Consider the following 72089-nt stretch of genomic DNA (forward strand, 5'->3'; position numbering starts at 1 on the left):
TGAATGCGGTATTGCTATAATACTACCTTACTAGGATGTCGAGAAGAGGTGCGAGTTTTTCAAAGAGTTCAGTTAGTTCAGTTCATCCGCTAGTTCATTAATTGAGTATGTAATATACTATATTGCTCAGAAGCAGGCGAAAAAGTACCAGGTTTCAATAATGTATTGCAGAATCTTTCTACATTCAAATGGTCGGTGGTGGGATTTTGGGAGAAACGTGCCTTTCACTGGTGAAAAAGTGACTAAGGCTTTGAACTGGAACGCTTTCTCACAAAACGGCATGCGCAGTCGACTTTGTGAACGTGTTCGCAAAAATCAGGAAGTTGCAGAGGTAACCAGTATCAAAGCAGTGGGCCACACCGAGTTCCAGTTGGAGCAAACCTCTATAGTAACAACAAGGAGATCTAAGTCTTGTCTTGAGTCAGATGTTCACACTGAACTCCAGCAGTACTAAGAACATCCCCTGAAGGCCAATATGAGCTGCCACTTGGAAGGACGGGAAGAAGATCAAGGAACTCTACGAGTTCATCAAGGATAATAACAACGTCCAGGTTACGCTACACCAATTAAAACAACAATATCATAGAATAGAATGTTGGAGACGAATCATACTACGGTTGAAAGCCTCTTTAATGAAAACAACAACAGCGAATATAATAGTATAAGCAATTTGAATTAAAATAAAAAAACTAAAATATTCCAAAGCTCTCATTCAAGGCATCGAAAAGCATCGTTTTGTTCTGAACTACTTCCTCGGCCGAACCTTCACAAACATCTTCGACCATTTCAGTGGATTCTGTGGCCCACCAAATCCTCCCCACCACACGCCCGCTCCATTTTCCAGCACACGGTCACCGTAGATTCCGTTCAAATTGTTTCTCCTGGATCCCGTTCCGCAGTCCATGTGCCAATATCCACTTCCCATTACGGCTGCGCAGTTCTCACCCGATCGATCATTATCCCTATCATAGGTGCTGAAATTTTCCTTCCGATAAGCGTAGAAAGATTCACCTGCAGTGCCTTCCATAAATCCCAGCAATTTGAGCTCATAGTTGCTCGGCTCGTTTGCCACCCCGAACGTGGTGTAGTGATACCACACGGGATACTCACTGAAGTTTGCCATCACCACCAAGAGCTCGCATGGTTTGTCATGGGTTATCTACGAGAATGAAAGATTTTAATAAATTTTGAAGGCCCTGACCATTTTAGGAAAACTTACCTGGTGTAACTTGTCTAATCCCAACCAAAACTCCCGTTGCATGCTCCCGAACCCAAATTTGTAGTCATTCCAGCTGCGGTTGAAATTCGTTGAACCATCCATCCTATTCTGGAACTGCAGCCAGTGTCCACCGAAGAGTTGCTGCTCACAGTACGCCTGGAAGGGTGTCGAATTGCTCCAAGGCGTGATCATGTAGATTCCGGAGGTGTTCGGAGCATCGTTGCAGGACTGGTAGTATTGAATTCGATGGTAGTTGGATTCAACGGAATCGACAGTCAACGATCGCTGGATGGTGATCGTAACCGTTAGGATTAGTGACTTTAGGAGTACTCTCATTTCCGGTTCGTTGTGGATGACGCAGTTTGTGGATAGGCAATCGTCGAGTGATTCCCCACTACTGATTTTATTCTTGAAGAGTTAAACAACTCAGCCATTATCTTACTGTTGGTACTTGACTTGAAGGGCTCGAAGGGGGTTCCTTTTATCAGTTCAATATAATAGAGCTTCTGTTCTGGTTAGTTTGGTCTAGTCGTTTGAGTCATCGAATATCTTCCGTTCAAAATGGATCTGTCAAAAACTACTGTCATGATAGCATTTTATGCAATTTCACTGATCAGGTAAGCATCAACGAATGAATAAACATGAGTATTTGATGAAATAAATTCAATTTAAGTGCGGTTCGTGTAACATACAAATCCTGCAATGAGGCACCCAATCAATCCGGAATTTACTGGATAAGCTTGACGGATAATGGCATTCCGTTTCAAGTTTACTGTGAGCAGGAGAAATATGCTGGCCACTGGCTAGTGTTCCAAAGTAGAAACGACGATTCAACGAGCTTCAATCGTAGTTGGAATGAATACAAGTACGGATTTGGAAATTTGGGTAATAATTTCTGGTTGGGATTGGATAAGTTGCATCAGGTTTGAGCGGCACAGTTAGATGATTAAAATGACAATTACTAACATGCAGATCATTTTCAGCTAACAAATTCGTTCAGTTATGATTTGATGGTGGTGATGGATGACTATCTGGATTTCTTCGCCTTTCAAAGATACGAGCACTTTGTGGTAAACAACGAATCCTCGGACTACAGCTTGCGTCTTTCGGGAGTGAATTATGGAACGGCCGGTGAATCGCTGTTTATCTACAATAACGAAAAATTCTCCACGTTTGACCGATCGAATAATAAAGGAACGGCAAACTGTGCCGCGGAAATGGCTGGTGGCTATTGGCACTATGATTGTCGAAACGTTCTGCGCACGAGGTAGGCCCGATGCGTTGGGGTTATTCTCGAGGTGAAATTTATGTTTTTATCACTGCTTTTCAGGAGCAACTTGAACGGTTTGTACGATCTGGACCATATTATGAGGAATGGCAGCGGGATGTGGTGGGGAGAGTTTGGAGGCACGGGGAAACCGTTGAAGAAGACAAGAATGATGATCAAAATTCGGGAATAATTGTTTTTTTTCGCAGCCGAATTAAGTACGTAGAGAGCTTGGTGATCAAATGGTGACTAACAGAGCAGAAGATCGTTGGTTTTTGAACCAACCCATGCCTGCCCTACAAAATCATCTTTTGAGGCTTAAAAAAAATATATATAATTCCTATCTAATTTCCTCTCTCCTTTGTCTACATTCCTTTCTCTCCTGTGCATGCAAGCATGTAGATATCAAAAAATGGAGAAGCCATCTTCATATATCAAACAGTATGATTGTAAAATAGTAAATATATAGTAAAATTCACATCAAATATAATCAGGTATCATTTTTTCCCATTTAAAATAAGTATGAATTTGATCGTTCTCCATACCGCATCAAATGATGATCAATATAATTCCTTCACTAACAATTTCCGTTGTGTGATAGCCGTGAAGATACAGACGTGTATTCGGCAGTGTTGGAAAAATATCAAAAAATCAAACCTCATCAGTGCCCAAGATCACTCTTGATTTTCGTAGACAGAAATCAACAAGCAAACATCTGCGGTTGATTTTGAAAGCTGTGATATCACAGCTCGGAATATCAAGCTAACAAAACTCACCAACTGCAAATCTCACCAAACTGTGGTGAGATTGAGTTTAATGATTTTTGCTTTACACCCGAATGCAACCGAATCTTCCATAACGGCTGGCAGTAGTCCCTTCGTGTCTGCCATCGGTGAAGAGCAAAAAGAGATAGCAAACTATGGCTTCTCTTTCTAAGAAAACGATGTGCAACAGAATCATTTTTGTGTCCAGTCAACTCTCAGCTTGATTTTTGCACGTTGTGAATAGTCTTGCAATATCAAAGGAGCTTGTAACATCAATATCAAGCATGATATTCTGTTCCAATATCACGCGTGATATTGAGAGCTTATGAGAGCGGAAAAATATTAACACTGGTATTCGGTCTCTAGTAGCAACGATTGTCGAACTAACAATTCGTCCTTTCCTTGATGATCGATTATTGATCTGAAAATAGATTGAATAGAAAATTCTTGAGGCAAATCATAATCTAATCCCAAGCCCCATTTACATAGATCTCTGGTCAATAACGAAGTAGCATCTGAGCAATTCCACGACAAGTAGAGAAACAATAAACGAATTCTTGATTACTTTTACGAAGGAACGTATCTGCATTTGATCGTTGGTTTGCCATAACGGGTAGCTGTAAATGCATTGTTTACAAAAACAGATACGTCCCTCTGAAAAAGAGATTTAGTATTTTATATTTTACCTATCAAAGAATCAAAACCGTAGATTTATAAAATATATAAATATCTGTTTAACATTTAGACTCAGTTCAGATGTGCGCACTCATCCCACTTTAAATCCATATTCCCCTTTCAAGAGCGACCATAATTGTAAAACAGTAATGTCAGCCCCCTATTTGAAAATCTTTTCTATTGCGCTTTTTCAGTGGTCTTACTTATTCAAACTAAAAAAAACCAAACCTAAACATCCATCTTGAAGATCAATGAGAAACATTTGTACCGCAAGCCGATATGTGCAAGGACTTGGACGGTAACCTTCTCACGAACGAGTGTGAGGTGATTGAGAGGTGGAAGCAGTACTATGACGAGCACCTCAACGGTGAAGCAGCAGAAAATGAAGGTGGCACGGCAACAGACCTTGGAGCACGCGTAGAAGACGACAGGCTACCGGCCCCTGATCTTCAAGAAGTTGAGGAGGAGATCGGTCGGCTGAAGAACAACAAAGCAACTAATGTAGATCAACTACCAAGTGAGCTATTAAAATATGGTGGTGAAGCACTGGCTAGAGCGCTGCACTGGGTAATTGCCAAGATTTGGGAGGAGGAGATATTACCGGAGGAGTTGATGGAAGGTGTCGTATGCCCAATCTACAAAAAGGGCGACAAGTTGGATTGCTGCAACTACCGCGCGATCACACTGCTGAGCGCCACCTACAAGGTACTCTCCCAAATTCTATGCCGCCCTCTGCCACCATTTGCAAGAGAGTTCGTGGGGCAATACCAGGCGGGATTCATGGGTGCCCGCGCTACCACGGACCAAATTTTCGCGATTCGGCAGGTTCTGCAGAAATACCGCGAATACAACGTGCCCACACATCATTTGTTCATCGATTTCAAATCCGCATACGACACAATCGATCGAGATCAGCTATGGCAGATTATGCACGAGTATGGATTTCCGGACAAACTGACGCGATTGGTCAAGGTGACGATGGATCGAGTGATGTGCGTTGTTCGAGTGTTGGGGACACTCTCCAGTCACTTTGAATCGCGAAGGGGGTTACAGCAAGGTGATGGACTTTCGTGTCTGCTGTTCAACATCGCGTTAGAAGGTGTGATCAGAAGAGCTGGGATAGACACGAGTAGCACGATATTCAGGAAGTCCATCCAGCTTCTTGGCTTCGCCGATGACATTGACATTATGGCACGGAACTTTGAGATGATGGCGGAAACGTACATCAGACTGAAGGCTGAAGCTAGACGGATTGGACTTGCCATCAAGGCATCAAAGACAAAATACATGAAAGGAAGAGGTTCTAGGGAAGACAATGTTAGCCTCCCACCCCGAGTTCAGATTGACGGTGACAAAATCGAGGTGGTCGATGAGTTCGTGTATTTGGGCTCACTGGTGACCGCCGAAAATGATACCAGCAGAGAAATTCAAAGACGCATTATGGCAGGGAATCATGCCTACTTTGGACTCCGGAGGACGCTCCGGTCGAATAAAATTCGCCGCCGCACGAAGTTGACTGTCTACAAGACGCTGATTAGACCGGTGGTCCTCTACGGCCACGAGACCTGGACTATGCTCGTGGAGGACCAACGCGCCCTTGGTGTTTTCGAACGGAAGGTGTTGCGTACCATCTACGGTGGAGTGGATGACGGAACGTGGAGGAGGCGAATGAACCACGAATTGCACCAGCTGCTGGGAGAACCATCCATCGTCCACATTGCAAAAATTGGGTGACTACGGTGGGCTGGGCACGTCGTAAGAATGCCGCACGACGACCCAGTGAATATGGTTCTAGATATCGACCCTACAGGAACAAGAAGAAGAGGCGCGCAGCGGGCAAGGTGGATCAACCAAGTAGAAGGTGACCTGCGGACCCGTCGCAGACTACGAGGCTGGCGAACTGTGGCCATGGATCGAGTAGAGTGGAGACGACTTATTCGGACAGCAGTAGAAAACAAGGCCTTAGCCTGATTGGTAAGGTAAGTAAGGACGGAGGGGTTCACAAAATTGGATCATTACTGTATAGGAATGTATAACTGCATGTACACACAATTCAACGCCCTCTAATTGACACTGGAGTATGGGTAAAACTTTTCTGCATTCAGCATGTCATAAAACTTAAAACGAGATTTAAACCTAGACCCTGGTAAGCCAAACCCCTATTCACTGTTTGATCCCACCATGCTTTTTGCACTGTTATCGTTCACAAATAAGTATTGAGAAGTGATCATAACGACGCTTCATACCAGGCAATAGACGCCACTAATTTAACCAACATCAAGAATCTCCAACAGACAGCGTACCTATAATTGTAATTGTTATTAGCTAAAGTCAGATAAATATTAGCTGTATGGTAAAACCCATAGGAACCTGTCATTTTCCTGATATTCATAGAAAATCTTTGAATTTTCTGAAATTTTACAGACGTTCTATCAATTGGTTCGTGAATTTATCTGGACTTCCTTAAGGTTCTCAGGACATCCTCGAGATTATCTTGACTTCACTGAAGTTCACTGTTTTTTCCAGAAGTCCTCAGAACATCTAAAAGTTTCCACAATTTCCTTGAAGTAAATGGAACTTCTTTGAAGTTATCGAACCTACCCATATGTTCACGGAATTTTCCTTAAAATAATTAAACTAACCAGTCTCAAAAGTTTCCACAATTTTTCTGGCATTTAAAGAAGTTCCTGAAGTTTTGACAATTTCCCAGAAGTTTTCGAAACTTTTCATTTTTTTTTGTGCTTTCCTTGAAGCTATTGGAACTGTCCTAGGATTCTCTGATCATCCCTTAAGTTATCGGAACTACCCTAGAATTCTGAAGCTCTTAGTACTGCCTGAACATAATAGAACAGTCCTAACAATCGCCAAGCTTAATTGATAACCCCTGAACTTTGGAGGCGCTTTCAAAAAAATTATTAAGTTTTCATATCTTTTAAATTTGTTGGACTGCTTGAAATTTTTTTTTTTTTTGAGCATCTCGAAATTTCCCGATGCTTTCCTGAATTTAATGAAACTGCAATCATCTTTCCTGAAGTTCCACCAACTCTAAAAACTGCACGAAAGCTTACGCATCATCTTTTAAAATGTCCCGCATTTACCCGATATTCATGAATCTTTCTTGAATATCTCGGAGTTTCCGTGAAGTTCCGGACATCCTCTGAAATTTTGAGAACTTCTATTAAATTCCAGAAATTCTCTGGATTCCTGTGTTCTCGAAGTTCTGTGACATGGCAGTGGATACCTGCTGATTTTTAGTACCTATTGATAAGTATATAATTCGTAGATAAAAGATGGATTCATCAGTGGTGTTGAGTACTTGGCACCGATGAAGTCTGCAAGTAGTAGACAAAATACGCGTATCTGTCAAAAGATAAGCAGTTATAACGGATTTCCATAGCTCTTCATACTTTGTTGAAGCTTGATTAGCTTTCCCCTAATCTTCCTCCAACTATTACGGACTTCCCTGAAATTTTCGGTGCTTCCCTGAAATTCCCCTAATTTTCTAATGATCCCGAAATTATCCTAATTTCATTTAACTTTACTGAAGATCCCTCAATGTTCCTGAAGTTTCCGGAACATTCCGGAAATTCTCAAAATATTTCATCTTTCCTTGGAACTAATTGAAAGTTTTTAACAAATTTTCCATAACTACTCGGAAGTTCTCTGATCTTCATTGAAGTACTTGGAACTTCCTTGAAGATAATGAAACTTCCTTAAAATCTATGATCTCCTTTGAAATTCTCTATACTTTCTTTCGGAGATTTTAGAACTTCTTTAAAGCTCTCGCAATTGTCTTGAAATGAGATACTTAGAATTTATTTATATGCATAAATGTTCCTCAAGTCGTCACTTCTTTAAAGATCTCTTTATTTCCTTACAGTTTTCTGAATATCTCTGAAGTTACTCCTTTAAAATTAATTATGCGTCTCTGAAGTTCCCAAAAGTTTTCGGTACTGCCCATATATTCCCTCCGTTTGTTTATGAAACTTCTGTGAAATTTTTGGCTTTTCCGTTTTTAAAGTTCCTACATTTTTTGTGGAAATCTTTTCTGAAGTTCACGTAACTTCCCTGAAATTCTCGCAATTCTTCTGATCATGTTCCTGGAAATACCCTAACATGAATGGAGCTGTCCCCTTTCTGAACTTTCATGAATATTTGGATCATCTGTGAAGTTCTAGTCAATTTTCTTAAGTTCACTAAACTTTCCTGAAGCTCTTTGGACAATCCTTAAATTATCAGAACTTCTTGAAATTAAATTAAGTTCACTGAAAAAATCTTGAAGTTTGCTTGAAGTTATGAAACTGCACTCAAGCTCGTTAGTGTTCACTGATGGGAATTTTTCTGAAATCTGTGGGACGTTCCTGAAGCTATCGGCATGCTTGTCATGCACAGTTGTACACACCAACTGCTCATTTGTTAATAACTTTTCACTCAGTTGTTGAAATTTGTTTTTCTTTAAAGTAATTGATAGATTATAATCCTAGTTTACTATAAATATGGAAATAGTAGGTACATTTTAACATTTGAATAAACACTAATGAGTTTTTACACTTACAGTTCGAGATGTGCAGCGAGCATTTCTCACTTCATTTTTACATCGCAAAAACAAATACAGTTTATTACTTGAATTAAAATCTACTTTTTTCTACGAATCTATTACAATCTTAAGCTCTATTCTATCTACTGCTTCAAAAAGAACTAAGTTTCGTCAACTGTGTGCAAAGTTATTAGTAAATGAGCAGTTCGTGGCCAAAACTGTGTATGCCAAGCATGGCTATCGGATTATCTTGAATAATTGTGGAACTTAAATTAAATTCTCAGAACATTTTAAAGGCTCTCGAATTTTGACTGATATCAATGGAAGTCTTGTATGAAAACCTACCGAACATTCACAAGCTTAAAATGGTTGAAAATGTTTAGATTATGTATTCTCATGTTTTTTTTCTTTTAATTTGGCGGAGTTTTTCTCAAACATCTGTTTACATCACTAGAGAAGGTGCCATATTTCTTCACCTTAAGAGAGCCAATTTAAAATGTGCACACAAAATTTCTTTAATCCATGTATGCATGTCTTTATAGGAGCGCACGAACATTCATGAGATGGCCAACATGAAAACAAACTGTTTATACTTGATGGGTGAAACAAATGTTATATCTTATGAGCACTAATCATTTGTATGTTTAATTTTAAGACAATTTTTTATTTCGAACGATGGGTGCATCGAATGTCTCTGATGTGCTCACAATTTCATAGAACATCCATAAGTAGAATTTTTTTAAAGTGCTTGTACTATATTTGAATTTGGAATGTTTTCGTTCCACGATTAAAAGTGGAAAAGTGAATGAAAACAGAACATTTATCATATTGTATGTTGGCAGCGGAATTTTGCACATATGAGCGCACATTAGTCTGAATGGTCTTTCAAAAATTCCCTTTTGTATTTTGGTGCACACCATTTATAAAAGGAGCGCATGGAGATCGATATTTATGTGCCCAGTTAATAAAAGAATAATATTTATAATCATAATCGGTTTCCGAAGCTAGAGCATCTACCATGACAGGAGTGTGTTAAACCACTCCTTGTTCAATAGCAAAATTTCGGAACATAAATTAATATTTTAGACCCAAGATTTTAAAAATTTCAATGGAACCAAAACTTTTAAATTCTTGTGATTTTGGAATATTGCCTTCGACACTGAGCCTAGAAAACAACTAATATGTTTAATTTTTGAAGTTGAAGAAATGGAAAAGAATTTGAATCGGTCATGCAGGTTGTACGAATATTTCAGGTTTTCTACATAACTAATCCACATTTTCCAGAGTATATATTCAGGTAACAACTCCACACCATTATCTGTGCTTGATAAGGTGGACCATGTCACCGATATGGGTGTTGTGTTGGATTCGAAGCTCTCCTTCCATTCCCATTACGCATCGATTATTCTCAAGGCAAACCGTCAACTTTGCTTTATCGTCAAAATTGCCAAAGACTTCACAGATCCACACTGCTTAAAAACGCTATATTGTTCCATCGTGCGACCGATTCTTGAAAACATTTTACTCGTATGGCCTCCATACGACGATACATGGAACCTCAGAATCGAGCGAGTCCAAAAAAGGTTCATACGGCTTTCTCTTAGGAATCTATCATGGCGTGAATCGTCTAATCTTCCAGCATATCCCGCTACATGCCGTCTGCTTGGTCTTGAAACGCTTGATCGAAGACGAAAACTACAACAACTACGTTTGTTGTTAAATTATTCAACGGTGATGTCGATTGCTTCTATCTTCTATCGCTCCTTGACTTCCGTGCTTCAGGTAGGATATTACGTCAGTGGTCCCTGATGCAGCCGGGCTTTCATCGTACTCTGTATGGTTATAACCAGCCTATATCTGCAATGGTTCGTTTGTTTGCATCGGTTGAATCCGCGTTCAATTTTGGTATGTCAACGCCTCAATTTGTGAATAGAGTAAGAAGATTGAACATAATTTAGATATTCATTAAGACTGTTTGTCAGATGATTTACTAATCAATAAACAATAAATAAATAAATAAATAAACAATAAATAAAAAGTATTGTTTAAATAGGTGCCATTACCACCTTTAATATTTGGAGCATCTGTTTATTCGTTATTCTTATCACAAACCCAAATTAAATCTAATATCACAACTACAGGTATTTTCATACAAATTTCAGAACTCTAGGGTCAGCTTCATAAGTTGATTATTTTTCTGGCTCTTATGAAAGACCAGCTTGTGGAATTCACGGAAATGCTTCAATTTCTGGCACACCAAAAAACCCCAGTAACTTTGAAAACTGCAGCTAATCCACGACAATATCAAAAATAAAACCGGACATTTGTGTAAAAGTAGATTTTAGACGAATTTGCAGAGGATCATCCCCTTCGAAAATTCCGGAAACTTTTGGATAGAACCTAAAGAGCATTCGATGTAAACATAACTTTAAATTCAGAGATCAGGGTACATCTGGAACAATTGAAGGATTTTTAAATTTGGGTATGGTAGACAGGATTAAGTATGAAACACTAATTAGTATTTAAAACTCTACTCTGTCTGATACAGTGGGGTTTTTGGAGCTAAAGCCTCACAAATTTCATTAAGTTCCTCGGGTTTCTTGGCTTCTAAAGTTCCAATAACACCGGAATTTTACCAAAGTTTTAGGAGCTTTCGAAAAGCAAGATAAAAGTAAAAATATTACAAGTAAGAGCTTTCACTATTCATAGGACATTTCTGCAACAAATTAGCTACTTAAAATAAGCTTAGTCAGATAGATGAGATTTATTTATACCTTCAAGAATCTAGAAATTAAAATTAACTAAAAAATACATCGCATATGCCATTTTGAAAAATTAGTCAAAATGGCCGAATTTCAGCACAAACTTGGTTTATTGTCCCTAACGAACAATTATGCGAAGTATCATGGAATTCGGAGAGGGTAAAGTTTGATCGATTCGTCAATTAGCGCGGATTTGATCATTTACGAATCTTACGGTCATCTTAACGTTACTGCACCTTACACAGCCGGATTATGCTCCATGAAATGAAATTAATTAATGCAGTTTATTTCTTAATAATTCAAAGATAGAATATTATATAATTTTTCTTTAAGGTCGGTTGAACCTTCATACTATTTAAAATTCCTACAAAAAACTGACTTGGCACAAACTATTTGTATTATACAGTGCAAAAATCATTGTTTAGGTGATGAATGCAGGCGTCTTCGTGAAAAACCTGTATAAAGAAATAGAGGAGAAATAGTAATTTCAATTTTATTCCACTATCTTAATTGCTTACCCTTGACAGATACGCGTATTTCGTCGTTTATTTATATCTATCTAACAAGTCAACATATCAAACTTTAAAAAATATAGCTGTGCTTGAAGGACATTTTCTCAGCTGCAACTTTGGTGAAAACCACTTCTCGATAAAAAAAAAAATAAGGAACAAAAGTTATGAATGATTTTAGTCACTTTTTTTTTTTTTTTTTTGGTTATTAATTTATTTGATAAGGCTCAACCGAATTAACTTTACAGAGCCGAGGATTCTTGGTCACTATACAATACATCTTAAAACTATAGTCAAAAGGTACAACACAATAAACACTTTATCTTCCGCTATCCAAAAAGCCTCCTCCATCAGTACTGGAGCCGCTTCCAGTGGTTTCATTGTATGGCAAAATTGTTGTACGCCAACGAGGGTCAGAGCACGTCCATTGCAGCAATGGACGCAAAACGTGGTCAGCACTCACACATTCATCACGAAACGGTTGCTTTCCAAAGTCGACGACGCATCGACCGAAAGAACTGCTGATGAAGAACAATGAGGAGGACCACACAATGGTTGCTGCCGAGAAAACAGACGACCGCGTAGGACACATCGAGAGTGGCCTGCTTTTGTCGACAGCCGAGTGAACACTGTTTTTAGTCACTAATGCCTTATGATTATGCTCAATGCTCATTATGTCCAGCAGGGAACTTGGTGTTTCTACTGCTTAAAATAGAGCACACAAATCATGGCTACTATATGCCTCGCTGTAAAATACAAAGTTTCCGAATAAGATTAGCAATCTCTTTAACAACTTTATATTTAAATGGACGTTTGGCTGAAAAACTATCTTCCGTAAAGTTGTAGCCCTTGAGAATACCAATAGAACTGTTTTAATTGTGCAACATACAAAATGGCTAAAGACAATGAACAACAAGTTTTGATTCCCCATAGTAATTTCTTTATAAACTTCACATGGTTTTTTGCCAAAACAGTTTCATACCTCATTTGGTTCAAATGTTGGGAAGTTAATCGGAACATGATTTGGAGCCGTATGACCACTGTGGTCATTTTGCATCACTCTAACGATCATGTCCTTGAATTCTCATATGATCTGAATTTTGTTCATGTTAGATTGTGAACACATTCCCAGTGGCACCCAGAACATGTGTGCCTCATACTCATACTTTCATAATTCCGAAAAACATTTTTTTTATTACGAAATGAGTCGAAGCAGCCTTGCTTGTAGAAAGCAATATTTCTCTGAAGTGACCAGATTGTGAGAAATGAAATACATGTTGGAAGCTTGAAAGTTTGCATCACCAATGATATACCCAAGAAATTACAGAACTGGATATGCCGTTGACAATCAAAGAATGTTTTGGAAGTTGAAGATTTCGCAAAGAATCTTGTATATAATAGAATGCGAGGTAAGGAGGAAATAACCAGCGCTATGTAATCAATTCAAATAGCGCACGAGACTCACATGGAACAGTGTGGAAACCCTCTGAGGCGATTTTGATTTAACTTCAAATTGATGGATTCAGGTTTACCTATAAAACATAAGCCATTAGGAAACCTTATCTCAATTCAAATGAATTCCATCGATATCCATATTCGTTTTCGTTTAGCGTTCCTCGATTACTCAAATGAAATCCAGTCCAAATACCTACCTATGTTTCGAGACACGTGAACTCGATATCGAATTCAGAAGATACCGTTTACATCCTGCTCCTGGCTGCTAGAGAGGATAATGATTTATTGATGAAAATAATTGGAATAAGGTAAGCTCTCTAATGGGCTTCCGATGATTCACGGAAACTTTGGCATCATTAATTTATTCCAAATGCTTTGCTTTCCCAAGAGGGAGCGCAGTCGACTCGACACACTGCACGCACATCCTGCCAATTTTCCGAAAATGAATGGAAGCGCCCTCGTGAAATTATGATGTTCCTTCACAACATACATGAATGTTTATGATTTATGATGGGATTGCAAATATAGATGCAAACTTATCGAATGGCTTAATCTCCTGATCCGTTGAAACTTTCATCCAATTAAACACCGATGTAAATGCATTCTGGAATAGAAACTCAATCCGCTGGTTACCGTGGAACTTCTTGTTACTAGTGTCCAACTGTCAGTTGCAGACTACCATTAATAACTCGCAGTTTGGATAAGGGAAAAAAAATCCCGGGAAAACGCAACTATTTGTCCGGAACTCTACACGCCAACCGCAAAGTGGAGAGCGCAAACTGAAAATCCATTTGGAGCTGTGTGTTCCAGACATGCAACTGCGCTCACACACGTTGGCAAACAGAAAGCGCTCCCGTGTGGACTTAACTACGACTCACATCCTCGTGGTTCTTTTTATAATTCTCTAGGAAATCATTTTCACTATTGTTCTTATAGAGTGTGTTCTACTGCGCACACCACCAACAGTTCTACACATCATTTTTCTACATCCCCATTAGAGGAACGCTTGAATAGGATAACAAAAAAAACCCGGGCGCTCAAACTTTGCGTTCCGCTCGTTCCTTTTTGTAAGTACAACTTCCATTTATTGTTTTCAGTCACTTTTAATTAATTTTCTTGCGGGTTTCTGTTTCCGGTTTCCAAGATGTGGTGTTCGACCAGTGGCGATGAATAGACGCGGAAAAATCCCTAAGAAAAATCAACACAATTTAAAAGCAAACACCTGATGTTGGCAGTTGGCGAGCAGCTTTGTGAGCAATGGTTTTTTCTTCGACACGGCGATGTTGGAGATTGCCCGGGAAAGTGGAAGTTTTTTTTTTCTTGTTCCGATCTTACTCTCTGGGAATATAGTTTTCCGAAGTAGGTAGCTAGTTTAGACTTGAAGTAGAAAATAAATCAACACGATTGGTGGGTAAGATGGGAAACTTTGGAGTGGGTTTGATTATTTTTGTTGCAGAATAGAGGTGGAACCGTCTGCTTGGATGGTGCAAAGTTTCGTTCGCCGAACAAAGGTTCATTAATTATTGTAACAATGTTGTTTTGCCGTGTTTGACGTTCATGTTAGATGTCTTTTTTTTTTTCGTTTGTTCTATATAATTTTCCGTAGGTTTTGTGCATTAAAAAATGATCAAGTACATAGTGCGGAAGAGTTCGGATGACTTCAGGATTAATGATGTATTATTCCAGTAAAAAGATAAATTTGGCGGTTAGAATAATAAAGGCCTATCCACAATGATCAATTCTCTTATTTTGGAAGGGTTGAACGCCACTTCGTCGTAATCCGTCCTATTTCCATTCTATCGATTTGAAAACATGGCCATTCTGCTTAACGAATGATAAACTGAAAGCGTACAAAATTATGTAAATGCATAATTTTCAAACACTCTAGGTTGATTAAAATTGCAAACCTTCATACGCAATTTTGCCCGATCTGTCATTGACAACACGTATCCCTCGTTTACCGATCTGAAATTAAAGTTTAATTAAACGTGATGCTTGATGCTAATATTACATCAGTCTTCCAGAATGAATTGAGCCGTGGCGGATGCCCGGTTGGCTCTGTTGGTTGGTGAGGCCAGGCCAGTTCATTTGATTATGACTATGAGAGTCAGCATAATGGCTTGCGGTTTGGCTGTGAGCTTTCCCCGCACACATTAGGCTCCCGGTACGTTCGTGCATCATAGCAGCGTGATGATTCCCGACTCTGAGCACTACCTTGCCGTCGTCGCTGCCGGAGGAAGTCTTGTACACTGATTAGAGGTTCGCTAATGGGAACCGGAATGCTTTCATGGTAGCGCGCAAGAATGCACCTACACACATGAATCAGTACCGCTGCTGCTGCGGATATTTGCCACTTATATCGTCGCAGATCCGGGAAGTGGCTTCGATATGCTCGCCCAGTGCCGGGGATGTACTGAGGTACTTGTTGTGGCATGGTTTTGACGTACCTGTGGTTTACACTGCACCATACAGGTGGGTTCGGTTCAAGCATCCGATGAAGTAATTAGTTACGTAATACAATTTAACTATGGAACAAAGTGCCTGTGATACATTCGTGAGTTTGGTACTTTGGGCAATTATTTCAAGAAGGTCTGAAAGCTGCTTTGTGTCTTGAGCTCGACATGTCGAGTGTCATTTAATACTATTAGTTTCAGAAAAGGAAGAAGTCACATGAAGCACAATGCAATTACTGTCTACTTGGTATATATGTGTTGCGCAGAGGGTTGTTTACCCGGTATTACTGGTAATAATGTACCATTTTACAACAACGAAGTGCTGGTTTTAGGCGGTGGTGTTGTTTGTATTGTCATCTACTGTCAAAGACATGGACCCAATTTTTAAAAAATTTAATTTTACGTAACACTTTTAGAAGGATTAATTATCTAGCGAGACGTTCAGACTATACACCTAAAAGGAAAGATTTTAGTGTTATTTCCACGATCACGTTTTTCGCATACTGCATATTATTATTAAATTTCTCAATATTAAAAACCGATTTTCACACAACCGCACCGGTATCAACAACCCTAATTGGGCTGACTATTGCTGTCTGTTATAAAACCGAGTGGTACCAGGCACATCGTAAGTATAATGAGAGATTCCAACAATGCCTTGCATGCAACCGAGAGCAAAGTACTCAAATGAGAAGCTTTAACAACTAACGTAAGGATTACGTGTCATGATGTCAAAGACAAGCAGATTTAACTATTTGGAAATGATTATAGTGAAACAGCATTCCTGAAACACTGTTGTTATTTGTTACACATTTTATTTTCATAGCTTGAGCGAAGTACAGCTTGAGAGAGTTATATCCACTTGTCTGTGATGGTATCATGGTCCAATACTACTGTCGTCTCGTTTGTGGACAGTTCTAGTGAAGCGTAGTGTAGAGCATATTTCCTGACACCCTTGCTTAGAATATTTGTGTCCACCACTGAAACTTGCAAGTATTTCAACTGAATGAACAAGCAGGACAAGAATGTTTCAAAATATCGATTTACTTGCCTAAGCCAAATGCCACAGTTTCCAATGTAAATTAAATCCAAAGGACAAAACTTTATTTAGAATGAGGAAGCAGACAGATTGAGATGGTATTGTAATGTTTCTATCAAAGATGCCTTCTACATATTTCATGCGTATCATTGGATTTGATAAATTGTCACAAATTGTTGAGATATTGTTAAAACCCCAACACTGCTTCTTGATTCCAATTCCGTCGTAAGAGTTTCAATTCCTTCCAAAAACATTGAAACGTCATTGGATTCACTTTGGCAGACGATTGAAGGAAGAAAAAAGTGTTTGCTAGGAGCGCTTATTTTGTTTTTGAGAACAATGGATGAACATAATCATATTATGCGTTGATATAGATATTGTTTTGTAGGTTTAGAATAAAAATATCGTACCAAATGTGTGATTGATCCGTTCACGTGTTCCAGCTGTATCGATATGAACTCAAAAAATATTTTAAAAATTGCATGCTAGAGGAAAGGGATGTAAAGAGCGAACACGAAATTATTGCGACACTGGAAATGTCATGCCAATTTTCTTATAACGTTTAGAATCAAACCAAAATTTTAGGGTAGGGTTAGGGTGATACATATATTTACTTCAAAAATCAAAAGAAAAGTTAATCGATGGAGCCTTGAGTGTAAAAGTTAACGCATTTTCGCTTGATGCCCTCCATCAAAGTCTTTACAGTGTCATCCGGTACCAGTTTCTCAGTTTTTTTTTTCAATTTTCTTAACATGTCCTTCTCGTCTTTGACTGTCTTCTTGCTCTTCCGAAGTTCCAGCTTCATTATTGCCCAGTACTGCTCCACCGGGCGCAGCTCCGGACAGTTTGGCGGATTCATGTCCTTTGGAACAAAATTGACAGAATTGGCCTCATACCACTCCAGGACACTTTTAGAATAGTGGCATGATGCCAAATCTGGCCAAAATAGCGGAGCTTCGTCGTGCTGCTGCAAGAACGGCAAAAGGCGCTTCTCGAGGCACTCAGATTTGTAGATCTCGCCATTTACTGTGCCCTTTGTCACGAAAGGCTCACTCCTCAGTCCGCAAGAGCAGATGGCCTGCCAAATGAGATATTTGGAGGCGAACTTCGACATTTTCTTCTTCTTAATTTTGTCGTCCACATCAAACTTGCTCTTGCCGGTGAAAAACTCCAACCCCGGAATTAGCTTAAAATCGGCTTTTATATACGTTTCATCGTCCATCACACAGCAGCCATATTATGTCAGCATCTTCTCGTAGAGCTTCCGTGCCCGAGTTTTAGCCGTCGATTGTTGCCGCTCATCGCGGTTTGGGAAGTTCTGTACCTTGTATGTATGTAGTCCAGCTCTCTTCTTTGCATTATGGACGTAGCTCTGCGACATCCCGATCTTTTTAGCCAAATCACGGCTTGAGACGTTGGGATTTGCTTTAATCATCCGCTTCACCTTTCCCTCCGTCTTTTTGTTCTCCGGTCCCGGTTTTCTTCCAGCTCCTTTGCCGTGGTCCAACGTCAACCGCTCCTGGAACCGCTTCAACACTCTGGAGACGGTTGAATGGTGAATGTTCAACATTTTTCCCAACTGATGGTGCGACAGGTCAGGAAATTCCAGGTGTGTGGAAAGAATTTGTTCTCTCAACTCGCGTTGGTTCACCTCCATTTTCGTTGAATCGAAAAACACGACTTCGAGTTTGACAGCATGTACACAATACACATCAATGAGAAAGTGTGCAAAATTTGGTTGATTTTTACCCAATGGTAAAAAAGTTATGCCCTGTTGAATGTGTCGCAATAATTTCGTGTTCGCCCTTTAATGTCGGCCTAAATTCCCCTAATTTCCATTCCAAATATCCATTAGTACCGTCCCAATGACGCGTTCATCTAGATAAAATTGATAAATAGCCGATTTTTAGCGATGAGCCCAACCTTAGATCCATAGGCCAACATTAAAGCCATTTCCCCTTACTTAAAATATATTGTCCATAAATGTTGCTGTATTGCTCGCATATAGAGCTTCATACTTGGCGTAGAAAGCATCCAGCTATGTAGACAAACAAAAAAGTTGTGACCTAAAGTGTGTGTGTCCAGTTTTATAAAGTGAACAGTACCAAAGTAGTTCTCGACCCTGAATATTTTCAGCTTCAGTCAATTCTCCATATCTCAATGTTCTAAATCTCGATATGTGACTATTTTTTTCTACCGATGGTCGATGGTTATTTCGGTCACTTCAAATGGTCTAGTAGGTCCTTGTTCTATATCTTGATCTCTCCATATCTCGATGGTTCCTTCAATATCGAGATATGGCGAGTTTACTGTATTCTCTTTATCGACATTCTCTTTCATTAATAGCTCAGCTGCAGAAACTCAAACATAGTTTGACAGCAGACAGGACCTGGTGCCCAAATAATTTACTTTGACATGTTGCCTACGCGATAATGACGTCCTGGAAAAACATTTCCTGTTGTGTTTGACGTTTTTGATGTTCTTCAATATCAAACTATGCAACATAGCACGAAATCTGTTTGCATATTCGTGGTATCAAAAGAGAAAGTCGATGAAGACCCAGGTAACAATTTGATGCTTAACAAGTGTTGTTCAATCGATTTTTATTCAGCCTTAGTTTGAATAATTGTTGTAAATAGACCACGTTAACCTTTGTTCCGCTTTTGAGCATCTAAATCTGGTGATTTTAGTCAGCCAAAAGCTTAACAGTTATAAACATTATAAGCTTTTTAAGGCATTAAATATCAGTCTTTTCCAACCTTTGTTCAGCCTTCTAGTTTTTTTAAAGAAAAAAAATCAAGACCGTTCCATATCTTATATATTTTTATGGAACTGCAACAAGGTGCTGACGAATTAATTGGATTTACTTATTTATATTCTTATTATAAGTCTAAAAATTACCTTAGCATTTCGGGATTCGAACCGGCAGTCGCTGATTCACAGGCATCAATCATACCTACTGGACCACTTAAGCATATGTGTAGCAAAAGGTATGATCATTAACTTGAAACACGTCAAATTTAAGTTGAATGACAGCAACCCGAATAGTATAGCACAGCAATGCAGAATTGTAAACAACAACTGGTGACAGGAACAAATTCCTCACATTTTCAAGTGTAGTTAACACAATATGGACACAAGTGCGCGATTTATTTCGATCGTCATGTGGGCAGGCATGGAAAATTATTTACATTCATTTCATGCATTCATTTACATTAATTTGCCTTTAACTTTTTTTATCAGCAGCATTTCACAAAATGATGTATAAAGCTTTAGTAGGTTTTGTGATTAGCTACAACTTTTGCTCATAACTCAAATCAGTATCTCTTATCCATCACGAATTAGAGTGGGCAGAACTCTTTACTGTTTTTCAGTGAATGTAAAATACATTCACTGAAAAACAGTAGTGGATTCTGTTTGCTCTGGTTCGTTATGCATAAGAGATACGAATTTGAGTTCTTATCAAAAGTTGTAGCTAATAACAAAACCTACAAAAGTTCAATACATAATTTTGCGGAATTCTGTTGATGAAAAAAATTAGGGGCAAATGAATGTAAATGAATGTACGAAATGAATGCAAATGATTTTCCATGCCTGCATGTAGGAGCTATTTTAGTCAAAACACAGTAATACAAATGTTAATGTTTCCGACGTCGTCGCAGTCCACTTATAAATGGAGCTATTCCTACAAAACTCCTCTAACTTGTCTCTACTGCTGCCGCTGCTTGGGTTAGAAAAGTAGGCAGTGAATTTAGAAGAACTAAAATGCCGGAAATGCAACGAGTGACAACTACATTTAACAAATCAGGCTATCAAAATATTTGTAGTACATTGCTGATTTGTGGAGAAGTGTTAAGCTAAAATAAGGCTTGTTCAATCTTTAGATCAGCTAACTTTTTGAGGTTGAATTATGGGGATACAATTAGCCTCAACTATATATTCAGCCTGCTTATAATCAGCTTTGTACACCTTCAATCAACCAATAATCAGCTTCTGTTCTTACTGTTCAGCTTGAATTCTTCCTTGGGAAATAATCAATCGAGGCAGGTAGGACCTTTTGAACGCTTCTTATGCTAGTGTATTGTCTGCTCTCAACTTACTGTTCTTTGAAGCTCTTCCACAATTTTTAATAGGGAACTTTTTATACCAACACAAAGATCCTTTTTCCAATCCGAAAGATATTCTTGACTGTACCGGGAATCGAACCCGCCGCCTGCGGCTTGGTAATATAAGCAATTAATGCGAAACTAACAATTTCAAATTTTCTCATTACTTCACTAGCCCTCTGGTCTCAAGTACATCTATAAGCGTACCCCATTCTCGTAATCCGTATGCGTGATAATATTTGCACCATTGAGCAATGTCAAAATTAAAAACATTCTCAAAAATTCGTTTTCGTTTTTTTTTTATTTATTCAAAGGGGGGATGTTTCTCAGAGTCTTAAACTATTTTTTTTTTGTTTATTAATTTATTTGATAAGGCTCAACCGAATTAACTTTACAGAGCCGAGGATTCTTGGTCACTATACAATACATCTTAAAACTATAGTCAAAAGGTACAACACAATAAACACTTTATCTTCCGCTATCCAAAAAGCCTCCTCGATCAGAACTGGAGCCGCTTCTAGTAGTTTCATTGTATGGCAAATTGTTGTACGCCAACGAGGGTCAGAGCGCGTCCATTGCAGCAATGGACGCAAAACGTGGTCAGCACTCACACACTCATCACGAAACGGTTGATTTCCAAAGTCAACGACGCATCGACCGAAAGAACTGCTGATGAAGAACAATGAGGAGGACCACACAATGGTTGCTGCCGAGAAAACAGACGATCGCGTAGCACACATCGAGAGTGGCCTGCTTTTGTCGACAGCCGAGTGAACACTCAGTCTTAAACTATGTTAACCATCGATCGAGTTTCCACTTGCTGCAATTACGGCCTCCACACGCTTCCAGAATGCACGGCAGGTTTCTCTCCAGGTACGGGTCAATGTTTTTCTGAGGCTTGCTGTACTCGAGTGGCGTTTAGAACAGGCCTTGGCCTTCATGACGTGCCATATTGAGTAATCCAGCGAATTAAGAACGGGGCTGGATGGCGGCCACATATCCTTCGCCCAGAACGGAAGATGTTGCTACAACCACTTCTGAGTGCGGTTCGAGGTGTGGCACGAAGCCCCACCTTGTTGAAATACAACATTTGGCTTCGGACCGTACTGTTCTTTGATCCACGGAAGAACATACTTACTTAAAATCCCGATGTAGACCTCTGTGTTGGCCTTGTCGCCTTCTGGAATGAACACCGGGTCCATTTTTTTGCCATCGGAAGCCACCAATTCAAACACCATAACGCTAGCAGGATGCTTGGTCAGATACACGTTCTTGTCCTCGTCGGCCACGTATTTTACCGGAAGAGAACTAATATACCGGTCGGTTCTGGAATTTGATACGGGATCGACGGTAAACATGCTCTCGTCGGTGAACAGGATTACCGGATTTTTTCGCTTAAGGAAGTTCAAGATTTTCTTGCATCGTTCGACTTGTAGCTCCCGGATGCGGTTGGTAATCATGTGAATTTTTTTCCGTGCCCTCGACTTCTCCCCGCAATCTTCTTTTACGATCTTCCATGCCGTAAAGTCACTGATCCCGTGTTCTTTTGCCATTTTCCTTATTGAACGCACTGGATTCACCCGAATCTTCCTTTTGATAGCAGCGATAATCCTCGGAACCCAAGCTGACCTCGGATGATCTGTGGCCACCTTCGCGGATAGTTGTCCTTTCTTTTCTCGGTCTAAAACCCTTTTGACGGTCCGCCGGGACACTGCCACGGCGATTGAAATATCTTTTTGTGACATTTGCGCGTGGGACAAATCACGAATACGCTGCTGGTGCATTTGTCAAACTAAGTAAATCTTTTTCTTTTATTCACAGCCTATTACGGTATGAGCTATAGGTTACGTGCATGCAAAGAAAACCAAGGCACACTGGGCCAGAAATGCAATCTAGCGGAGCAAAATTAATAACTCCGAAACGAAGAATTTCCGCAACTTGGTGTCTTCGGCAAAGTTTCTCATCATAACAAGAACCATCTATTGACATAAACAAATAGTTCAAAACTCTTCCGCAAAGATGGCGCCATAATCTAACTTCTTTCTCTGACGATTTGGAGACTTGATGTCTTCGGCAAAGTTGTTTGCCTTGACAAAATAAACAACTCTTTTCAAGACGTAAAATTTCCACAGCCTACTGATTCCGAGTTATATGGAGTTAAAGAAAAAAATGTCGAAAATATGCTTTTTTCTTTCTGTTTCGGTTTTTTTGTAGACAACCACATAATGTTATATTTTTCTCTAACGCAAATGCTTTAAATAAATAACTTTTGTGAAGAAAAATACTGGTTTAAGCTTCAAATTTTAAAGATAATGTTGAAAAACCAAAAAAAGAACAACAATTTTTTAACTTTAATATCTCCCAAAGCGCAAAAAATCGCAACCTGACATTTTCAGCAAAAATTAAGCAATACTCGATAAACAAAAAATCAAAATTTGAGAGAGGTATATTTTGGTGTTTTTGAGATTTCATCATTTTAGTGGAGCATGTATTTTTTTTCTATAACTTGGCGTTTTCGAGACTTGACGCCATGGACAAAATTGTTTATCTTGATAAAATAAACAACTCTTCTGAAAAAGTCAAAACTCCACAGCCTACTGTTTTCGAGTTATACAGATGCAGTATACAGATAATACACAAATTATAGACCATAGCTACAAATCATCAACACTTCCATTCCTTGAAATGTGCCATATCACTAACACCAACCACACAGTTAACAAACGAACAGACATTGACCGACTTAGTACGACACCCGCAGCAGTATTGCACAAAATTAAGAATACAGATAAACGCAACAAAACCAGAAGAGAGCAATCGACCACAAATGAGAGATAGGTTTTTAAAATAGGGCATTTCGGCTACCAAACAAAATGGGTTTCATAATAGGGGGTTGCCAAAAACAATATTGCGCCAGTCGATACAGTCGATGCTCCACCAATGACATAATGAACAAATTGTGTTTTTAGGGACACTCTAATTCAGTGGTTTTCAACCTTACCAACCAGACTTACCCCGCACTGTTATAAGTTCGTACGTCAATTTGTGTAATGAACAGTAATTATCAAAATAACCTATTCAAACCACACAATGTCTATTCAAAACTGTCTAGACACGGACTCATGGGGAAAATAACCAAATTAGCTTTCTATTATTTTAAAATAGTCTTAATGCTAACCCTCAGTTCCCCTATCGATATGGGCTGGAAACAACGGCTTTACTTCTTCTCCGATGGAAAACGTAACCAGTAATGTTTCGCCTCAGAAAATCTCAACAACCTTAGCCCAGATTTAACTCACGCTTACCACTCATCAACTGTAATTGTAATTCATACAAAACCGTATAGATAACATCTCATACATCCTTCTACTACGGTGATGAAATGATCTTTCATCACATTATGACTGTTTGAGATGTTTTTGTAACTCAACCCGAAGCAATACAAAAAAAATGATCAATTGCCATAAATACTAAAATTATTAAGCTAGTCAGACCAGCACAACAAGTTGTATTTAACCTGTAATATCTTGAAACAAGTGAAGTAGCAGCCATTTAACGGTAATAATATCAAAACTGAGAGCAAATCTTCCTGTGACATCAAATTAAAAACTAATTCTGCTATCAGTGAGAGCAAACTGAAAACTCAATTTGATGCACCGTAAAACGGGATATCTCTGGTAATGCGGGTAACTTTGATAGTAGAATATAATGATTAAATTTACCCTCTGCACTAACTTAGAATTGAAAACATTGGTTTCATTTTGTAGGTTTGTTAACGTATAGAGTTTTTATACAGCATGTTTTACACATTTTCCAAATATCAGAAAATCAATAATTCTTGTTTTTCGCCTGATTGAAAGGGAACTCAAACAATCACTTACAAAATGTATTTACGATATAGCCAACACAAATTCAATGTTCTTTTCTTATTGCTTACGATATTTCTGAATAAATACTCATTCAAAATTTCAAATTGTTTGAAATTCACGCATGTTTTTCTACATTCATCGAGATTATCAAAGTAACCCCAATGCAAAAATTGAAACAAATTCTATAATTTTCGTTATAAACGAATTGACTCTAGGATCCTCAGTACTTGTTTTAAATAAAAATAATATTTGAAAAGCATCAATTTTTGTAGAAAATATTTCGAATATACTTCAAAACACTATCAAAGTTGCCCCGTTTTACGGTACCGTACGGTCCCATAGTAATATGTTTAACGGAAATCAATTGCATTTGCATATTTTTCTAAGTCTTGTGACAGAATGTCAATATTTTAGGTTTCTTTGATAATGCTCGATAAATGTAGAAAAACACCCGTGAATCTCAAATAATTTAGTCCAACATATATGAAACTTTGAATGAGTATATAATCAGGCAACATCTTATTGCTTTTTTTAAGATATTTAATTTGTGATGGATGTATTGGAAAATTTTTTTATTTTTTTTATTATTTATTATAGTCACTTTAACGCTCTTGGGTCATTCGTGACTTGTCCGGGGGTGAGATTTGAACTCGTGACTTTGGCGTGAGAGATATGGATGCTAACCACTACGCCGGGGTCACCCCCAGTATTGGAAATACATTTAAAAAGTGGTTGTTTGAGAATCCTTTAAATTATGTGAAAAACAAGGAATACTATATATGTACAATATTAAAACTCTATACGATATCAAAGGAAACAAACTATTCTACAAAATAAAACCAACGTTTCAAATTCGGAAATAGTGAGGATATTAAATTTAATCATTATATTATACTATGAAAGCTATCCGCATAATTAAAAGATACCCATTTACCTCCATTTACCTTTCCTGTTCATAATAAAACGAATATTCAATTTGATGTTCTGATAAGGCAATGAAAACAATTCTGCAACAACATATGTTTGAAGAGCAAATGTACTGCAAAATTAAAACACAATTGTTTATCAAATTTGTCAATCGCGTAAACTGAAATCAAATTATGTTATCAGTGTGATGTTGATATCAAAATGTGATTTCAATTTGCTCTCATTTTGATGCTGGACTTTGTTCAGGAGCTGCTACACCCATTTTGAGACAACTGTACTGTCACCCAAGAGACCTTGCACATTTTAAAGAATTCTCAAATCCTAAATCGCATGAGCATGAAAAAGCCAAGATTGTAACTTAAACAGTGCCGACGTTTATGATCATATCAATGTGATACGTGTAAAATAATCCAACTAATGAATGCTCCAAATACCTAGAAGAAATCTCGCCCAAACTGGAATTTATTGCTGATGACTCAAACTGAGAATGCAGCAACCACATCAATGAATTCCACGCCACTCCCAATCGACCAGATTAAGTACCTATATCCCGACGCACGTCCGATATCACTTTATTGATTTACAACCCACATACCCCTGAAAAAATTCCAACTACCGAGTTCCACCATGGAATATGTATCCTGAATCATTGTCTTGTGTTCAATTTGGCAATGATAACGTGACACTTAATAGATACCCCAGAATAGGATCATAAACTTGCGATTGGCTACACTAATTCGCTATAAAATCAGCTGTTGTGTATTTGCGCGGCTCAGTAAGAATTCGTAGGTCAATTTGAAGTCAAGTAGAGGAAAGATGAGCAAAATTTTACTTCTGATTTGTTTGGTTGGCTATGTCGCCGCTGGTGAGATCGTCGTTGATTCCAGAGCACTGCTCGCGCTGAAGAAACGATCCGATATAGATTTATTTTCACTTCGGTGGTGTGATATTTTCTATCAGGAAGATTTCCCCACGAACTCAGTGTGCAGCGGAAAAGAAGATGGAGTTTGGGATTACTTCCCGTCGTGTTGCAACGGGGCATACAACTGTCGCTTTGGTTCCATATGGAATGTATATCTGTGTCCTGCGGGTTTTATATTTAATGCGGCTAAGGAAGTTTGTGAAGATTTCACTGAGAACACGTGTCCCTATTTGGAAGATGGAACTGGAGAAGATGATATGTCTACCACCGAATCTACGACGACGCAGGAACCAGTAGTCAACTGTAACATTGTAGTGAATGGACGTATTCCACATCCAAGTAATTGCACTAAATTTATCAATTGCATCAATGGCAGTGCCTATGTTCGCGACTGCCTGGAAGGATACATTTACTACGCACCATTCGCTGTGTGTCTACCTGGACTAAAAGAAACCTGCAAGCTGCATTCGATAGATGATTTAGATTAGCTGTGATTGCCCATCCTATCTTAACTAATATAATTTGTAATTGAACTGCAATTTCCTGTAATAAAGTCCTAAAATGTAATCACCCATTCAATCAATATCTGACGTCAATGAACCGTCGGCCAATTATCTTTTCCTTTATTTAACGTCGGTCTCTGTTCCGCAATCTAGTGCCAATCACCGACGAACATCGATTGCCATCCATTGATGGCAATCGAATGTGCAGGAAGGCAGCTTCCACACCTGCGTAGGATATCGCACCCATTCAACACACATGGGCCGGGACCAACGGCTTTACTTCCCTTCCGAAGGAAGACGTGACCAGAGATTTTTATGCCTCAGAAAAATCCCACCGACCTCGGCTGGGATTGAACCCAGACCCATCGGGGTGTTAGAAAGCAGTCACGCTTACCACTACACCACCGGCGCCGGCCTCGGCCCATTATGAAAACTAAGAGACAAAAATATAGCACCCTCAAAGCTCGTCGCCAACTATACCACCAACAATGAACAACTCTGCTGGTTCCACGACCCAATTAACCTAACGAACCTTCGAACCGACAACAAACACCATCTGCTCTGTACGGCTCTCTGCCACGCCGGGCATGTTTCGATTTGACATCGATTAAATAATTTACCACCTTATCAAAGCTTTGGGGCATGCTGTTGAATTTATCAGCTGAACCTACACAAGCTTAAAGCCCCAAACAACAAAAACAGACTATCACCGCGATATAAATTCGCCAAAGCTGATTTCCGACCGCCCGTTGTCATCTCGTCGTCTGCTCCGGGAATGTTGATAAATTTTTAATGATCAATGCTATCGTTATTATTATAATCAACACAATAAGCCCTAGTTTGTACGTATCTTCGTCCGTCCCCGTGTTTCCTGATTATCGCATACATTCAGAGAGCATTGGATAATGCTGGCGATAGCGAACAAATCTGTTCCCACTGTACAGCGACGAATCGAAGCGAGACAGCATAAGCTCTCGTCGATATGCGATAACCTTTATGTTCACGTTCCGAACCGAGCGGAGCATGAGATCGCCAGCGTGGTGGACGATGGGTATTGTAAGCGCCAGCAGGATGGACTGAGTAGAGCGAACGGTTGCGTGCACCGACAGGGGGCATATTTGAAGCGGAAAATCCAATGTTTCACCCGGAATAGTGGTCCATGTCTCTCAAAGCTAAAGGTCACTAGTTCACAGTCACGAATGCCCTCAAATACGATTAAGTGAATTTAATACAAATGCACGAAATTGAATTATTTCATCTATTTATTATCATTTACTTTTAGAAAACCCAAGTAACCAACAAGCCCGCTAATCGCTCTTTTTGCCTTATAAGGCTGATGTACGACTGATATGAAGTTCGGAAACCTTAAAAAGGGCGATTATCGGGTAGTTTGCGGGCTTGGTGGTTACTAGAGGGGGACACAAAGCAAAACATTATTAGTAATAATTTATTACATTCAATGTTTTTTGACGTAGAACTACGTTTTTGCCGACTATATTGAGGTGCAAAACAATATGTGTGGTGAAATAGTGTAAGGTTTTGAACGCTTGTAGCTTCGTCATGTATAGTAGAAATAAAAAACCAAATACGCCAATCGATAGGATATTACTTTACAAATCTGCTAAAATAAATGCTTTTCAAATTTTCTATAAAAAAAACCTTTAGAAAAATGTACAAATAATAATTTTATGACTGTTTTCATGAAATAAACGTCTTCCGCAAACCCAGTCGTCATAATCGAGTACCCCTTAGTTGCTCATCGTTCTGCTTGAACCTGAAAGGATGTAAAACAGCAAAAAATTCCTAGACCGGACCGGAAATCGAACCCGGCCACTTCCAGCATGGTCTTGCTTTGTAGCTGCGCCTTTACCGACTGAGCTAAGGAAGGTACCACTCCACATTTTTCGATCTTTAATTTTCTTGCATTGAACCGCAGCTCGGTATATCTCATCTTCCGTTCATGTGGTCTCCACTAACATCATGCGATGATAAATCCCACATAATTGTAAGCAAATCAAACATCTCCTGTTTGGGTGCATATATCAAGGAGGGTCGAGCAGGGTCGTTTGTTCATTACCCATAGAATTGCTCTATATTTTCCAACATTTTTTTTTTTTACTTTAAAGTTTAACCACTTTTGATCCTCCTAACCACTTACACACACCGTTATATTGCGATTAAAAAGGTAAATTCGCACTGAACTGTACTAGACAAAAAACTTATTTCTTATTTAAGGTTTGAATTTAGAATGATACATTCTCAATAAATAAAAATGTTTATGATAAGTATAAAAATATATGTATGTGTATACAATCCAACTTCCAGTGTCGGGCAGTGTTTTTATGGAAGAATTTTTTTTGCAATATAATCTATTATTATCTTATACTGATCCCATTGCAAACAATTTTAGCCCGGAAGTTTAAAGGTGATAGCTCTGTTGAGATTCAGTAACCCATTTTAGAATGCCAGGTCACTCACGTCTATTCCGAGGTTACTTTCACGTACAACAAGCCCCACATACATGTAGTACCGATATAAAATGTAAATTAGGGTGTTTCATTCTGGAAAAAGATTGATATTTTTGATAGGCCACCCCCTCAGTTCATAACACAAAAACAAACATCTGTGCTAAGAATCAGCTAAATTGGTCAACGTTAAGAGGTCGCGCCAACGATTTCAATTTTGTTCGGGATCTTCATCAAATTAGTATGAGAGAAAATGATGACCCACTAAAATCATTCTAACTTTTTTCATAATGAACCGATTTACATTAAATTAAAATATTTTATACTTAAAACTATAATGAACAACTTCGACGCATGTGATGGCGGTAAGAGTCTGAAGGAACCAGAAATCAAGGAGAGGGCTGGAAAACGTATCAATCAAACAGCAACTATCAATCCATACTCTGAAGTGTACAACGAAAAGTTAAGGTTTATTGAATGTGTAGGATAAACTTTATCGAGTGTTTTAAAACACAGGCGACGATCGATGTCGTATCGTAGAGCGAGATTGTGCGCGATGAAAAAAGAAGAGCTGCAGTATTTCTCGGTTATTCGGAAGTGTTCCACCGGTGAACCTGGTAATGGGTTGACCAATCAACCGCTTCTCCATATCACTTCTCAACTCCATGGCACTATTGTATGCAGAGATGACAGCACAATATGTTTATAAACATTCAGGTAAAAAAAATATCTTGCAAAGCATACTATGAAATATGCCCTATCAGCATACCTGCTTTTCTGCTCAAATCAAGGTTTATCTGCAATCTGAGTTCCGAAAACCAATTTCTGTTTTTAAGCATCAAATCGACTTGCAGTCTTCAACAAAGTTGTTCATTATAGTTTTAAGTATAACATATTTTAATTTCATTCAAATCGGTTCATTAGGAAAAAAATATAGAATGATTTTAATGGGTCATCATCTTTTCCTCCCATTCTAATTTGACGAAAATCCCGAACAAAATTGAAATCGTTGGCGCGACCTCTTAACGTTGACCAATTTAGCTGATTCTTTGCACAGATGTTTGTTTTGTGTTATGAACTGAACTAGGGGGTGGCTTATCAAAAATATCAATCTTTTTCCAGAATGAAACACCCTAATGTATATTGTTACTGCGTCAGGAAGTAAGTCACTCTGCCACATTGTGCTAACACCCACATAAACACACTTCAAACACCGTTCCACCGCATGATAAGCAAATGTTTTAATCAATTCTGGCACCACTGCTAAGACATCTTACCGTCCTGTAATAGCCGGGATACGTAAACATTCTAGATCTTGATTGAAAACCTCCAATCCGAAAAAGAGGAAGTCCGGAACCGGTTGAGATCCAAGAATGCAGCAGCATCAGGAGGAACAGATACTAAAAACGGGAAGATGTCTTGTCAAAAACCAAGAACGGAACAGTTTCTGATTTCTGAATGTCAGTTAAGTAGGTTCTCACCCAATCACGACATATTGCATTTGCCCTTGGAGGTGTAACTATGGCTGACGACCAGAATTCTATCTTCTACTGCGGGTAGGATTGCTCCCATTGCTTTTGGTCCTCCTTTCCGGATGGCACGTGGCCATTCGTCTTCCTTCTGCAGTGAAGTGTCATATTCGTATACGTTACTTAAATACTTCCACAGTACTTTTTTGCATTAGGCAAACAACAGCGAATGATTAATTTTCAGCGTTTTGTTATGGTCGAGGATATGGTTGCCAGTAAGAATATTTTTTCGGTTGTAATTTTGACAGCTCGGTCAACGCGGAGAAACACCCAGAAACGCATTCCGACACACAAAAACACACATGAAACACAATAAGCACAGACACAAGGTGGCAGAGTGTCTTACCCCCTGTACTGCGTGTACACTTCCATCATCAAAGAAATTCCTACTTTGTAGATGGCACGTATTTAGGGTAAACGATCCTATAGTTGCGGTACGTAAGAAGCGTTAGGTTCCTATAGTTGTGTATTGAGTCTCCATACACAACTATAGGAACCTAACGCTTCTAACGTACCGCAACTATAGGAGCGTCTACCCTAGTAGGATGCATTTCATAATTTTATATCTAGTTGTAATCAGTTAGATCTCATCGCTTATGTATTGCGTCCTTGCTGCTGAATCTTTGTCATATCGATTCTCGTTGAGTCCTGTTGAATAATCGGCATCTGTAGTGGAATACTCTTCTCTCTCTCTCTATCTCTATCACTTTTCGATGTTTTTCGTATCTCTTCTAAAAAAACACACTGAATAAGTGTAGCCAAAACCGAGTCTATACCACGCAAAATTCACTATGACTCGCGAACTTTTCCCTTGGTGAACTTAGTGAAATATCGCGAACCCCTCCAACACTAATGATAAGTATAAAAATGTACTTCGATATTACATTTTATATTTATAATAGTTTAACATTTAACCAATTTTCATTTAACATGTGTTATATGTATGTATGTAAGGTAGCCACCATCCCTTCAAAGATCTTGTCTTGTGTGCAGCTCCACTTAGTAGCAAGATCAATTTGAGCTACCGATCTGAATTCACAATATCGCTGTATAAAGGACCAAAAACGGAGGTGTGGACCCGTAAGCGAGACACTTACACGAAATCCACTGGAATTTATGATCCTCCTTCCAACGGTACGATCCAAGAAATCGAATAACACAATTCGCAATACTTATTAAGCTTCCTACAGGATGGTTTGTAAAGAAGGGCGCGTCAGTTTCACTGAAACTGTTGAAGTAGAATTCACACCACCACAATCGAATCGGTAGGATAAAGAAAATGATAGTGTTTATTCCCTCCTAGACTCCGGTTGTCATACCACTCCATCGTCCAGTTCCAGGTCAAATGATACCCTGATGCTCCCTCCCAACCCAGTGTTTATGTAATGGAGAAATTAAATATATCAGAACATTAAATATGAAATAGTGAATATAAATTTATATAGATAAAATAGTTTATATTCTGCAATGAAAATAATGATTATTTAACTTATAATAAGATGCAGCTCTATGTTTACTCAGCTCACAATATCAAGTCGATGAAACACTGAAATTTAAATGTTGTATTAAGCAAATATATATTTTTATCTCTAATTACTAATAATGTAAGGATGTAACAGTAAAGTGTACAGTGTGATGTATAACTAACATGACTAACAATAAAATGGGATTACGAGAAAAATTAAGGAAAGATCTCACCCGATATGTTGATTTCGAAGAGCTCCAATAGATATGCTGCCGCTAGTTCTTCAACCGGTGTTAAAAACAGCACTCTCGCCTTTCGGTTCTTACACAGCAGCGCAAACCCCATCAACCACGAAACACACTCTAGCCTCAACCTAGAGGTATCTCAACACAGAAAAAAAGGGCTGCATCCACTTTCCATCACCAATCACTCGCGACACAACGGCTTCAGTTCGCCAGTACACTGTATGTAAGACGCACCTAGGGTTACCATATGGTATCCTAAAGGAGGACATGTCCTCCTTTTTCAATAATTTTTCTACGTCCTCCTTTTGCCCAAAAATGTTCTCCTTTTTAATCCTTGCATTTTTCCAGTAACATATTAATAACATTGTTTTCAAAGAGCGTTGTTTGCAGAGCCTATTTGTTTAATTATGTCGCAACTTCATCTTATCTAGCAAATACCATTCGATGGTGGTACTAGGAGTATACTACAGCTGTCAACCCCCCTACATTTAGGCTGCGGTCAAGGTTGCTGTCCATTTCGTGAATTTTACCCTCAATTTGACAGATGAAAAATTTTCAAATAAACCTGCTATTCTACCAGACTTATTTCAGACAACCCAGGAATAAATTTTAACAAACAACTTCTCGAAAATCGGACGATCGAGGGATTTTCGAACATTATATATTATTTTTGAAGAATCAGTGAAAATTCATCCATTGTTTTGAATTTTTACTTAAAATTGACATTTCGAAAATAAATAATAATGTTCAAAAAACTCTCTGGTAAAACTAACAGGTTGCTTAGATGTTCCATGTTGGTTTCAATCAGCGATGACATGTATACTGATTTTTGTACATGATAAAAGTTGGGATGGTTTTAATGCTATAAAGCTGCAGTTTTCATGCAAATCAACTAGACTAGATCATTTATAAGTATCAAACATGAATTGTAAAGGCTAGTTTGATGCATTTTTCAGAAGTATAACGAGAAGATGAATTGAATTGATAACTACCACAAGTTACGAACAATCTCAATTGAACCTTCGCAAATCATGAATTTTGTGATAGCGCAAATATTATTAAAAGGTTTGATAAAAACTCATTGTCCTCCTTTAATGTTAAGAAAAGGAATCATTGTCCTCCTTAATCTCCAAACCTCAAATAAAATGTCCTCCTTTTCAAGTTTTTGATATGGTAACTCCAGCGACCGAAAACCCACGCGTCTAATTGGCGTTGACGGCGACTCTGTAGCTCTTTACTCCTATGAGAAAATCCATAAGCAAACGTCAGACTGTGCGTGAAACATGGCGGACTTTGTACTATCCTTTCATCCGAAAAATTCCAATAAGAAACTGTCTAAATTTGTTGGAAGAGCAATTTTTCCGACGGTGCCGTCAACGCCAATAACGCAGGTATCTGACACGGCGCCATGTTTTTGAAGCCAACATCTCGCACATTCCAAACGTCAAAATTTGATGTGATGATTTACTTTTGTTGTGATTTTGATCACTTAAAAAATGTGGTAACTTTGCGGATATTAAACATTTGTTTGCCAAAATTTCATTTAATTCGTTCGGTTCGTTTGATTTACGATGTTTACATGAAGTGTTTCGTGTCTACATGTAAGAGTGATTTTCATGGGTACAAGTACCGGGATGGGATGCAGCAGGAAAACTTTTCGAAACATCGATGATGTAAAACGTCGAATTGCTTGGCTTGATTCGATTGCGAGCGCTAACATAAAAGTGAGTGCTGTTAATGAAATTATGTTTAACTCCGTCCGGATATGCTCCAGACACTTCCGTGAGAATGATTTTTACTACCTCAATGGCAAAAAAATGTTGCACAAAACAGCCACACCAGTGGTATTTGAAAACAGTTCAAGCCTGGCAAGAAACACACGCTCCGAAAGGTATGTTTCAGTCTTTTTCAATCTATGATGAAAAACCAAAATATTTTAATTCATTGATTTACCATTAACCAGCATTCACTTACTTTTACACCTGATGTAGGCGAATTGGTCGTGCCAACAGCTCCAAAACGTAGAAGGTACATTCATTTTTGTGTTTTTATGTTATATATCGTGCTAGGTAAAATAAATAAAAAACATGTTATGTATTATGTTAGAACTATACACGCTAACTTGAAAGTACTCATTAATGAGTAAAAAAAGACCCATTTTGAAGAAAAGTGGCTTAACTCATTAATGATTAAACAATTTTACCCATTAATGAGTATCTGTTGCCCATTAATGATTAACAATTACTCATTAATGGGTAACAGATACTCATTAATGGGTAAAAAATTTACTCATTTAATGAGTTAAGCCACTTTTCTTCAAAATGGGTCTTTTTCAACCATTAATGGGTACTTTCAAGTTAGCGTGTAAGGTATGCCGGTGATATTAAAAATATGAACGTTACAGCCGATGAAGCTCTTCTCGCTCTTCCAAAAGTCCAAGCGCAGCTATCTCGTTCGCAAAAGACAGTAAAATTGTTGAGAGGTCAGAATAAGCGATTGCGAGATCAATTGGGCAGTATGCAGGAGCTTGTAAATAACATCACCTCTAAGAATTTGGTATCAGATGCAAACAGACCAATTTTACAGGTAAAGTAAAAACTTTGAATAACTAAATTTAAATTCAAATTAAGTTAAGCATTCATTTTTCCTAGAAATTCTCGTCCAATCATGCGTTATTCGAATAATTAAGCTCACGTAAGAAAAAGCAAGTTTGCAGTGATGCATTGCGTAGATTCGCCACGACACTGCATTTCTACCATAGAGGTAACTCTAAGACCACTGGGTCCCGAAGAAAATCATTATTATTTTTGGCTCACTCAGTACCAGAACAACGGTCCCAAGCAGTCCCAAGCTATTTCACTCACCCCTGATGTTATCTGTCAAACTTTCATAGCGAATCAAAACAAACATAGTGTAGTAATAGAATTTCAACTAGAATAGGGTACGTTAATCGTTTGCTTGGGACCAATAGGCTACTAAAGTGGTGAGCCAATTTAAAATCGTTAGTTTCGTATTGATTGTTGTTTCTACTCCCCAAAAGCGTATTCATATGTTCGTAGTGTATTCAACAATACACTACCACACCTCCGTACCATAATCAGGTGGTATGAAAGCCTAAATGGTGAGCCCGGCATTACCAAAGAAACTTTGGATGCCTTATAAAACAGAAAGCTGCCGATATGAAGGCCAAAGGAGCAACGCTGCTTGGCTGTTTAATGATGGATGAAATGGCCATACGGCAGCAGGTAAACTGGAACGAGCATACTAAAAAACTAGAAGGCATAGTTGATCATTCGGTTCGAGGAACAGGACCTCTTGAGCAGGCACCAGCAGCAAAAGAAGCGCTCGTTTTTATGGTTACTGGCATTCAACAATCGTGGAAGATACCAATTGGTTATTTCCTAATAAACGGCCTTAACGCTGAAGAGAAAAAAAAACATAATCAATACCCTGTTGATTTGTCTCAATGATGCGGGCGTGAAAATTGTTGCGTTTACTTTCGATGGTACTGCTACGAACCTAGCAGCAGCGAACGCTCTAGGCTGTAACATTCGTGGAAACTCGACTTCTTTTAAAACGTGTTTCCAGCATCCTTCGTCGACACGACACGACGTGCATGTGCTTCTCGATACCGTGCACATGCTAAAGCTTGTACGAAATACCCTACATTCGCAACGCGTTTTAATTTCCAAAAATGGTTTGGTGAAATGGGAATATATAGAGAAATTGAATCAGTACCAAAACACAATTGGTCTTAAATTAGCTCCCAAACTAAGTGACCGTAATGTTTATTTTGAAAATTCAAAGATGAAGGTACTGCTGGCCGTTCAAGTTATTAGCAACAGCGTCGCCGTGGCACTCAATCGGTTGAGTGGTATTGATCCGTAATTTAAGAACTGTACTGCAACTGTGGAGTTTTTGTCCCTTTTTAACGATCTTTTCGACGTGATGAATAGCATGGACAACGATGCTCAATGTTGCAAAAAGCCTTTGTCTTTGAAAACTTTGACCTTTACCACGAAGCCTTCAACTACATCGAAGATTACATAAGAGCCCTCAAAATTTCAGATGGATCCAGTATTCTACAATCTCGTTGCAAAACAGGCTTTCTTGGATTTTTGGTAGCTTTGGAAAGCTTCAAGAACATCTTCAGGATATACGTCGAAGGAAACGGAGAGCTCGAACAAATTTTTACGTATCGATTTAGTCAGGACCATTTGGAACATTTTTTCGGAGCTATCCGATCAAAGAATGGTTCGAATAATAATCCCAACTCCATACAATTCAAAGCTACAAACGCTTGATTGTCCATAACGAAATCAGAAATGCGGCTTACGGCAACTGCCAAAATTTCGAAAATACAGGAGCCCTAAGCATTTCAAACAAGGTAAGGCAAACTCTAAGCTCTGGAACACACCAACAATTGGATCCAACTCATCGAGACCAACTCCAATTGGAGTATAATAACTTCATTTTGGATGCCGGCTTAAACGCAGTAATCGATACATATGCTCTGGAAGTGCTCCGAAAACTTGTAAACGAACTTAAGTGCCAAATCTGTTCAATAATTGCCAACAGAGATGCTACAAGATCTTTAGTCTCAATCTGTAAAGCAGCAGAATTTGAATTTAAAGTAAGGTATATTGAGGTTTCTAGTTTTAACTCTAATTGAATCATTTACCTTACAGATCCTCGTCGGTGACCAGCAAAAACTAAATATGGGGAAATATTATAATATCATTTTCGCAAATTCCCTTCTCCGCATACAAAATGGTTATCAGCACTTATTCGAAGAATTTCGGGATCATGAAGCACCTGTGGAAGATCATAAAATGGATCTAATAAGGCGATCGATCGGTATCTACTTGGATATTAGGATGACATTATACAGTAAGACATTTATTCCATTTAAACCAACAAACAGGCAAAAACTAACCAAGTAGATTTTGTTTGAGGGAAATTAAACCAAACTAAACGAGGAGTGCACTTAATTTGATGGAAATGTTCACATAATTGAACTAATTGAACACTGTTGAACACATTTTATATATTTTGGACATTTCTTGAAAACTGAAAACACATTCAGGAATTCCTTCTTGCCAACGTTAATTTCCACAAATACCTGGAAAATACAAAAACACCAACTTTTAGTCCCGATCACCTCGATTTGCGCACTCTGACTGTTAACTATCCCTAATAAAAATGTTATGGTTAATTTGCTTAACGACGTGTTCGGGGTATCATCCAAACCATTTGTGGAATAGTTCAATGATTTGGGTTATCGTTCGTTTATGGTATTTTTTTTTATTAGGGATACTAACTCTGCACGATGTTTGTTTACAAACATTACTGAATTCAACAGCTGTCAGTGGGGCTCACGAATTGAGGGCCCGCAGTGATGTTAGCCCTTGTCAAGGCAAGGCAAATGAGATAGGGATGCCACCCAGCTGCAATAACGGCCACGGCACACTTCGATTGCATTTCTGAAACACAACCTCAACGCACAAACACGACAATGACAACATTCGTCCGGGAGGTGGAACGCCAGCACGTACAAACAAAGGGAAGATAAAATGCAAAGACAGAACAGCTGAACTGCTAAATTTCCATTTAACATGTGTTCAAAATTTAATACGAAACATTTGAAATTTATTTTCTAGAATGAATTTTTTTTTATAGCTTAGTACACATTTTCAAGTTTAAACTTTATAATTTACAATGAAAATGTTACATTTAATGCTAAGCATTTATTGTACATCTCACGATTAATCCAAAAGCAGCGGCTATCTTCGATGACAGCTGGTTAACAGCGAAATAATACCCGCAAAGTTCCTCAACATCAGCAAAAACATACTGTTTAAAAATCAAGTAACGGCGCCGGTGGTATAGTGGTAAGCGTGATTACCTCTCACCCCAGCAGGCCTGGGTTCAATACCAGTCGGCACCGCCGGGATTTTCTGAGGCATAACATCTCTGATCACGCCTTCCTTCGGATGGGAAGTAAAGCCGTTGGTCCTCGGTTCATGAGTTGATGGGTCGATAGGTAGGGTCCAGGTGTGGGAGCTGCCTTCCTGGCACGTCGGTAGCATTGGATCGACGGAAAAAACAAACCAAAGGAAAAAAAAATAAATCAAGTGACTCCATGCCTTTGTATCACCCAAGGTGTTCTCAATATGAAAGGTGCTCCCAACTGCTCACTTTGAAGATAAAGCAAAAGTAGGGAGCGGTAAACAGCGGAATAAGAAAGGTGAAAGAGACAAACAATTTGCTCACGCACACTCAAGATGCTGATTGGGTGACGTGCTGAGTCAGCTGTTAAATGTTTGTAAGCAGAATATACACCAACGCACTACAAGAATAATAATTATTATTATTTGACTCGCAATGTCAATTTTAATATCGGAAACACCTTTCATCTCTTAAACATCTCGAACTTTCCCAGAATAATCATTTGTTTATTTATTTACGTTTTGTTTTGGATATTCGTCTGCCCGTAGTTTAAGAATATTGTGCGAGTATCATCACGAAAAATGAGTGATTCTGAAAGTGTATCCTCATTAAAATTCGAAAACGATACAAAAGAAAGTGGAGGTCAAGATGGATATTCAGATCCACTCAAAATTGATTACGATATAAGCCTAGATTCGGCTAGAAAAGCATCCGATTTCTCCCAGGAGCTCTACAATGAAGAATACCTTCTGGATGTGGAACCAGAACCAGAACCAGTGGTCTCATTGATGGATGAATTCGAACCCGTAGCTTCAACATCTTCAACAAAGGTATTTCGCATTGAATGATTTTACCTGTAACTTGAATCATAGCGTGTGTTTTGTTTTTGATTCAGAGAAAGTACCCGGATACTGAGCGTCCTGCATCAAGAAAACACAAACTGACATTTAAGGGGTCAGTTTACGAGAAACGCTTCAAGAACCAGAAAAATCAAGATCGTTGTGGATCTCTTGCTGTGGGAGGCGATAGTGCCGATGATGTTGTCAGACAAATATGGATCTACTGTTCGAAGTTTGTGCACCGGGCGGCTGTTTTGCATGATACCATTCATGAGAGTATGTAGGCATAGAGCCTCTTTTGCAAAAGTGTCGTGGGACGAAGAAGCTCCATGCTATGAGAACTGCGACAACTTTCTGATTTTTCAAGACAAAACTAGCAAACGTAGTTTTGGTCCAGCGAAGGTCGATGAAGCAATGCTGCAAAATTGGATGTCAAAGGAAATCACTGTTGTTATGTACAGGTATTCAGACTCTGTAACAAGCCTTCACAGGTAGAACTTATTGGAACAGAGCTTGATACGGTCTTTGGAAAAAGACCGCGCTGGAGCAGAGTTTTTGGTTTTTGTGTGTAAGATCATGGCTGAGCTTAAAGTAAATCATGGACGGTACTTGAGCGGCGTCGATGTAAACTGGGATGGCTGGGCTAGCTGGATTGCTACTAAGTCAGTTGACGCCAGAGAAAAACTGATGCACGAGACACCCCCTGAACATCTGATCAGTCTGTTTAGCTCTGTACCAGTCCACAGTGACACTCTATTGGAAAAAGCTCGCATTGATCTACAGATCGCAAACAATATCAACAATGCCTACAGCAGGATCTTGAGAGACCTGAAAAATGACCATGCTGTCATGGGAAAAAGGATTGGATTAATGGAGGATAAGCAAAGAGAATATGCAGAGATGCTACAGGTCATGAATAACTCCGTCGCAGCGAATGAGAATCGCTTTTCCATGGAGTTAGCCAAAACTGTGAGTGATTGCATCGATTTTGACCATGCATAGACTGCGATTGACTCCGAATTTTTTATGTTTCCGAACGCTCGGATAAAATTATCAATAAAAACATTTTCGTAATGAGTATTTTATTACACAAAATCACATATCAGAAATTACTTAAACAGTTCACCAGCACTAGTCAAATTCACCTCGAAAATCCAATGTCTCTCATGTTTTGGCCCAATCCAACACTAGGATCAAAAGTTCCCCCCAGGTAGATACCCGCACTTTCGGAAAATATTCACACAGCTTCTGTCTTTGAAATCATTCAAAGCTTTTGCTATCGTTATTGCAATATCCTTGGAACTATTTTCCACGTATGTCCGTCTCAGATATGCCTTCAAATAGCCGAAGACCAATTCAATAGGGTTAAAAAAGGGTGCGTACGCCAGCAGAAAGATGACTACGATTCCCAATGAACGAAGGTATTCCGTTATGGATCGGTGGCAATGGATTCTGGCCCCGTGGAGTATCCATACGGAATATTCTCCGGGATCTCCTTTTCACTTTTCCAGATCCTATTAGCTGTCGAACACAATTGAAAAATATAGCTCGTGTGAATGTACCTTCCGTTGAAAAAGTTTCCAGTATTCCATTGACACCGAGGAAGCTTAGAAGGGAACAACGTGGACGTCTCACAAATTCTCCTCTGTACACTAGCTTTTCACCAACCTTAGCATAACCGTTAGTGCGAAGCATGCTCGTATTGTCGCATGAGACCTCATCCAAGAATAGTAAATTGTGAATATCCTAGCTGGTCTCATTCAATTCAGTAAAAAAGCGATAGATCTCCTCCTGCCGTAGTTGGATTGCACGTCGTTCTAGGACCTTCCAGGTATAACCTTCTGATAGAAGAATTCTGCTGATGGAGGCGGTGCTGATAGATTTTTGAAAATATTGTATGAATTTGTGTTTCGCTTCATCGAGGAACATAACCGGATTCATTTTGTACAGATTAATTAGCCTCGTTCTTTCCTCGGCTCCAAAACGAAGGAAAACCTTAGCTTTTTCCTTACGGGAAAAAAACCTTGTTCTGGTCGTACAATGTAATCCAGTTTGAGATTGTCGACGGATGTTTCGCATATATTTTTGCCAGCTGGCTTTTTTTAAGGCCCAAAAAGTAGAACCCGTATAAACAATGATATACTGTGTTGGAGGATGCATGTTGATGTGAAACTCTCTCCTGAATATCGGCCATAGCCTTGAGGTTGAATAAATAATTATTGAAATCTAATTTACGAATCAGCAGTCTATCTGTGTATCAACTTCACGTTAGGTTTTGTTTATTTATCAAAAGAAAAAAAACTCAACTGAAAAGTAACAATGACTTTAACGTTGCGGCTGTCATGCGAGTATATTGACAAGCGCATTATAATCGCCGCCAGACTCTAATAAATTATAAGCGGCGCAATATCATACAACATTTATAATATAAAATTTAAACTTGAACATGCAACATTTTAAATTCAACTTCCATAATTTAAATTTTACTATTTGAAATTTTCATTTAATATTAAAAATTTATATTTTAACGTTTGACAGTTAACATTTAATCACAGATAAACAGACATAACACATTGAATATTTTTCACTGTAAAACATCGTCGCTAAGACATTACCGCCATCTGTTGAGTACACTGTGGTGGGTAGTACACTGAACAGATGGCGCTAGTGTATAAACGTCAAACGCAAGGGAATTGACTACCAACTACGATACTTTTAAATTGGCCGTTAAATGCTTGTTTGATGAACAAATTGCGAGTTTTATGTCTGTTTGTCTGTGATTTAATTATTTAAATTAAAAGTTTTACTTAAAAGTGTACTCGGTTTTGAGCTACGGTACAATCTATCCCCTTCTAAATGACCGTAAGAAGCTGTTCAATCGCGGAGTAATAACTACGAATTGTTCGGTTATCAATTCTCATGCAAAACAGAATTACGATTACGATTGAACTATTAATCAACTATTATTATCAAAGATTAAACTAGTCCGAACTTTGCTTTCCTTCTTTTCGGATTATAGTCACAAACGGCATCTAGATATACCTCTTTGTTGGGAGGATGTTGAGCTATGGAAATGTTAGTCCTTGTATCCTTTAAAGAACAAATATCTAGTTAATGCATACTCATTGTAACAGCTGTACTCTTCTCGATATCCAAGATATTTATTGAATCTTGATCCATCTCAGAGCTTACTGTAGATCAGACCAAATCCTGCCCGAAAAACTACCCACGCCACTGAAGATGGACCGATACGAGGAGGCCACCATTGTTGGTCACACATGACTGAAAGCTTATGCGCGCTTGTGGTGAATTAATGTCCATATTATATTTGAAACGACATCAAAGCTTTAATAAACGGCTTCATTTACACTTCCGGACGAAGATAGAGAGCGAGAGGTCCGTGTATGTGTGTCCGTGTAGTATGTAACGTCCATGGATGCTGGCTGCTGCCCGTGAGGCCGAGGTAAACGGATAAAATGTTTTTCCATGTCACCATCCTCGTGTGTGCCTACCGGTCGTAGGTCATTTCCAGGAACGGAGGAAGCATTTCGCGCAAAATACAAGGTAATAACAGCAACATCCACCGGTGAAGTGACGCGTTTGTTATCAAAACCGTCGATGCCATGGCTGCAAGTTATTTATTCGATGGTGGCTTCGGTGAACACAGAGAAAATTCTCGTCTCGTTGGATGATAAATGTGCAAGGTTAGTAAACTGACGGGATCGTTTGAATGAATTCAATCCACTTGTGTGCCCACTAAATTATTGTGTGCCTTAAATTTCACAATTTTGTTTACTGTGTCCTCATTGGGTGGTCCCTCTAGGGACAAATTAAATCCCCATTCACCGGATCGATCACCGACAACGGTATTGGCTCCCAGAGTGCCATGTAAAACTATTCCCAATGAAAATATTGTAATTCAAAGTGTTTAGAGCTATGCTCCCGGGGCTGATCGCACACCAAACAGCATGAAATTCAGATTAACGTTTCAACATGAAGCAGCAAAGCTGCTGCAAAAACAGTACACTCGTACCTATGCATATCGAATAAATTATTCACTGCAATTATAAATATTTATTCGATAGCTAATTTATCAAATTACGGCACATTATTTATATTGCATCGGATCGCACCAACAATGGACCGATTGTAATCGGGGCTCGAAGTTTTTCGCACATACTCCCGATAATCGCCAAATCACGCAACCTAATCTGCTGGATGCTGGGAGCTGCCGCGCGTCCTTTTGGCTATTGTTGTTGTAGTTGTTGCTGTTGTTGTCGTCGTCGTCGCCATCGCCAGCGGAAAACTATTAGCGGTCGCAAAGTGGAAAATTATTCAAATCCCCGATTTGTAAAATATTGCAGTTTAATAAATTCTAATGTCGATTGGTGGGGATTTTCCTGGATTTGGTTAAGTTTGGAAAATGGACTTTAAATTGATAACTGGCGGTTGTTTCAGTACGGCTGTTTGAAGCAGAGTTAAGGAAGCTCAACTCATTTATGGAAATCTAAGCTGTTCTGTGGAGGAGGACATTTGCCGAAGATGGCAATCTTAATTATAAATCATTTCACTCAACGCATGACACGAGATAATGATGCCCTCTCTCATCAGTTTTTCGTAAACAAGTGATTGTAATTTCGGATACAGATACTGCTAATTATCATTTGGTGGAAAGAATGCATCTAGTAGAACTTGGCTTTTAATATACGATGTGTCTCGAAGGTAAGATATGTACATCTTATGTGCGCACTAAGCTTCCAGATTTGATGCCATCAAGGATAATGAAATGACATTTTTTGACTAACATGCTCACAACTCACCGTGGAAAATTTACATTGGTAATTTAAATCACATGCATGGAATGAAATATATTCCTAGTGCCCTGGCAGAGTGGATGCAAGTTACCGAACGGACGAAAGATATTATTATTTATTTTTATTATTGTTGCTGGTCGGCTTGGATTCTCGCATTCACACTGCCAGGGGCCTTTCCATGTCACGAGCGTCAGCGAAGGAAGTACGTCATAAAACAATTACCATTATCAGTGTGCCAAGAAGACTTTTTAATTATCTTACGGCACTTTCTTTATCACAGGTTTACGCGTTGTTGCAAAATTATGTCTGATAACATGCTTTGTTTTCGTCTGCCACTGCTGTGACATCACATACCTATGTGATGTAAACTATTATAATAGACAAAAAGTGAAAATAGAAGATGCTGCTCGTCTCAATGTATGGTCTTCAAAGGAAACTCAACAGTTGTAACTGCTTTATCAGGAATATCTTACCCTTTCCGGTTCACCATGAACCGATGCAGTTACATTTCTGCACGAACAGAGTTCATCACACCTGCAATAGCTACACATATGTAGCAGTAATTAATCTTTGTGATGTAGGCATGCAAGCAAATTGCTCCTTCTTTTTCTTCTTTCTGGCCTCGGTCGCACTTAACAAGCCTACGCCTACTCTCAACTTTGAAGCATTTCGACCGATGTTAATAGATAGATTTCTATGCATGATTTTGAATATTGTGTGGTAAGCATAATTATACTCTATTCTAGACCAAACCGGTAATCGATCCCGCCGCCTTAGTAATACCATACCTTAACAGACTAGGCTATCTGAGGCCCCTCCAACCCTGAGCAGACCACCAACCCTTCAATTACGACGTCATCACGCTACCATATTTCACGCACACACACACACACACACACGACAGACTAGTAAAACATTAAGATAAGACGCCAAATAAAGAGCAATCACTGGTCAGTCGTTGAATTCATTCGCTGTTAAAATGATGGTCCTGGACATCTGGAGAATGATATTTTCACCTCAACAGTTGCATTACACTTCGCAAAGCAGCTACTTGGCAGCAGGTGATGATTTTTGATCTCAGAAAACATTCCATACAATGAACGTGAACAACGTAAGTTTTACAGTGCTGTTGATTATAGCATTACAAGCTGGATTAAGTTCTTCAGCAGAACGTGAAAAACGTCAAACTTTGGATTGGTGCTCAAGGTTTCCCGACGAGGAAGCCCAAGATGAATGCGCTGGATCCGAGGGTACATTCTGGATGTACTCACCGAACTGCTGCAACGTAAAGTGGCAGTGCGTCAATGGAGAGTACTACCAAGGATTACGGTGTAGTGTTTCCGGATATGTGCCGGACAGGGAGACGATGGCATGTGTTGAAGAGCCCACTTGTGTCGATACGTCCAGTACTGTAGCGCCCACGACGACCACTACAGTGCGAGTAACGACTACCACGGTGCCTGCGACTACAGTTTCTACTATCACTGGCGGCGAAACACAGTTTTGCGACGTATTTCCCAGCGACGAGCCTCCACGTTATTGCACTGGAACGAGTGGATCTTTTTGGATGTCGTCGCCCAATTGTTGTAACGTCAAGTTCGAGTGTCTAGATGGAGCTTATAATCAGGGCTTTAGATGCAGTAGTCCAGGGTTCATACCAGATCTTCAAAGACTGATATGCATCGAAGACAGCACTTGTGTACGGGAAGAAGAAGTTCCGGGCGATGCTACGGAGGACAATACGCCGCCGGATATAATTTGCTGCAATGCCGGCACGGAGTATCTACCTCACCCGAGCGACTGTTCCAAGTATTTCCGGTGTTTCAATGGTGCGGTGCAGCAGCTGGAGTGCATGGATGGGTCAATCTTCAGTTATCAGTTTCAGCAATGTCTACCCGGCGACAAAGAAACTTGTCAACTGATTGGCGGATGATGGTGTTGTGTTCGATACTTGAATTGTGATAATAAATTACTACAGCGTGCAGTGTTTTGCAATCATTTTCGTGTGTTTTGATTCGGTGCTACTTTAGGGTCAGCAATAACTGCTGATAGCTGATAAGATTTCGAAGGCAGTATTTGTTTTGGCCAAAGACTACATGTTCATCGAGACAAACCGTTAACCAGACAACAATGCTTTCAGAAGTAAATATGGTAGAGAAATGTAGAAAATCGTACAAGATGTAAGTTGTTCTCTTCTAAGTATGAATTGTGTTTTCATAGAGCAAGACACCGAAGGGAATAAATGCATGGCTGATTACTATTTATGTGGTATTGTAACATAGAATAAGGTGCGCGCACAATGCTTATCTCCTATATATAATCTTTGTTTATCGCCAATCAGTTGAACAATTATTATCCGGCATGGTGATAATAATCCGACTAGCCTTATCTAGAGAATTTGCGACTGATTAAATACGAATAAAATACTTCACAAGGAAGATAATTTCTAAAACTCAACTGTATCTTTGATGTCATCGTTATCGAAACTGATCACTGATAGACGCTCTCTTGCACAAAACGGAATTTCCATAAAAAAAAAGTTTGTATTTTACGACCAATAACCTAGTGGTTATTTAATTGAAGCTATCACAAACCGGCCAACTATTTATAAATTACATTGCAACAAAACTTACGGTACGTGATGTTCACGTTTCATTCATTTATTGGATTCTAAAGCACTGTGTTTAAATGTTAGATTTAACCAGACTCGATGTTTCTGAATTATCTTGGGTCTGGCCGTTTTGACATGGATCTTATATGATTTAGCATATGGATCTCATATCTGCAGATTGGGCCCATTGCTAAAATTCTGGTATTTATTCTTTTTTTTTCTAGATGAACGCGTCATTGGGACGGAACTAGTGGATATTTTTGGTCGCTATTGAAAATTAGTCGATTGCTGAATTTATGTATGGGCCCAAATTAGGGGCATTCAGTCCGACATTACATCCATTTCCCCTATGTTTCAAATTTGAACTAGCCCTAGGACCAAAAACTGGAGCACTAGTGCCATAGCTGGCGCACTTTCCCCAGTAGTTTGGGCAGTATTTTCCAACGTTCGATGTGAATAAGTGTAAATGTAGGTTGTTCACGCGAATAAAGGTTATTACAATCAATATTTGACCCAAACCACGTGGTAAAGTGGTGCGCAGAATCACCTGCGTGCTACAGTAATCAGTAAGTTCTCAAACTTTTTTCGATTGCGACCCAGTTTGGGAATTTTCATAATCTCACTAGATGTTGTAGAGCCAAAATGACCTTTACAAAACAAAAAGAATTTGAAACGCAAAACAAAACGGCATGATTGCCTGAAACCTACGAATAGAATGTTATTGAATCAGCTAAAAAAAACCCAAAACATCCCCAAAAAATGCCAAATTTTAATGTTTTTTTTTTAATGCGTTTATTTTTCCAGGCTCATTTGACGTAGCTTTGCGGAGCCAATATTCATTGTTCGACTCTCGGCGAGTCGAGTAACAAATTGTAACAAATGGATGGCAGGTTAGGGATTGAGAACACAAGGTTTTGAGAGCAATGTGCTTTTGATCTTGAACTAAGCGACCAACTGATGAGAAAGACAAACATGGGGGTACACCGATGGGCAGCTAACAACTTGGGGGAACACAAGATGACACTAACTACTAAATCCTCAGATCTATCCGTTTTAAAAACACATAAATTAAATTGCAATAGTCGAGATTTCAGCTCGCCAAAATGTCTCTAACGAGCCACATAGGTTGTTTTCCTCGGGCCCTGAGGGGAACTTTAATGGTTTTCAACGTTAAAATAGCGTTAAAAAGCCAAATCAATCCAAAATAGGATTTATATATGAGAATATAAGTAACGCACGAGAAACATCAATACGGCAAAGTAGTATTATTTTTTTTTTTTTTTCAATTATAGTCACCCAAGAGTGTTAGGGTTATTCGTGACTTGTCCGGGGGTGAGATTTGAACTCGTGACTTTGGCGTGAGAGATATGGATGTTAACCACTACGCCGGGGTCGCCCCTAAGTAGTATTAAAAGTAAATAGAAAAGCACATCAAAACAATGAAATAATTTAAAAAAAATAAATATCTTGGTTCCAAGCATACTTGCATCGCCAACAAGGTCTTAAATACGCAACAAAAATTATGTTAAATCACAAAAAAAGATCTCAAAGATTTTAAATCACTTTTAAAAATGTCGTGTAAAATCTCAACATAATCTTGAATACGCCGGCAAATTAAAAATAATTTCATAACACCGAAATTTACCTCACAATCGCTTAACTAACCTGACACGAATGAACCTAGTCGGTGTAGAGTGGTCTGGAAATGATTTTAAATCAAAATTTCCTTTAAAATATCAAAACAATTTGAAATCCCTTATAATAATCTGGAAACACCCAAATGGTTCTAAAAATGCCAAAAATGGCCCAATAAAGTTAAAATGGTCTAGACCTTCCAAAATGTCAAACTATCATTCAAACATTCGCCAATTTGGAAAAGAATTTCTTTTACTTTTTTTACAAATTTTTAATACTTTAAAATGCAACTAGCAAAACTATATCTATAGGTTGTGATTGTAAATCAATTTGAATTACCTATCCAAACATAAATTTAAATTCAGATATTTTTTTTTCAAATTTTTGGACCTATGGTCCAGTTTTTAGGTTCCCAAACTATATCCGGTGGGTCACGAAAGAATGACACGTGCCATATTTTTCGCATCTATTTCAAAACATTTTTCTCAAATTTGGCAACCCTTTCGTGAATCTTCATTTCGTGAACGCATGAATTAGGATTTGCACCGTCGGAGTTAACCTCAATCTGATGACAGTTTAGTGGTTCTGTTAACGTGGACTTAGTTGATTTTTTATTGGTTAGATTTTCTCGATAATTTTAAGACTGCAGTGAGATGTAAGCCACATGTCTTCATTGTCCACGAGCAACATCCTTTCTCCGTGCTGTTCCTCGACAATTTGCGAGTTAAAATTCGAAAATTTAGATTTTTTCTTAAACGACTAAGTGCTTGTAAGTACCACTGAACTGTCAAAAAAGGTTCAGCCGATTAACACTTAGTTCATTCGTGACGTCACGCTGCAGAACCTAATAAAACTATAGTCGCTATATTCATGTCGAATAGCGGAATCGAGCAAATCATGACCAACAACAGAAAAGAGCACATCAGCTATTAGGTACTGCACCGTGACGCCACAAATGAACTCAGTGTTAATCGGCTGAACCTTTTTGACAGTTCAGTGGTACTGTTTACAAGCGCTTAGTAGTTTTTTTTTCGAAAAAAAATATTTTAGAACTTCCGTATTTTAACTTGAAAATTGTCGAGGAACAGCGCGTTGAAAGGATGTTGTTCGTGGACATTGCAGAAGTGTGGTTTACATCTCACTGCAGTCTGAAAAATTGTCGAGAAAATCCACCCAAGGAAAAATCGACTAAGTCCACGTAAACAGTACAACTGAACTGTCTTCAAATTGAGGTTAACCCCGACGGTGCAAAACCTAATTGCGAACAAAACTTCAGAAACCCTTTTCTCGTTACTCAAGGCTCGCCTATCCAAACTGACACCATTTTTGGGTTGAGGAAAGTTTCTCCTATCCGATGATGTCGGTAATTTACGTTCGATTGGCGAGGAAAGAATAATCAACGTTTTGTTTATAAATTTGAAAGTACCTTTTCAATTGTTGGTCTAAAATATATTGAATTGGTTCCGCTTTTTGATAGATCGAAATTCTATCCACCAGACTACCCAAGTAACAATTCAGTAGCCATTTGACATCCACTCTGATTTATGATGGTTTTATAACGGCAATGAACAAACCATTTAGTATAAATACAGCATTTCAAAGTGTAAAACATTCCTGCTTAGTAATTCAGCTTTTTGCTGTTTATAGTCTGGCAAGAAAGTCAAAAACTGTCTTGCTTTAAAAGTAAATTTAAATCAGTTCTCAATCCCTCCTTAAAACTGCTCTGTAATTCAAGCATAAACGTCATTAGCAATTGTTTATTAATGTCTTGATAAAATACTTTATAACCATGTTTCGAACAAAAAGCATTTATTGTTGCTTTCTAGGCTTTTTAAAGTGCATCATAAACTCTTCAATTACTCTGTTTATAAATTAAGCTTAAAAGATGGTTCATCATAGTTAATAAAAGCCAAATTTATGACAAGGAAATCTCGAAGGATAGACGAAGTAGGATGAAAAATTCAAGGCGATTTCAGTAAAATTTACTTCCTTAGAAGAACCAGCATATCATCAACGACTGACCATCTGGCGGAGAAGAGTAAAGTGAGCAGGCCCTCGAAATCATAAAACATTGTCGAAAGTTGAGAAAAATACCAGTTTTCTTCAGATCTTGCGAATAGATGACAATCGAAATAACAACCGACAGCAAAACACTTAAACTGTTAGTTAGCGGAGATTACACAGAAAAAAAAAGTTGTTTAATATTACATCGAAACTGCTGCAACCAGATCAATCCATCGGTTGTGTAATATCACATTGTACGATGTACATCGATTTTGCGAACAAAATTACATCCGTTGATGTAATATTGTATCTGCTTTTTGTTATTACATCATTATTTCGTACATCAGCTTGAATTACGTTGATCGATATTACATTTTTTTTTGCTGTGTAGCTGGTTTCCGATCCATAGCAGCGATTTTATTCGGCGAAAGAATCAACTCTTCGAAAATTTCATTCAAGCGTACATCCCTGCATCGTTGGATGGACACTTCTGTAACCATATTGAAGAAGGGGATCTTTTTCGGGAACGATTGCGCTTCCAGCTGTTCGAAATGCGAAATGTTGCAAAACAGAATCACAAACTATCTGAAAACTGCCTGGAAGAACCCTGGATCGCACAGCACAACTAAATATCGAAAGATAAACAAACTTTGACGTTTAAATTTTGGCAGGCAACTTTGCCTCCATAAATGCTCCCATAAATCTGGACGGGTTAGGATCAAGCAAAATGGCTTTAGATAAATACAATTCAGGCTGCATGTTTTCTCCATAAAAGCCATTTTAAAATCTTATGAATTTGTTAAGGATTTCTTGAAAGCAAAATAACTTTTTCACAAATGACCCATGAAAATCAACTTTTTTGCCACCGCCATGTCACGCCATGAACAATTGTAATAAATTTGAATATTCAACAAGATTTTTATACCATCAGTTTCTATTTTAATTATTTTGATAAGATCGGATTCATAAATCCTTTTCTATCTTGATCAATGCTTACCTAGTGGATTTAAGAATTGGCTAGGGGAAATGGCTCGGAGAGGGTTTTTATTGTTGCTAAATAGCTTTTGTTGTAGCTTTCAAATGGTTATCAATGCGTTCGTCATACAATCTTTTGCAGTAAATCAATATTGAAGAGCTTCGAGAATACACCCTTCAGAACCTTCTCTAGGGTGGGCCAACTAGACATATTCTAGTCTTAATGAGGTTTTGGTGGATGCATTAATGACAAAATAGCCTTGACCAGAGTTTTATGAATGTTGTTTTATAGCTGCTTTGTAGTATTTCATAAAACTTAAAATGTTACTTGGGTATGAATATAGTGGCTATAAATAAAACATCTTTTCAATTGACCTTTATGACGTTTGACGTTCTGATAAACACTTGCGAAATTCAATTTTCAAGTGAAAAGTTTGCTATCCTCATTTTGGCTCCAGCCAAAAATGTTGGCTGGTTATTGTTATCTTTCCGTTTGGACTACCAATACTCGCGCATATAGAATGGACTATAATTTTGTGCATGAGTAGTATAGATATTATTGACGTTTAATAGTGTTTCTCTATCTATCACGCGGGATGAATGAATTCATTCTTTTCCCCATTAATACAATGGACGAGTGCACCGTTGGATTTGAGTTCACTCACTCGAGAAAAAGTGTCACAAGCTGCGGGCAATGTTTACTAATCATGAACACTAAATGTTCATGAATAATGAATAATGAACATTTAGTGTTCATGATTTGTAAACATTGCCCGCAGCTTGTGTCACTTTTTCTCGAGTGAGTGAACTCAAATTCATCGGTGCAGTCGTTCATAGTGTGTGCGGATTAGACGTCACAAGGTTTTATGAATCGAGTGAAACCAGTACTGGATGAAGTTAGACAGTCTTGATAAAAGCGTGTGTAAATGCAAAGTGCAAAGTGAATGATGCAGGAATACACATATAAATATTATTAATTCTGCTCTTTGCTGTATTCATTTTTCTCTTCCATTCATGGTTCTGCTGCTTGTTGTAGAAAAGTAGCCGATCAGCTTGCATTTATTAGCGAATCGTTCCGGTTTCCTTTTCGTTTTCATTGAATAAAGAAAGCAAGTGAGATATGTCAATGAAATGTTATCAATATTTGCAGCTTATTTACTATTTGAACATTTTTCAGAAATGGATAAGTGGTTGCTAAAGAAGCCTAAAAGCGAAGACAACAAACCAAGAAGACTGGTAACCGCTTCCATTTTCTCATTCGAACGCTATGAGACAGGTACCATCGCGTCATCTGCCGCTCAAAGGTAAAACCTTCGAACGAATTTGATAGCAAAGATTACATCTTCATAAGAAGGGTTTAGCCGACGCCGGTGGTGTAGTGGTAAGCGTGACTGCTTTCTCACCCCAGTGGGTCTGGGTTCAATCCCAGTCGATGTCGGTGGGATTTTTCTGAGGCATAAAAATCTCTGGTCACGTCTTCCTTCGGAAGGGAAGTAAAGTCGTTGGTCCCGGCCCATGTATGTTGTTGAATGGGTGCGATATCCTACGCAGGTGTGGAAGCTGCCTTCCTGCACATTCGATTGCCGTCAATGGATGGCAATCGATGTCCGTCGGTGATTGGCACTAGATTGCGGAACAGAGACCGACGTTAAATAAAGGAAAAAAAAAGAAGGGTTTGTGTATTTGCTCATTTTTCTATGCGTTGTTTCCACCTTCACTCAAGCGCAGTGCCATTGTATCTGTCGCTTGGATTCTGGCAAAGTTGCCAGTCTTCTTGATTTGTTGTCTTCGCTAGAAGTGAAGATTTATTAGAAAAAAAGAAAAGTAATATTGCTACGGTAATGCGGAGAAAACTCGAATATGACGATGACAAACCTAGCACTAGCAGCACATAAGATAAGAGATCAAATGAAGGAAAAAGGTGTACGCTACATTCACCATAGGAAAAATACGCAAGACTTTACTCCAGCGTTTTTCAATCTAACCAGGTGGGTTGTGGGTTGTCCTTGCGTGGGTTGCAGAAATAGCGTCAACTAGACCATAGGTTCCCAAACTGTGCGTGTTTTTCACGACCCATCAGAAAGGGTAGACCTTTTTCCTTCATTTTATCTCTTATCACGTAAGTTCACAAAACCGGACTCTTTAAAAAGTAGAATATCATTGCCAACCATGCTCAAAAGAGCACGTAGATTTTATCATCTGTTCATATAATCGTTCAAAATTATCATACATTCAAAGTGTTTTTATGTTACTTCATACGCGAAGTTAACGATTTTCAGAGTTGGTTGGAAATGCTAACATGAAGCTTTAGTGTGATGATTTATTAGCTAGAGAATGATCTTTAGAAGAAGGTAGGTGGATAGTTCCGTTAGAGTACGGCAGTATGAAAATTGAATAGAAGTGGAAAATGAGCGAAGGGCCATTAATGCGACAGTTTTTCAAGATAGACGCACATTTTTGCCTAACCCGTACGATGTACGCGGGGACTTGAAGTATGTCTCCAAGTCCACAGGCAAAAATGTGCGTCCCTCTTGTTGCTCATAAACTGACTGCGGCTGTGGAATAGTTCTAGCGACGTTTTCATCACTACCTAAAACCCCACGTTGCGAGAGCATTTCCAGTCGATGGTGTGTTATAATGCAGTTCTTCTTTACCCAACTATTGTGTTGCTCCTCTCGTCATGACAAACGTGATCATCGTGAACTATCCACCTACCCTCTTCTAAAGATCATTCTCTAGCTAATAAATCATCACACTAAAGCTTCATGTTAGCATTTCCAACCAACTCTTATCATACATATTTTTCGTGATGCAAAGGTTTTGGACCAATCAAAGTGGTTCGAGCTGTTGACGTTTACTACCACTCGAACTTCGGAATAAATCAATGTTTTGAGATTTTTTCTTGCAGAACCACGAGAAAAGTAGCCAAAGTTTGCGCGTTTCATAAAAAAATAGTAATTTGTAAAACCGCTGGTAGAAGGTCACACCAAAACTACATGACAAAGTGATCCATTGGGTACGGTTTTCTGCAGTGGATCTACATTAATGACGTCTGCGCATTGTTGAAGGAATACAGACACAATTTTAATCAAGTGGCAATAAGTCGAAATACTCGCTCCTGTTGGCTTTAATGAGCAATTGAGATACCTGCATCCTTACCTCGACACATTTCGGCTCGCGACACAAAGGCTATGCGACTCTCTAGCTTTTCCAAGCAACACTTCCTATCCTCCACATTTTGACCCTTGCTGCATTCTTCTCGTATAAAACGATCTAACACTCTTCGTCACACCAATCGTTACATCAATTTCATGATCCTTCAATGGCACCTTCCCCATACAAAAATCCTCCCAATTTGCCTCAAGATTGGAATGATCGATCGACCCGATTGTTGCACTGACGTATGTGTCATTTTTGATTTGAGTGTTCCTGTGTTCGCTAGATTTCAGTGAAAGGTAATCTCCTCATAAGACTTCCGGACGGAAACCCTATGTTTGTTTATTTTAGTCCAAAATAACTTCTCTGATGCAATTGATTCAGTACCATAGGTGTAGAAAACTCAGCAAAGTTTAAGCCCTATAATCTGAGGATATATTGAAATAGCATAAAAATCTACATCCAACGAATATGAACATAAGAATCACACCTCGAACCAGACCGCAGAGAAATGAATGATGGGTAAATTTGCCTGCTACAGTAGTGACGCACTACGGCATTTAATGAAAATATCAGCAGCGGAGCATTCAGCTTTCGTCGTTATAAAGCTTCACGCTGAAGCACATCACCAATCTACCCTTATAGCATAGTATGGCAAATTCGAAAAGCTTACACAAGCTGAAATGGAGTGTTTTGGGTGTCACTTATATTCGCTTTCTGGTTTTCTCTATGCAAGTTATGGAAAATAGATTTCTGATTTGATTCTCCTTCAGAAAAATCAAAAAGGGAACGATTAGTTTCAGCTAAACACGAAGCAAATCCAACTAGAGCTAAACGAAAACAAAATACAATAACTCAAGTGTAGTTTTGGTTTAAATAAAAAATAATAATTACCAATTAGTAAAATTCAAGTTAAACTCACTTCATATGAAATAGTTTAAGTAACTGATCGTAATCCACCTCATAATGCATAATAAGAATCAGAGGATCAGCCAGCCACTTTAACAGTATAAACACTTTATCTTGTAATACATAAAAAAAACCCCAAAATCAAATGAATAAAATTTAATTAGGAATGGTATACACGTTCAAATTGAAAGAGATAAAAAAGAAAAGTAATAAAAATAGAATTCGATAATAAAGGATAAGTATGTTCCTTAGTAAACAACTTCACATCATCTCTAAAAGGTTGTAATAACCCTATAAATCCTACTTTACTCGGCCTTTTTCCAAATATGAGTATAACCTCGAACTTTACGTTCATAAAAGTTAAAAAATAACCTCCGACTATTACCGAAGACATCATATTAAGAAGACTGGCAACTTTGTCAGAATCCAAGCGACAGATACCGTAGCGCTTGAGTGAAGGTGGAAGCAACGCATAGAAAAATGAGCAAATACACAGACCTTTCTTCTGAGGATGTAATCTTTGCTATTACATTCGTTCGAAGCATTTACCTTTGAGAGGCAGATGACACGATTGTACCTGTTCCATAGCGTTCGTATGAGAAAATGGAAGAGTTGCCAGTCTTCATGTTATGTTGTTTTCGCTATGACACAAATAACTAATAATAAACTTCCAATCAATGATAATATATAATATATTCAAAACAATACTATTTGTAATAAATTAAATTCTATGAATAAATTCCAAATTTATTGCCAAAATAGTTGATTAAATATTCATGATTTAAAAATTATTTATTATTATACTACGTCCTTTTGTCTTTAGTATTCCTAAGGCTGATGCAAATAATATTTTATTTTAAAGAGTGTATTCGGTTAAAATGACACATACCTATTTACTCATCACAATTAAACCGATTATTGGATTTTCATGAAATTTTCAGGTAACGAAAAACTACTAATGAGTTATGATTTACAAAATTTGTTTAATTCAATTTCAAGGTTGATATGTAAGTGAAAAACAATAAACTGCTGTTTACGATATTATGAAAACTGCAAATATTCATCTATTTTCGAACAAAAGTTGTTAGAAGAAATTGAAGAAAAAGGCATTAACAAAATACAATTTCAACAATGGGTTACTACCGACAGTTACAAAATACACAAAAATTGCAGGATGGTGAATATATAGTAACATGTGATTTTTTTTCAGAAAACTGCACATTTGTATTGCAAGCCAACTCTGGAATGCTAAGTAAGCAACTAAATATACATCCATTTGTTATTTAGTTTGCACACGATAAGTTTCCTCTTCATAATTGCCCAGTAGTTTTCAATGGGCCTGAACTGGGGACAATTGGGCGGATTGAGGGTTTTCAGGACAAACTGGACTCCATTGCCATTGTACCTCCCAGCTGTAGTGACAACTCTCAAGATCCGTCTGAAATGTCACTGGACCATCATGTGACTGGATGAAGGACATAGTTCGCTTCTGGAAACATTCGGTTGTGTAAACCTTTGTCTTCTGGCCGCAGCTGCGTGAGATTTATCCGCAAAAATAATTTTGAATCTGCCAGGGACACCTACTTTGAGGCTTCCGATTCGTCGTCAAGGTTTCCCTGAACGTTTTGAGCACGCGGCATATGGTGTTTTTAGGAAAAGTCAACACTTTAGCCAACTTGGCCGCGGACCACGATGGCTTTTCCAGGTAACTGCACACGGTTTTTTTTTTCTACGCTCCTCTTGCATGGTGATTTTCTCCAAAACAAGAGCGTTTTATGAACTGAAAAAATTCACTGAGATTTTTATTGTTTTTGTCATCAAATAGACGTCCAAGGGGTAGGTCACTCCACACACCAATCTTGGGTTATCTTTTTTGTCAGTGTGCCGCAAGTGTGCCGCAGGTTTGCCGATTTTTCCGGTCATTGAGCAAGCTGTGATTGTTTGTAAAATACCCATCCCGGCAACCCGGTATTTCTGACACCTTGAATGTAGGATTGGGCGATCTTGGATCGATCTTTGGAAGATCGATCTTTTTCATCCCGATTTCTGATTTTCCAGATCGATTTTTTGTCCACGAAAAGATCGAAAAAATCGATCTCTTCTTTCGATCTTAAAAAAAAAATAGGTCTTAAATTTTATAAGTAGGGTAAATGTCGGCTTCGGCACCTATTGACTGTTTTCGGCAACCAAAATTTAAACGTTAATTTCACTATGTTTTACCATCAACACACTTCCCTGAATGTATCCAAATGATTCTTTAGTCTTTCAGCTTCAATCTGATTATATTTGTAGAACCGAGCAATCCTGGTATGCCAAATTTTTCTTCAAATGAAGCATACGTACTACAAAATGGGGCTGATTTCGAGTTGCCGATAATAGAACAGCTGGTTAACACGCAGTTCTAATGGGATGGTTGCCGAAGAAAAAGAGATGCTAAGTTGATGAGAAGTTTAGAGCGTTGTAAAAACGCTTTCAAACAGTTTTGAAGAATTCTGTCGATTGGAATGGATAGAGAAGCAAGCAGCAGATGAATTGAAACAAACAGACACGTCATATATGTGCGTGACGCTGTGAAAATGCTAATAGAAGTGCGGACGCTGCTTAGATTGACGAGAATACGTAAATTCCCCTATATTTACATCGAAAAAAAAACGATTTACTCTCACCACAGACTGTCTAATAAATTAAACGAACATAACTTCAAGATTAGCATCGCTCCATACAATGACGTCACTGTTTGCGTTTCCGATGTTTACGAATACAGCAACATTTGAAGGTTTGTGCCACCTCCCTCCTGTGTTTATTGCTGCTTACCGTCACGACAACATTTAGTTGAATATTATAAAGGAAATAATTTCTTGGGGTACCAACGTAAACAAGCGTATTATTATAAAAATGAAAAGATCGATCTACCAAAGATCGATTATTTGGTACCGATTTAATCAGCGGATCGATTCTAGAGCCAAAAATAAGATCGATCCGTCAAGATCGATCTTTCTCTGAAGATCGCCCAATCCTACTTGAATGTTTTGGCTTAAAATCTCAAGAATAAATCGTATTGAGGATGACGCTTGAAGTGGTGGGTGTGCGAAATTTTGATGTTTTGTGTTTGTGAGGTTTTTGACAGCGAAGACAAGGCTCGGTAGCTCAGTGGTTACCGTTTCTGCTTACTGAGCAGAAGGTCGGGAGTTCAATCCCAGGCCCGTCCCCTTCCTTGCAATTTTTCACTTTGCCTTATTCTATACCCACTAGATTTTAATGAAAACAAATTCTTCTTTAACACCGATCGCATCACTTACCACAGTAGTGTGGGTCCTAATCTAAAAATAAAAATTGGATGAGTGCGCGCGCGCGCGCGCGTGTGTGTGTGTGTGTGTGTGTGTGTGTGTGTGTGTGTGTGTGTGTGTGTGTGTGTGTGTGTGTGTGTGTGTGTGTGTGTGTGTGTGTGTGTGTGTGTGTGTGTGTGTGTGTGTGTGTGTGTGTGTGTGTGTGTGTGTGTGTGTGTGTGTGTGTGTGTGTGTGTGTGTGTGTGTGTGTGTGTGTGTGTGTGTCTACCAAAAAAACGATCCCTGCGTGTGCGTGCAACCATTTTCCCACATCCAACATCCCAGTGTTTTCTCGTGGAAGCGCAGAGGATTTCTCGGTTTCCTTCACAGCGAGTACCACGTCAACACATTCCTTCCCATTCCCTAGTTGACCTGCATTCGGACACGGCCGGCGCTGGTATTGCTAAATATTAGATCTCCAGTTCTTACACATTGAGGATGAATGTTAGTCCCAAACATCATCTGTTGGTTCTCTGAGTAATTGCAGCTGATTTGGTAATAACAGAACAGCAACCGTGGGCGGTCAATTTGATATGTGAGGTTTTTGACAGCGAAGTCACGCGTTGCATCACTTGCCAAATTGAAGAAAGGAAACAAATGGCTATCCCCGCCTAGAACTGTCGTCAGCCTTGTTGTTAGCTCACCTGTTCGAAAAGGTCATGCACAGTATTGGCATCGAAGCGAAATGTTTCTTTTGAACAGATTCAACCATCGTCAATTGTTGGATTTCTTCGTCACCATGCAGGTGGAAGCAGTTTGTTGCGAATAGGGTTTCAGAGATTCAGCAGATATTACCAAGAATGGCGGTTGGAATCAAATAGCAGGATTGGACAATCCTGCAGACATAATTTCCTGTAAGATGATCCCAGCTCAGCTGCAATACGAACCGCTTTGGTTTAAAGGTCCGTATTGGCTAAGTTCAGACGAACACAATTGGCCTTCGCTCCTCAAATCCGTGAAGAGGAATTCGATCCCGTGAATCTCGAAGCCAAAAGCGTATCGGCAACTGGATTCCTCACAACGCGCGAACTTGATGATGCTCTGGAGGTATTGATACGAGAACGTTTTCGCAGCCCAAGAAACATTGAAAGCTGAATAAGAGCTTGTTGATGCAAAATTTAGCTTCTTCAGCAATTCAGCTCAAATTGTTTGTTGGGAGGAGCTAATAGATCTGAAGAATGATAGAGAAGTTCGAGAATCATCGAAGATTCTGTCTCTGAACAAGTGCAAGACGGAATAATCTCCGTTGGCGGCCGGCTTCCTTTGGTTTGTTTTTTTCCGTCGATCTTGTTTTCCGTGCTGAGCACCAATGCTACCGACGTGCTAGGAAGGCAGCTCCCACACCTGGACCCTACCTATCGACCCATCAACTCATGAACCGGGGACCAACGGCTTTACTTCCCATCCGAAGGAAGGCGTGATCAGAGATGTTATGCCTCAGAACATCCCGGCGGCGCCGACTGGGATTGAACCCAGGCCTGCTGGGGTGAGAGGTAATCACGCTTACCACTACACCACCGGCGCCGTTAACGCGGCGGCCGGCTTCGTCACGCATCGATTACTACCCGTCGCAAACACCCGTACATTCACGACCAACATCATCCGTTCACACACTTCGTCGTCGTCCACTACCATTTTTAAGATGCTGCATGGTGGACAGCAGCGCATGATTTCGTCTATTCGAGAACGATTCTGGCCAACAAGCGTCCGGAATATTGTCCGGAAATTCATCCACGAGTGTGTACCCTGCATTAGAGTGAAGCCGAAAATTCCAGCAGACTTCCGAGACCAAACAGCTTTCCTTTGAGAGAACTAGAATTTTTTTAAATATCCGGGACCAAAATGTTCGCGCCCGTCGCGGTCAAAATACTTCGGACACAGGAAAAGGACGTTTTTGCACAACATAAAACACTAATTACAGCTTTATTAAGACAAAGGACGAAGTGTTTACTCCGTGACGGGTTATTTGTACTGATATTTTTCTTTCTACTACTCATTCTACGTATCTATGTGCCACACAGCTGACTCGATCGGTAGCTATGGCTTATATCATGTAATATAGGCTGTCTTGCAATGAGCACTCATAAAGGGTGATACGGTCAAAATTTGGTCAAGGGAAAACGCGTGTAAATCGGTGAAATCGTTTATTTAAAAAATCAAATTAAATTTCTTTTTCAAGTTCAATTAGTATAAAATTCAGGAAAAATATTCAGTTAGGCTTCCGCTTTTCCAAATCCGAATTGCCGGGCCTTACGCTTGACCCCTGCCATCAGATTTTGTACAGCCACCTTGTCCACCTTCTTCGCCGCAGAAAGCCAGTTTGCCTTGAACTGCTGCTCGCCCTTAGCAGTTTTTTTGGTCTTCTTTAGGTTCCGCTTGACAATAGCCCAGTATTTCTCAATTGGGCGGAGCTCTGGCGTGTTGGGAGGGTTCTTGTCCTTGGGAACCACCTGCACGTTGTTGGTGGCGTACCACTCCATGGCCTTTTTACCGTAATGGCAAGATGCCAAATCCGACCAAAACAGTACGGAACAACCGTGTTTCTTCAGGATAGGCAGCAGACGTTTATTCAAACACTCTTTCACGTAAATTTCTTGGTTGACAGTCCCGGAAGCTATGAAAATGCTGCTTTTCAAGCCACAGGTACAGATGGCTTGCCAAACCAGATATTTCTTTGCGAACTTTGACAGTTTCATGTGCTTGAAAACATCTGCTACCTTTCCCCTTCCTTTTGCCGTATAAAACTCCTGTCCCGGAAGCTGCTTGTAGTCGGCTTTGACGTAGGTTTCGTCGTCCATTACCACGCAGTCAAACTTCGTCAGCATCGTCGTGTACAGCCTCCGGGATCGCGCTTTGGCCGTCGTATTTTGTTTATCATCGCGATTTGGAGTCACTACCTTCTTGTAAGTCGATAGTCCGGCTCGTTTTTTGGCTCGATGCACGGTTGTAGACGATACACCCAGCTTATTTGCGGCATCTCGGAGAGAGAGGTTAGGGTTTCGCTTGAAACTACCGGCAACTCTCTTTGTCGTCTCAGCGGCTTCCGGTTTTCGATTTCCCCCCGATCCAGACTTCCTGGCTGTCGACAAACGTTCCCCAAACACTTTAATTACATTTGTAACGGTTGATTTGGCAACTTTTAGCGATTTTGCCAACTTTGCGTGCGAGTAGCTCGGATTTTCGCGATGCGCGAGCAAAATTTTGATACGCTGCTCTTCTTGCTTGGACGGCATTTTGACAACTGAAGAGTGAATTCCAAAATCAAAATAGGAGCAACATTCTACACACACACACCTTCAAAATGAGGGGTGTTCAGGTTTTTTAAATGCAAAATTGAAAGAAATACGTCAAGTTGATATTGACCAAATTTTGACCGTATCACCCTTTATATCTAGTTTTCACTGGAAATCTTATGTATGAGTGTTCATTGCAAGACATCCTATATAACATGATATAAGTCATAGCCTGTACGGGGTATAACAGTGTTCATAGGGTAATAAACGTCCTGTGTTTTAGTGTTTTGTAATGGCCTCGAAGGCAGACCAGAAACCTAGCCTTTCGTGATGTGAAATGCATCGGTCTATCAGCGGCCGGAAAGAGTTGGAACCGGTGGGGAGCATTGTTGGAGAGCGACTATAGAGGATGATGAATAGACTTCTTTAATTTTTTTTTGTGAGATTTGCAGCATTATTTGAATTAAGGGTACTGATGAGCTCTGATTAACCGCTTTATTCTCTTGAGCCCACTCTAGAACCTACAGTTCGTATTTAAATCTATATGTGAACTGCTGGTCTGAGTTACTCTGGTATAGTCAATTAGAGGATGTTCCTAAAATATACAGTCAAACAATACGTATTATTGTGAACAACTTTAATACAGTTGTCCAGCAGTGCTCCCATTTTATTTACAACAATCCAATGCCTACGAAATTGTGCCGAAGGTGTGCCGATGGATGTGTTCAAGCTGTGCCAAATCTAATTTCGGCACAATGTGCTGAGTGACGTACCCCTTGTAGACGTCAAAAGCTTCAGAACACGTCCACTAGGCGCGCTGTAATAAGCAAAATAGTTTGTTCCGTTACTAAGTGGGCAATGGTTTACATTCGAAAAGTTCCAAATATTATCAACATTTCTAAAACAATTAAAATCACTACATCTCGAAAACGTAGTCACTTAGAAATCTTTTATGTTTGTGCTTTTTTATTGCAAAAATATTGTTTCATTATCTCAATACAAAAGAAAAATTGGACAATTTTTAGATACTATTCCAAAAATTTCAGTTTTTCAAAAAATCTAAACTTTTTGTCTATCATTTTTACACCATGACCAACAGTGCAAAAGATGGCATTTTGTATCTCCTATAGCAAATAAAAAATAAAATTAAATTAAAAATTCTTTAACCAGGGGAAACAGCCCTATTGTTGCGGTACGTTAGCAGCGGTCTCCATGCTCAACAATAGGCTTCTAACGCTGCTAACGTATCACAACAATGGGGCTGTTTCCCCTAATCATGTTTTATTTACTTCATGCGTGAAGTTAACGATTGACATAGTTGGAGATTCTTAATTTCAGATATCAGACTTAAAGTTATTCTAATTATACTTGAAAATTTTCTTCTTTTAGTTCCTTTCAGTTGTTACTCGTCTTACCTCTTCTTAGTTGTTTTTTTATTTATATTAATACTGATACCGTATAACGAAGTAAACATTTCGACAAGAATCATTTTCAAAAAATAAGCGTTTACTCACGCTACAAAAAGCTGAGAATTTTACCTAATTTAATAAATCCCAACATAAATCAAGCGACGCTCTCACACCCTCACACACATGATCCCTGCTACAGGCCGCCGAACTCCGCTAAATGCCACACGCTACTTCCATTTGATGAAGTGATCGATACAGTCACTCTTGCTTGTCGCCATCAGCTGAGATCTTTCGCGCGCCCTACGATCCGATCGCTGTTTGCCGATAAGATGATGCGAAAACCAACTTGCTCCACATTCACCCATACTAAACTCTCATAAGGAAGACCGAGAACTTCTGAATGAACGAAGAACAAACGGAGATGAAGTCACCAGAGAGAGAGAGAGAGAGGAAGCGGGACGCGAAATGGGCTGATGAGAAAACGTGTGAAAAATGCTTTTTAGATTCATTGAGATTCATGATGTGCTGTGATGGCTGCAGGAGACGCACTTTGATTAGAATGCACACGAGTGCGAACTGGGTCTATGCATACTATGTAGGAGAAGTGCAGCGTGTGCCTTCTTCCTAATTGCCGGTGGACTTCAATTCGATTGACTCGATTTAGTGCAATTGAACGGTTTGTGGGCCTTGCTCGTTCGTGTTCAACATTGTTTTGCAAAGTATGTTTTAGCGATTATCATTCCGTTCGAATGGGTTATGAGGTCATCGCGCGTTTGAGACGAAAAAAGCTAGGAATGGGTAGTGTTCTAGCATAAATCGAGAATTTTTGGTGCATTCCGGTTAGTGTTGCACATGTGCTATATCGATTAGTCGTAATTTGCAAATGAAGTTGAGCAAGATCATCAGTCTGTGTAACAATGCTCAAAAGAGTTTATGTTAAGTTCATTCGTCACAAATTTACAAACTGAGAATTTTGATCTCGGATGAAAACGTCTACAGAACCATGCGTCTCCATGGGACATTAAGAGTCAAGAAAACGTGATCGTCGTCGTTTGGATATTTTAATTCATCAAAGTTTTCCCAAAACCTCTCGTATTCGCCGTCTCAAAAAAATCGTATGGAATAGTAATCATATTGCTACAAAATTCAATCTAGCCCTCACTCTCATTTCGCCAGCACCAACCGCGCCAAGATCGCCCGAAGAGTCTGCGATGGCGATCTTGGGTCCAGCAAGTCACAGATGAACATGCGTTGGCGCAATTCTCGCTATAAAAAGCTCCCCATGGGCGAGAACAAATTCAGTTGTTCTGGATCTTCTCGCGCGCGCGGTTTGGAAATTTGGCTCGGGTAGTGATTAAAGTGAAAGTTGGAAATTGTTGGTCATCAAGTGGATTTTTGGAAGTGATGCAGCAGTGATTCCTGTCTTCTTCCAAAGAGGATATCTGGAAGAAGTGAGTGTTCGAGTTGGATTAGATCACGGGTTTCGGCAGAGCCGATGGAGAAGCTGTTCAAATATTCGAACGAAATATATCGAAAACACGTGCTTGGATAACCGGAAATGATCGTAGTTCTATGAATACTAGAATATTTAAGTGGATACAAATTAGCGTAATCCCTGCGTAACACTTAACGTGCGATGTGTACTTCAAAATCAGTGAATCATGACTAAAAATCACAAGTTTTTTTGAAGAAAAAAAATCAAATCAAATCGCTATCAACTTCACCCTTTCCATGCTGCTTAACTGTGAAATTATCAAAAAGTTCAGAAACCTTATCAACGAGTTCATTCGCAGAGTGACATAATTTTATTAGAACATAATTAGACCGGCCAGCATGCGAATGGACCACATAAATAACCGCCAAAAACTTGAGATGCAGCAGCCAGTTTGAAATTCTAAAACAAGCCGTGTTATCAGTGAACCATAGAAATAAACGCAAAATTACTCAACTCTTGTCTTCCGCGTTTCCTTGCGCCGGAACGGTTTTAACCGACTTTCAGTATGCTCTCTTATCAACCTAGGACCAAAAAAAAGTGCGAGTGCGATTAGTGCAAAATTTTGAGTTTCGTTCTATTCCCCAGGATCAACGTTCCTAGCCCACGCAAGCGCCTCTGCGTGCCCACCACCAGGAAGTGTTCGTGAATTCAGAAACAATGTGCTAAGTGTACATACTGCTGCCGTAAGCAATCGCCCAGTTCAGAAATGAAGTTTCGAATTAAGCATACGGCACTGCTGCCGCTACTTTTGATAACTGTGATACTAGTCGAGCAGATGCGATGTGAAGACGAGGAAACGGTTCAGGTCAAGGTTAGGAAGGTGAAGAAGAGGACGAAAAAAGTCGGCAAGCTGAAATCTCTGAAGCCGAAGGAGAGACCCCAGGCAGATGCACCACCGTCGTACTCGGAGTACGACAACTACGATAACTACGACTACGGTGATGGGGAGCGGGATTACGATGCAGAAACTGGTAAGTGGAACTGAGAGGCGGTTAGAATAAGGTGGGGCAATAGGCGTTACAAACTTGGTTTCTCACGGCCATCTAATAAAAAAGGCTTGACGATGCAGATTTCAAAATTCTCCACGGAGAGTTATGGGAAATTTTTCAAAATGTTTATATTTTTCGAATTAATTTCAATTGATTGTTACTGTGGGGGATATAAGTCGATACAAACCTATTTCAACCACATTCATCACTTATTTTTTAAAAATATCGAATATTTAATAAAATACGCCTATTGAGTAGCCCTGTAGTTCTTGCTACCCGTACAATCATCGAAAAAATAATAAAACCATTTAAAAATGCCAATCCCATACCTCACCGTGCAAAATTATGATATCTGAATCTTCAAGCCTTTTGGCAAGCCTTGTAGGCCAAGTATTAGACGCCTATAGACCTAAGTGTATATATAAGCAATAATTGTTGACATCCCCAATGAAACATGGTCCAACATAAATCCAATAATGTTGTCATCGTTTTGCTGCTCATTAATTTATCAAATTGTAGCAATGCAGAATGGGAGCAAATATTTAAATTTGCCTAGTGACCAATTCGGCCTAATGGTGTTCGGCCTAGTGGAATTAGACCTGGTGAACCATCCTTGCTCTTCAAAACAGGGAACAGTTTTTTTTCAGTAATGAAAAGATCATATCTTTGTCCTTGTTACGTTTTATGCCATGTTGATAGTGAAAAGACTCGGGTCGCATTCCACCGATAATGATCTTGAAACAAGGAAAAAAATGGGTCAGTCTTCCTAATCTTCTCTTCGTTGTTCTCTAGTTTGAAGTGGATAAGACTAGGATTCTGATGCATGGTCAATATCAGTGTCAAGCTTGATTTTGTCGCTAAGGAATTCGATTTTGGCTGTCACGACTCGATTAACGACTCCTGAATGGGGAGGTGTCTGATGTTAAACTCATTATCTTCTGCATAGAACGCAAAAACGGTCGCTCTAAGGCCACCGAATCTTTCATATCACATCACACCACTAATGATACTTATGTTGCTGTAACCATTCAAATCCGGCGCTGACGATGACAAGTGTCACAAAACACACAACGAGCAATGTGACCCTAAAACCCCTTAAGAGAGACGTCATTAGTTTTTAAAAATTCAAAAGCAGGTTCGTTCAAAACCAAAATTACATTGGGAGATAAACCAGCCCACAGCTGAAATTCTCGTTAATACACGCAAACCAAAAATGTATTACATTCAATGTTTGTTGCATTCCCTATTACTCTTCGCAGCGAATATTTCAGAGAATCATATAATTTGGTCATGCAGACGATGCAATGATTTTTTTTGTCTATTTTATTTCGTGTTCTGTCTACACTTTCGACTGCATCAACATGTATTTAAGTGATTCCCTAGTCTTTCAGCTTCAATGTCATTAGATTGTTACGACTGAGCAAACGCATTTTGCAAGGTTTTTCTTGAAATGAAACATACGACAAACTGCAGCCGATTTCAAGTTGTCGATAATAGAACAGCTAGTTAACACTCAATTGTCCCGTAACATGGGTAGATCACCTTTTCGTGGTACGTTACGGGATGTAAGATCTGCCACCGATTCCTAGCCCTGACTACTTCAAACTAGGGGAACAGGATTTTTCAGTAATCCAAGGAACACATTTTAGTCCTTGTTACTTTTTATGCCTTGTTGATAGTGACAAGACTCGGCTTTGTCCACCGAGGATGATCTTGAAAGAAGAAAAAAAAATGAGTTAGTAAGTCTTCATCTATGTGATTCCTAATCTTCTATTCGTTGATTTCTAGTTTGAAGAGGTTAAAACTAGGGTTCTGATGCATGGTCATTATCGGTGTCATTCCTTAATTTTGTTGCTAAGGAATCCAATTTAGATTGACAAAGGGGCCCGCCTTTGCAGGATGTTTCAACACTCCGAAGGGTATAAATAGCGGGACCTTTCAATTAGAGTCGGATCCTTGTGATAAATGCAAGAATGACAACTGTATCAAAATCGAATACTCCATCATTTCTCAATAGTGATGAAGTTATACGACATGCACTTAACTTACGACACGGGATATACTACAAGAGATCAAATTACTGATGGCAGTGGTGTTAAGTCCCGAACAGAGGAAAAAAAATAACACTCAGTTCAAATGGAAAGGTTTCCGTAGAAAAAGATGTTGCTGACAATAGTCACACTCACCTGAGAAGATTGGAGCGATTTAAAATCGTTTTCAAACAGTTTTGGACAATTTTGCCGAAAATGTCATTTTGTAAACAGTTTGTATTGCAGCCTTTTTGTAATTTCAACACCATTTCACAAAAATTGAATGACATTCAGCAAATTGTATTCTTCGTTGAAAGCAGAGGTCTAGACTTTACATTATGGTTAACATGAAAGTTAAATAAGCATGGAACAAAATGTCTGAGCTCGATGTTAGTAGTAGTAGTAGCCTAATCGTCCATTTTGGGTCTATCGAGCACAAAACATCAAATAAATCCATGATCCATGTTTAGTTCAAAAGCTACCGAACTAAGCCAATGAGAACGCGTGGTATTGTGCTCAAAAACAAAAGAAGCGCTCCCACTGAATCAATTTTTATCTTCATCCGATAGACCAAACTGAATTCAAAGGCGTTTGAATGGCGTTTCAATGCGTTAGGTCGAGTTTAGTATCCGTAGGCCGAGTTTGGGGTCAAGAAACAGTGTTAGATTTCTAACAATATCCCAATAATCCAATCTTACGGTACGTACGGAAAGGTTAATAAGTTTAGAAGACATCTGCAGAGAAAAAATTCAATTTTGTGAAAAGAAAAAATACACTCGAAAAATAGAGGCAAAGGGCGGGTTATGTTCAGTAGGCCCAAAATTTGTTCTATTCCTAGTTCCTTTGTTACTTCTGCTTACGACAGGAATTCATTCGATGCCCCTCCATCTGATATAGGAAGCGGTTATCCTTATTCCCGTTATTAAATGTATTCCAATTGAGGGAAATAAGCGAAAAGGGAATCTCCCCTTTCACCTCCATGTATACCACTCGCTCACTCCGGAGCGAAATCCTCCCGGATGACACGCTTCACTATCCCGCACACTATTCACAGCATCAACGCTAGATCACTGTCGGGAATTTGGATGGAAGATCATACACTTTCACAAATTGATCCTAATTTCACACATGTGACATGTGTACCTGCAATGTCTTTAAATTCACATTATGAATAAATAAATCTTCCAAGGTAAACGTCAATGCATGGACCATCGATTGTTCTGACTTAAACATTTGAAAGGCGCTTGCTTCTTCGCAATCTGGTAAGTTGCTTCTATCTGAACGAGATCCACATCCAGTGTTTTCACGAAATAACACATTTCAATGATCATTTTAGAATCAATGAATTGCATCATTGGAGCAGTTTAAAATGTTGTTTCCTATAAGTCGAACTTTGTCGTGGAATAATATTTTGATATTTTTTCTCCTAGAAACTTGATAAAATCAGGTCCTGGAGTTTATTGCTTCATTTTCTTAAAATCTTTGAAAGAAGGTTGGCTTAAAACTGCTCTACAATATGATTACATACTTATGTTGGCATCAGACATTAGACATCAGACAACTAAATGAATTAGTAGCGTGAAATAGTTAAATAGTGAGGGATTTTTTAATGATTCAAGATACATTGGAGACTCAATCTAGAAATGTTTCCCGATAACAGATTTATGATTTTTTATGTGCTTGAAATTTAAAAAAAATGTACCAATGTCAACAAATACTGTCAAAAAATAATCAGAAATGCAAAATTATTTTCCAAGTTAATCGTTGAAATTATTCTCTGTTTTGAACTGAGCGTATCAAGTCTGGCATCTCAATTTACTATCCAAAATCGCAGTCTCGGAATTTTTGCCAAGTTCCAGCCTCTTAATGGATATTTTAAATCAATGTTGATCACGCTTGATTTTCGTGGACAAATATCAACAAGCAAAAGGCAGCGGATGATATTACCAGAGAGAATAGGAAGAGAGGCTAAGAGCATAGAGGTAACTCTAAGACCAGAAGGTCACGAAGAGACGAGCTCAACTTTTTGGCTCAGCTCTGGTACTATCTTCGGTCCCAAGCTAATCGATTCACCCCTCGAAACATAGAAAAATCCACTAACCCCTCATAGTGTAGTACTAGAATGTATACTAGATGGGGTGCGTTAGTCGATTTGCTTGGGACCAATAGGGTAGTCAAGTAGTGAGCCAATTTAAAATCGTTAGTTTCGTATTGATTGTTGCTAAGAGTGTGAAGCAAAAAAAACCTTATCGAACTGTCAAACTGGTACCACACACGAAGTGATAGACGGAGTAGCTCGAAAACTTTGGTGACGCACCTGCTATTACAATTTTTCAGTGTACCACATGGCAACACCACTACTACTGGATTGTACCAACCGGTAGAAACAAACGATTTTAAATTGGCTCACTACTTGACTAGCCTATTTGTCCCAAGCAAATCGACTAACGCACCCCATCTAGTATACATTCTAGTACTACACTATGTTTGTTTTGATTCGCTATGAAAGTTTGACAGATAAAATGAGAAGCTCGTGGATTTTCCTATGTTTCGAGGGGTGCATCGATTAGCTTGGGACCGAAGAGAGTACCAGAGCTGAGCCAAAAAGTTGAGCACGTTTCTTCTGTACCTTCTGGTCTTAGAGTTCCCTCTATGATTGTACCACATGGCAACACTAAATTTACTAGAATGTTTTGGTTCTATCTCTAGAGTGACTCTAAACTGAAATGCATAAAAAATGACAAAATGATACACTCTTTGCACACTGTCAAAGAATCATTGTACACAAAATCAATTTTGTTCAAATCAAAACAAAAAAACTAACCCATCTGGTGGCTGATGGCACAAGCTTATAAGAAAATTCTATTACAGCAAACCACATTATTTTAATTGATTTCTTCGCCAGTTAGTCGTCTGTCACTTCGTTTGTGCTGGTACCCTATCGAACAAAATGAACATAAGTTGATGTTTCCCAATGAAGGCTAGTATTGAAATCGCTGCGAATATATTTTGAAAAAAAAAAATTTAAAGATGTAAAAAGTACATGGACACATAAAAAGGTATGCTTGACTTTGAAGTGTAATATTATTTAGGGTATTTATATTTATATTCTTTACCTTTGAATTTGGGCGTCTATCAGTTATGAGGCGTACATGTATGGAAAAATTTCATTATTTTAAATAGCATATGTTTTCTACCAGCTTGATTGTGATACTAAAATAATGAAAAAGCTCAAACCAGGGTTAGAGATGGCACCATCATCATCATTAGCTTCATCATTTAAAAAAGATAATCAAATTTAAATTTTTAGTGCTGAACAAATAACGGCGCCGGTGGTGTAGTGGTAAGCGTGATTACCTCTCACCCCAGCAGGCCTGGGTTCAATCCCAGTCGGCACCGCCGGGATGCTCTGAGGCATAACATCTCTGATCACGCCTTCCTTCGGATGGGAAGTAAAGCCGTTGGTCCCCGGTTCATGAGTTTGATGGGTCGATAGGTAGGGTCCAGGAGATGCTCGATAGGTAGGGTCTAGGAGATGCTCACTTTGAGTGAACGCTCACGAATCATATGATCGCTGATTGTGAGGGTCGGAAAGCAAAATTGACAGATTTTATAAATCAAACACATACTTTACACCCTCTTCTTGTTACTTAAAAGTACAACATATCATTATAACAGCTAATGATTGCGTAATTCCGAAATATATTTTTTTATCGCAAGTGACTGGAAGCAACCCTATACCGTTGCTCTAAATATCAAGCTAACAAAACTCACCAGCTATGATGGTGAGTTTGAGTTTCAAGGTTTTTGCTTTACACCCGCACGTGACCCGAAGCTTTCATCACCACTGGCAGAAGTAATTTTGTGTCTGGCATGGGTGAAGAGTAAAGAGAGATAGCAAATTATTATATCTCTATCTACAAGAAAACGATGTGCAACGGTATTATTTTGGGGTCGAGTCAACTCGCTGCGAGCTGCAATTTCACATGTGATTAATAGTTTCG

The 72089-nt window shown here is 38.9% G+C and overlaps 4 protein-coding genes and 2 pseudogenes across 4 annotated transcripts in view; 4 read left to right on the plus strand and 2 right to left on the minus strand.

Moving 5' to 3' along the window:
• Positions 1 to 603: 603 nt before the first annotated feature.
• On the minus strand, positions 604 to 1595 carry LOC135700070 (fibroleukin-like). The gene is made up of 2 exons (XM_065220460.1): positions 1220 to 1595; positions 604 to 1159 (listed from the first exon to the last, which is right to left on the minus strand). Exons 1-2 carry the CDS (start codon positions 1553 to 1555, stop codon positions 746 to 748), a joined length of 750 nt encoding a protein of 249 aa, XP_065076532.1. The 5' UTR covers positions 1556 to 1595; the 3' UTR covers positions 604 to 745.
• A 162-nt stretch (positions 1596 to 1757) lies between these two features.
• LOC135700071 (ficolin-3-like) lies at positions 1758 to 2884 on the plus strand. Its single transcript, XM_065220461.1, has 4 exons — positions 1758 to 1836; positions 1893 to 2142; positions 2203 to 2486; positions 2550 to 2884. The coding sequence occupies exons 1-4, from the start codon at positions 1781 to 1783 to the stop codon at positions 2677 to 2679; spliced, it is 720 nt and encodes a 239-aa protein (XP_065076533.1). The 5' UTR covers positions 1758 to 1780; the 3' UTR covers positions 2680 to 2884.
• A 23498-nt stretch (positions 2885 to 26382) lies between these two features.
• On the plus strand, positions 26383 to 27083 carry LOC135700072 (probable endochitinase). Its single transcript, XM_065220462.1, has one exon. It carries the CDS (start codon positions 26399 to 26401, stop codon positions 26990 to 26992), a length of 594 nt encoding a protein of 197 aa, XP_065076534.1. The 5' UTR covers positions 26383 to 26398; the 3' UTR covers positions 26993 to 27083.
• Positions 27084 to 39241: 12158 nt separating this feature from the next.
• On the plus strand, positions 39242 to 40501 carry LOC135700084 (uncharacterized; annotated as a pseudogene).
• A 139-nt stretch (positions 40502 to 40640) lies between these two features.
• On the minus strand, positions 40641 to 41693 carry LOC135700085 (uncharacterized; annotated as a pseudogene).
• Positions 41694 to 64890: 23197 nt separating this feature from the next.
• LOC135700104 (collagen alpha-1(I) chain-like) overlaps positions 64891 to 72089 on the plus strand; it is a 14482-nt gene continuing 7283 nt past the window's right edge. The window contains exons 1-2 of the mRNA XM_065220495.1: positions 64891 to 65022; positions 65652 to 66037. Coding sequence (XP_065076567.1) covers positions 65773 to 66037 — 265 coding nt within the window. The 5' untranslated portion in view covers positions 64891 to 65022; positions 65652 to 65772. The remainder of the gene's footprint in view (positions 65023 to 65651; positions 66038 to 72089) is intronic.

This window comes from Ochlerotatus camptorhynchus, unplaced genomic scaffold, assembly GCF_037179485.1.
Source record: "Ochlerotatus camptorhynchus isolate MF236.1 unplaced genomic scaffold, CSIRO-AGI_Acam_v1.1 ptg000128l, whole genome shotgun sequence".
Taxonomy (NCBI): domain Eukaryota; kingdom Metazoa; phylum Arthropoda; class Insecta; order Diptera; family Culicidae; genus Ochlerotatus; species Ochlerotatus camptorhynchus.

Coding starts and splice junctions, on each gene's coding strand:
- LOC135700070 (XM_065220460.1), bottom strand. CDS start 1,555: ATGAGAGTACTCCTAAAGTCACTAATCCTAACGGTTACGATCACCATC. Junction 1,160..1,219: donor GATTAGACAAGTTACACCAG/GTAAGTTTTCCT, acceptor TCATTCTCGTAG/ATAACCCATGACAAACCATG.
- LOC135700071 (XM_065220461.1), top strand. CDS start 1,781: ATGGATCTGTCAAAAACTACTGTCATGATAGCATTTTATGCAATTTCA. Junction 1,837..1,892: donor TATGCAATTTCACTGATCAG/GTAAGCATCAAC, acceptor ATTCAATTTAAG/TGCGGTTCGTGTAACATACA. Junction 2,487..2,549: donor CGAAACGTTCTGCGCACGAG/GTAGGCCCGATG, acceptor ACTGCTTTTCAG/GAGCAACTTGAACGGTTTGT.
- LOC135700072 (XM_065220462.1), top strand. CDS start 26,399: ATGAGCAAAATTTTACTTCTGATTTGTTTGGTTGGCTATGTCGCCGCT.